This window comes from Calonectris borealis, chromosome 13 (assembly GCF_964195595.1).
Source record: "Calonectris borealis chromosome 13, bCalBor7.hap1.2, whole genome shotgun sequence".
Lineage (NCBI taxonomy): Eukaryota > Metazoa > Chordata > Aves > Procellariiformes > Procellariidae > Calonectris > Calonectris borealis.
This window is the reverse complement of record NC_134324.1, coordinates 23,741,090-23,803,626: the sequence shown is the minus strand read 5'-3', so window position 1 is coordinate 23,803,626 and position 62,537 is coordinate 23,741,090. Positions and strand designations below refer to the sequence as shown.

General features: G+C 56.0%; 3 protein-coding genes across 6 annotated transcripts; 1 reads left to right on the top strand and 2 right to left on the bottom strand.

Annotated features, from left to right (window-relative positions):
• Positions 1-2,446: 2,446 nt before the first annotated feature.
• On the bottom strand, positions 2,447-14,544 carry LOC142087858 (uncharacterized). Of its 3 annotated transcripts, none has more exons than XM_075162572.1 (6): positions 9,806-10,068; positions 7,636-8,043; positions 6,022-6,126; positions 5,252-5,295; positions 3,974-4,195; positions 2,447-3,546 (listed from the first exon to the last, which is right to left on the bottom strand). In XM_075162572.1, exons 1-5 carry the CDS (start codon positions 9,813-9,815, stop codon positions 4,010-4,012), a joined length of 753 nt encoding a protein of 250 aa, XP_075018673.1. In that variant the 5' UTR covers positions 9,816-10,068; the 3' UTR covers positions 2,447-3,546; positions 3,974-4,009. The 3 variants fall into 3 exon arrangements, with proteins under 3 accessions (XP_075018673.1, XP_075018672.1, XP_075018674.1); XM_075162571.1 differs by lacking the exon at positions 2,447-3,546 and adding an exon at positions 13,521-14,544 and having other exon boundaries at positions 3,566-4,195; positions 9,806-10,276; XM_075162573.1 differs by lacking the exon at positions 2,447-3,546 and having other exon boundaries at positions 3,566-4,195; positions 6,022-6,123.
• Positions 14,545-16,422: 1,878 nt separating this feature from the next.
• On the bottom strand, positions 16,423-36,543 carry TMLHE (trimethyllysine hydroxylase, epsilon). 2 transcript variants are annotated; one of them, XM_075162570.1, is made up of 9 exons: positions 36,408-36,543; positions 35,934-36,151; positions 30,808-30,989; positions 29,216-29,392; positions 28,195-28,474; positions 26,945-27,064; positions 23,405-23,641; positions 22,559-22,697; positions 16,423-21,413 (listed from the first exon to the last, which is right to left on the bottom strand). In XM_075162570.1, the coding sequence occupies exons 3-9, from the start codon at positions 30,986-30,988 to the stop codon at positions 21,282-21,284; spliced, it is 1,266 nt and encodes a 421-aa protein (XP_075018671.1). In that variant the 5' UTR covers position 30,989; positions 35,934-36,151; positions 36,408-36,543; the 3' UTR covers positions 16,423-21,281. The 2 variants fall into 2 exon arrangements, with proteins under 2 accessions (XP_075018671.1, XP_075018670.1); XM_075162569.1 differs by having other exon boundaries at positions 30,808-31,132; positions 36,408-36,530.
• Positions 36,544-58,486: 21,943 nt separating this feature from the next.
• On the top strand, positions 58,487-59,407 carry SPRY3 (sprouty RTK signaling antagonist 3). Its single transcript, XM_075161833.1, has one exon. It carries the CDS (start codon positions 58,487-58,489, stop codon positions 59,405-59,407), a length of 921 nt encoding a protein of 306 aa, XP_075017934.1.
• Positions 59,408-62,537: the final 3,130 nt, after the last annotated feature.

The window sequence follows — 62,537 nt, the reverse complement described above, 5'->3', positions numbered from 1 at the left end:
TAAACAAATAGTGTGGGGCCTGCCTGGGACCTGCTCTCCCCTCCCCCGGGCTAAACGTGCCGCCTACCAAAGGAGTGCGGAGTTTAACAGCACGATGCCACAAATGCAGTTATCCCGTTAGGACGTTGGCCGCATGGAGGGCGGGTCTAGGCAAGCCTCATCAGCACAAACTGCGTGTAATTAGTACTAATGCAGCACCTTGCCAGCCAGCAGCAGACACTCGCCTCCCTCCGGAGGCGCAGGGACGCGCCGCCACCCAGCTCAGCCGCCTGACGGGCAGAGCAGCCGCCGGTGGCGGGGATGCATGGGCTAAAGCAACACTCCAAAGCCTGGGAGCTCCAGAGCCGGCACGTAACGGAAGAGCCTGGTTTTCCTGGTTGACGCGTTTGGCAAACGACATGCGCGTTACACAACTGACAAAAAAAATAAAGCGTGCAAGCGGCACCTCACCTCCAGAATCAGGCGCTGAAGTTCCTGTCAAACCCATCACCCCAAATCCTGGGCCTCCCGTCCAGCCAAAAGACAGCCTTCCCCCTACTCATGCCTGAGACGGGCTGGGCATGGCAGAAATTGAATTTTAGCTCAAAGCAAGAGGGGAAAAAAGCAAGTGAGTTTCCAGAAAGAAACTAAGCTCGTTCTTCCTACGGGCATGTTAAAGCAAAAGTGAAAACTGCAGACCTTCTGTGAAATGTGCAGGGCGGCTGCAGTTGCCCTTTGGCTCTAGACGAGCTCGCTGAGACCTCTCCGCTCCCTCGTCCCCGCGCCAGCGCCAGCCCCCCGGCCAGAGGGGGCCAGCCCCCCGGCATGGCTCCTTCCCCAGGGCCGCGCTCCTCGCCCCCGCCCCCGAGAGGTGTCCTGCAAAGGCTGCGGCTCCTTACTGATGGGGACAAACCTAAGGGGGCAGCAGACCTCACCCCTGGGGAAAGGGCCGTTCGCAGGAGCGGCTCTAACGAGGCTGAGGGATGAGAAAGCCGCGAGAAGCACAGTACGCCTTCGTGCCGCGACGCATCGAGCCCCACAGCAGCATCCTGCTCAGAGTTAAGCCCTGTACCACAAGCACTTCATGTACAGCAACGCGCCAGCTCGTCAGGCGAATTTTGCCAGGTAGCTCCATTTTCCCAGTCCAAAATAAAATCCGTCCTAAATTGACCTGCCAATTTGGCGCAGCAGCTCGGCAGCGGGGCCGTCTCCCAGGCCGTGCTCCTTTATCTATCTGGCCCATCACGCGCCTGTACATTTCTGCACAGAGCTGCAGCGGTTGGTCTGTGTCAAACATGCTCGGGTCCTCTTCCTCTCTACCTCCCAGCCTTACCAAAAAGCAGAAAGATAAAGCAAAATTCTGGAAACGCTTGCAAAACTTCACTTTCTGCTCTTTTCAGCCTACCTCAGGCATAACTAGGGAGAGGTCTGCCTTTCCACCGATCGCCAAAGTATAATTTCATTGCAAGAGGGAAGTTGCTCTCACCTAGCTGGTTGCTTAACCCAAATCCCACTTTATACTCCCAGCAGCCTGTCAGCAGCACACGAAGTGTCAAACGTTTCCCTTAGCTGAACTTGCTGTGAGGAAGACCGTCGGCCGAAGCTTACCCCATTTCTGCAGCTCAGGAAAACGTTCAGACGGAGATCAGCCCGCTTCGCAGGGGTGCCACAGCTCCTGGGGCAACGCCAAGGCCCGAGTCCCACGGGGAGGGTTTAACCCCCCCATGGAGCGCAGGTCCGAACTACAGACACCCAAACCAAACCAGCAGCTGGCGGCGCCTGCGGCTTCAGGGCGTGAGTTTTCCTCTCCCGCTGCGGGCGTTCGGCACCACGCAGCAACCGGAGATACCGCCCGGGTACCGCTGTGCGGAGCAGAAGAGGACAACGCAAGGGTAGAGGAGGTACGGGACGGTCTGTGCACGCCCTGCAAGAGCTAAAAAAGCTTTACTGACAGATCTGCAGAGGGCCAGGGCTTGCTCCTGCCTCTTGGTGTTATCTTCTGGGAAGCAGCGGCTCAGCCTGGGGTGTTTCCTTGGCACAGCCCGTGGGCTGGGCTCCCCGGAGGTGTTTTCTCCGGGAGAGGCTGCTCTGGGAGATGCTGGTAATGGGGCAGTGGTGTTTCTGGGTGATTAGGGGATACACGAATTCAGTTCTAGGTCTTCATTTTGCTCCAGGGCTGAGATCATTTTGTGGTTTACCGGGCACAGGGGTGATTAGTTTCCTTTGTGGGGTGAGAGCCCACCCCTCTTTATTATATGACCCTTCTAGATCTGTGATAAGTTTCGGATCTTCTTTTTTATATTCTGGCTAAGCGGCTATTCTGCTGACCCTTTCAATGGGCTCCATGGCTCCTCTCCGCTCCCTTCATCCCCACACCAGCGCCAGCTGAGCCGGCCAGAGAGGGGCCAGCCTGAGCAGCCCCCCCGAGCCCCCCATGCTGCCCAGGGACGGCGTTTCCAGAGGGGCAGAGGCAGACCCCCAGCTCTGCCGCGAGGGCGGTCAGCAAGGCAGTGACCATACGTGCTTCAGCCTGAGGAGTGGAAGCCATCGTTCCTGTGTGCTTATTTGCTGCTTCTTCACTTTTTTTTTTTAGTACTTTCCTTTCTCCTGCTACTTAAGGCCTCACATTAACCACAGGCTTTACCTAATGCAAGTTTTCAGCTTTTGTGGCTTCGTTGAACCACAAAACACTTCTGTTTTCTGGAGCAAAGCTCTGCCATCACGAACGCTGGCAAGGCTTTCCGAGAGCAGAGCAGCCAGGCCACCAGGCAGGTCTTCCACCCGCTGCCGGGAGAGGGGCTGGAGGACCCTCAGCTGGAGGTGCAGGCAAGAAGAAAGCAAAAGCTGCATGTGCCACCGCCTGTTTTTCTCCAGAAAAAGTTGTCTTCCCTTGCTAACAGCAGCCAGAAGCGCGGGGGCAGCCTCCAGTGCTGCTGGAGGTGTCGGGTGCTCTTTACTTCCTGCCTGGAGGGAAGGTGCAGCACCGGCAGGAGCAGATTCCTTGCGCTTGGCGCTTTGAACATCATCTCCAGCATCATCCCTCTTGAACATCATCCCAGCTGACGGAGGAGCACCCAAAAAAGGGAGAGAGGCAGCAGCAGCAGTTTCCATGGGAGTCCTGCCCTGCAGCCTGGCCATCGCTGCATGCGCCGACAGCGGCTGCGGTTGGGAGATGCTAAGGGCTCTCCTCCTTTTGTAGCATCCGTTTATTGCTGATGGGGCCCCATGTTTTGGTACATACTAACTGGCTTTCTGTGAAACCCAGAGGCAAAAAAACCCAATTTATGCCCTCACTGCATTTTTAAGATGCCTGAAAATGCTGGCGCTGCTGGGGGAGACGTGGACTTTTAATTTTAAACTAGAATTACAGAGCTCAGCCTTCTTCCGCCCATGCATGCAGTTTTGAGGAAGTGGCATTACGTGCCAGGAAATCCGTCGTAGAAAGCCCCATCTCCTTGTGCTTCAACGGGACATTCCAAAACAACAGTGGAGGAACCTGTTGGTGGGATCCTGAGGCCAAGCAAATTTCATTGTAGGAAGAGTCTGCTCAACAATTACTTGGCATACCTATAAAAATAGGGACAACTTTTCAGGTCAAAGGATGTTCATATATTCTTTTAATGTGACAAGGCTATTGGTAGTGAACCTGGGACACAAGATTAAAATCCATTTAATGCTCTCCATTACCCCTCAAACTAAGATGAGTCTATGGAAGCTTCCCACGGACGAAATGTTGATTTGCCTTTGCCTTGGGCATCTTTCTCTTACGCCTGGTGTCTTTGAGACTCAGGAATTCTCAAGGAGAAACTACAACTAGCTTCGAGAGAGAGTGCAGTTTGAGGCAAATTAATGCATCTCTGTACTCTGTTGCTCCAAGTCCTTTCCAGCCTAGGCTCAGTGCACGGAGCCGCTGGAGGGGGAGCACCGAGGGCGCAGCATCAGCAGAGACAGCACCAGTGACCAACCCGTCCTCTTTGCTCCGAGGCACGACTACCTTCTGCAAAGCTCCTGCTTGAGGCAGCTCCCACAGTCACGCCAGGAGATGGTAGGGTCCAGTGTCCAGTCCCGGTGGACCAGGAGAAGTTATGGATGTGTACACGACCTCTGGTGTTGGTCTCGGCTGTGGCTGTTCAAAGCTGTCTCCGATTCTGGCATAAATGGTTGCCACGTCCCTCACCACAGTGCTTTCCGTGGGGGACTCCTCCACACTTGAGACCTAGAGAAGTACAAAGAAACCAGCAAAGATGAGAGCCTTCTCCAGAGGCTGTGCTGGGATTGGGAGGGGTCCAGAGCTACTGACTGTCCTCATGCAACGGGGGGTTGGCAGAGGCAGGAGCTACGCAGAGCCCAGATGGCTTTACCCACGGTAGCGGTGGGGGGACATTGGTCCCAGCTCCCCTACCCCAGGGATGCCAAACTGGCTCAGCCCATCAGGTGCAGCGGAGGGTGACATCTGCTTTGCCCAGGGACCTCTCAGAGAGAACAGACACAGCCTGGAGAGCAGATGGGAGAGCTCGATGGATGCTGGAAACAGGGATGAAAACCTTTGCTGGAGTTTTGTCGTGGTTTCCAGAGCAGAGGGCACAGGCTGGGGAACCTACCCTCGACCTTGGCTATTTTCACCGGAAAAAAAATAATCACAAAACCCTCTTTGTGTGGAAGGAGCTGCAGGCTGGTAGGATCGGCAAGCCATGCTCTCTGGAGCACTCTAGTACTTCTGGGACACCCGGGACTCCAGCCCACGGAGTCACCTTCCCCAGCACTACGTGGCGGGCAGGGAAATGCCTTGAGCCATCCCGCTCTCACCTCTCCCTCTTAGGTTTCTTTGCCTCCTTCTCTCTGCTTTGTTTATTTTTCACAGGTAAAACTCTGTGTGAGGCGAGTCCCCAGATCACCCACACCGACCCCTGAAGGAGCGCTTTAAATTCATAAGACCGGGAAGCAGGGAGGGATGATTACCTGCACATTTCTCTGCATTTAACTGTTCTGCATTTTCCTTGCTGCTGCTGGCCAAGGCTGTCCCAGGGCTTCTCAGCCGTGCAGGCAAGGTTCACGTCGGTTTGGGGTCTGACCGGGAGGGAGGTGGAGGGGGCATGCGGCTGCAGAGCAGCTGGGGAAAGGGCACTTTGCAGCTTTCCCTCACAATAATGAATTAACGTCTTAACTTTATATCCAGCACCCGATTCTTGCAGCTCAGTCCCTCTTATTGAAGCCAGCGGTTAGCAGTTACCCAGCTGCCTGTGCCCAAGAGCTTTCAGATTTTCCCCCGTACCTGTTGTTGTTTAATGATTCTCCTCTTCTTCCGCTGAGCTGCACCTAGGAAAAAGAGAGTTTTATTATCTGGCAGACACGCTGATGGTCTGCACCGTCCTCTCTCCCAGCGCTGGAGAACCAGGATTGCTCTACTGGCACTTTCACCAGGGGGTGATGTGCATTTTGCCTTTAAGATGGAGGTTTCTGTAACTACTTTCTCTAAGTGCAAGTGAAATCTCCCCCTTGGAAAGAAATGAATTTGTTTCCTGACAAAGGCGTCCTCAGGGATGAAGGTTTTGAAGGCATCGCTGATGGAAGCTGTGGAGATATGCACCTTGTTGGCTTATTTTAAAGTGGAAACAGCCCAAGGTATTCTCCCCAGCTGGAGTTTTAAAGTGACTACAACAGAATAGTCATGGCCACACTTAGAAGGTGCATCCCAGAGGCCATGAAACTGTACCTCTTTTACAGACTAGATATGTTGGAGTGTCTTGGTTCTGGTCTCAGCACCAAAAGGTATGAGTTCTCCAGAAAACCATTGGAACGGACCCGCACGGTGCTTCTGCTTCGTTAAGCTGCATTAGGAACTTGAAATGTGTTCAGCAACTCTTACGACTGGAAGGAGGTGGCACATTTGAGAGGTGCTCTTACAGAAGGAATAATTTTGGTGTGAAGAGCAGAACCCAGGCAACTCCTGAGCCCTCCACCACCTTTAACACCCACGACTGTGCCTGGGCAAGCTGGAGGATGCAAGCTGGAAGGGTCAAAAGCAGGAGCAGGTCCACTCACCCCGGTGCCGTATGCAGCAGGAGAGCAGGAACAGCAGAAGGAGGGAGACTGAAGAACAAATTCCAATTGCACAGTAGCGGAGGTGGACTTGCTCCGCGGTGTCTGCTGTTTGAAAGAAAACAGGTGGTGTAAGTGTTTCCTAAACGAGTAATTGCAGTGGTTTCACCACATTTTCTAGAGCATTCCTGCTGATTACAGCACTCTCCTTGGGATCAGAGAGCAGCACGAGGAGCTGGAGAGCAGCACTACGGACACGCAGGTCAAAGGAAATATCGCAGTGCAGAAAGCCCACCCGCACCTACAGCTCAAGTGTTAACGAGTTTCCTTTCCTGCGCGGTGTGCGCCCCGCGGGCTGCCCGCCCTGTGCCGTGGGCTTGCCGCGACGCTGACATCGCGGCCCTCGGAGGTGCCGGCGCCGGGAGCTGCGGGTGCTCGGCATGGAGCCAGGCAGGGCTCAGACTCGTAACCGGTCCCTGGGGTTTGTGATGGGCACCTTCCCCAGCCCCCAAAGCCGCGTGGAAGTGCGGAGGCCGTGCAGGAGGGTTCCCTGTCGGCACTGCCAGGAAGGCGGCCGACAGCTTCACCCCGTGCTGGCCGGAGGCTGGAATTTGTATGTCAGCCCAGAAAATATTCCCAGAGCTATTTCTATCCTGGAGAGAGCACGAGCCGCGTGCTTGTCTCTCGGCACTGCCGGAGGGCGTAGGGAAGGGGCTCGCCAGTCCTCGCGCAGGCGGCACAGAGGTTCAGAGGCTACGCACAGCGATTTGCACTCAACCATGCCAGATACCGCCACGAGATTGTTTCGTGTATTTGTACGTAGGCAGCAGAGTTGGGAAGAGTCATCGGTACGAAGGAGGCGTGCTCTGTTGCACGCCGTGAGAGATGGCAGAGATGCAGCAGAGGAGGGGAGGGAACTGGGAATTTACTGAACGCAAAGTCAGGTCTTAAAAAAAACCTCCATGTTTGCTGTGGAGAGGGATAAACCAGGCCAGGGAACAGCAAGAAACAGACACAGAGAGCGCTGGGCGTGAGGCACGTCACCAGGACCGGGCGGCAGCGGGAACGAACGCGCCGGGCTCGGGCAGGTTAAAGGAGCCCGCGCTGCCAAAGGGGCCGAGGCTGCCGGCTTAGCTGACTGCCCCTGCCCCCGATACACGCACCTTGCGCGGGCACAAACACCAGTCACTTGGTGATTTTCCTTAGCCCAGGAAGCCACAGGTTTATCCCGGGGCGCCCTATTCTCCCCAGTGAACACTGGATTTCCTCCAGTACAGGACCCACACGCAGCGCGTAGGTTTTCTCAGCTCACCTCTCCCACCTGCGGCCACTCGGGCTGGGCAAGCGCAAGGCTGGCAAAGAGCATTTCTCGCGTAGAGCCAGCCGGCCGCGCAGGAAGCCCCTACGTGCGATAAAGCTGGCAGCGCGGGACAGGATGGGTTTCCTGCCGTGAAGAGACGAGACCTACAGCACCGTGTAAGACATCCCTGGAAACCCTCTCTTCACCGCAGCAGCTCGTCCCTTCGAGAGGAGGGACGGGTACTCTGCCAGCGCCCGCTCCTTCCCACAGACCGGGGCCGCGCGGGAGGCGTCTGCGCCGAGCACGCTCGCGCTTACCTTCAGCTGCGTGGGCAGGGGTGAAAGGCTGCTCGTGCACGGCCAGGGCGACGTGCCAGGCTTGAGATGACAGTCTGAAGGCGACACTGTAAACCCCGCTGTCGCTGAGCTGCAGGTCCCGCAGCAGCAGGGAGCCGTTCTGGGGGAAGAGCTCAGCGCGGCCACGGTACGTGGAGTGGGAGAAACATTTTGCAGAGCAGCCGCTGGGAGCCCCCCCGGCACCCAGGGAGCAGTTCAGCACCGTGCAGGTGATGAGCGTGTCCGGGCTGTTACTGAACGTCCAGAGAATCGACACTGGGAAGCCAGGAGCACCATCAAATCTGTAGGAGACGGGCAGGAGCACAGACTGACCCACGGTGCCGTTGATCGAATCCTGATGGATTTCGACGAGGACACCCAGGTTTCCCCCTGCAGAGAGGAGGAGGAGGCAGGTCAGCAACACCCTTCGGCACGAGAGTGCGGGCTGGACCCGCTGCCCCTTCCCCCTCCAGGCGCAGCCTCCCGCGGGCACCCGCTGCACGCCTCGCCCACCACCCCGTTTGCTGCAGCTCCACGCGCAGAAGCCGGTTCTCAGCAACGCGCAGCTGCTGCATCCGAATTTTTTTGGGAGGGGGATATTATGTAGGACCCGAGCTCTGGCAGTGAAGGGCTCTGCCTCTCCTGGCTTGCAGGGAGCTGCCTGGGCTGAGCCTGCCCGTGAGCCAGGCAGCAGCCCCGGCAAGGGCTGAGAGGTGGGCTCCAAACACCCAACACCCTCAGCGTTATTTGTCCCTTGGCGCTTCAGCTCACTGCGCCGTTTCACGGCCGGGTTTGCCTCTCTGGCCATCTACACGTGAAGCAGCTCTCGGTACTTGTGCCCCGATAGGAAAGGGGGAGGCAAAGGCACAGCCCCCCGTCCCGCTCTTCATCTACCGGTGGATGGAGCAGCCCCTGCCACCGTAACCCTGCCTGGGACTGACACCAGCGCAGGTCCCCGATGGCACACGGCATGGGGACAACGGTCCTGGGGGCCACCGGCGAGCTGTCACTGCCACCCAGCCAAGGAGCTACACCTGCGTGGCACCCCTCCGTTGGGCTGCTGCTGGCGGAGCACCCCGTCCCCCGGGACCCCCAGCTCAGCCCAGACTCACCGAGGAGCAGCAGGAGGGAGCCGAGGCTCCAGCGGCGCCGGCCGCAGGACATCTCCCCTGGGCGCTGGGTGCCAGCCCCGGCCACAGCAGAGGAACTGAAGCGGGAGCGCTGGCCGGCCAGTCACGCCTCCGGCACCGGGTCGCACCCAGCCGGCTCTGCGCCCAGGCTGCCAGCGAGCATCTCCGCGCTGTCGCCTCGGCAGGGGAGGAAGTCGGTGACTCTTCCTCAGTCCCCTGAGCGCTGCAGGGTTTGTGAGCCCAGGCTTTCTTCCTGTGCTCGGTGTTGACAGCTTGTGGGCTGCTACGAGCCGTGGGACCCGGGGAAGAGGGGGGTCCCGGCTGGAGACCAGCCCAGCTTGGCCCGTGGGGTGCCAGGGAATAGCCGGCTCGGTTCCCTGGCTCTGCTCGCTGCTGGTCCTCACCCAGGCGAAAGGGTTTGCAAAGCTCTGGCAGCAAAGGGCTCTGCCTCCCCAGGGCTTGCGGGGAGCTGCGTGGGCTGAGGAACACCGGTCACTCAGCCCGAGAGAGAAGTTGTCTTCCCTTGCAGGAACGGGCACAGCCAGGGCTTGGGCCAGCTGCTGTGAACGCCCGCTCGGGGTTCAGTTTGTGATTTCCAACCCACATCTAGAACCAGAGAAAGCCTTTTCACGTGTATATTATCATCACATAGATGAAGGCAGAAGAGATCTCCTGAAGTTACAGCCATCCTGCCGTTATGGCCCTTCACGGGCTGTCCAGGGATGACCAGTGGTAAATACTACAGCACTGGTACGGCAGTCGGAGCAGTGAGCAGCACAGAGAGCGGCTGGGCTGGGTCCAGCTGGACGCTGCTCTCGGGGGGTGGCTTTGGCAGATGCTTGGCAGTGAGTATATGAACCACATCATGATGCTTCCTCCCAAATTTCTAGCCTTCTGTGGTTCAGGAGAGCACTCCACGGTCACCATCAGCTCCTTCCCCTTATCGTGTCAGCTCAGCGTTATCCCAGTCCCAGCTTTTACACCCCCCAAGTCGCTTTCTGCCTGCCCCATCCCAGACTTACCGACGAGCATCAGGATGGAGCAGAGGTGCAGCGTCCCCGAAGAGAGATCACGTCTTGCTCGCCTTGGAGGCGCAGCAAAGGCACAATCAGGAGAAGCTGAGCATCTGTGCGGACCTCAAAGTTTGCATGAAGACACATCTTAGTGGCCAGCAGCTCTGGGCCATTGACTTTTAGCCACTTGAGACAGCCCTGGTGAAGTCTGGCTGCATATCAGTGCCTCTGCAATCTCTCTTCAGCTCAAAAGGACGATACCTGCTGTCAGGACACCCAAGGACCGGGGAGGGGGGCAGCCAGCCCAGGGGAGGGCTCGGGGGGCTGGACTGATGAGGGTGCCTCAGAAGTCTCCAGCAGGAAGGCTGGAGCGCTGGTGTCAAAGCAGGCGGGCAGCGACATTTCAGGAGGTGGACGAAGGAGCTGCAGGGGATAGCGATGGTCAGGAAAGGGCAGTGGTTTCTGGAGGGCAGAAGTAGTCTGTGAAGATTTGGGAACAACGGAAGATTTGAGGGGATGGCATTTTACTCGATGTTTTTGCCTCTTTCCCCAAGGCTGCTCGCCTTCCCAAGACACCTCTGGACCCCCAGGACCCCCACCCCAGGCCCCTCCACGTGCGGCTAATCCCCTCCAACCGTGCTCTGTCGCGCTCTCCCCTTCCAGCTCTGCCGCAGCCCAGGGTTAGCAGCGGGCTTGGTGCTGCAGCACCTCCAGCGGTCTTCTCTCCCACCCCCAAAATCTAAACCAGAGCCTGCCCCGTCAAGGCAGAGCCTTCAGATCTCGTTGCTCGTTCTTTTAAAGAGCTTAGAGCTGGGAAACACTGTCTGAATATGTATGTTTGTATAGGGCATTGCTCTTTACGCGATTATAAATCGTATCGGTGCTCAGTAATCAAGCTTTACGTTAAGAGGAGCTGAGCCAGGAGGGTTCCCTGAGCCCAGGAGAGGTCCGGGTCCACCAAAGCCAAGCGGTGCCGTGCCCAAGCGCAGGCAGCAGCGAGGCAGGGCGCGTGTCCCAGCACGCACCGGCACGCTCCGAACAGCCGGTCGGCACGGGCAGCCCCCCCCCCCCCACCCGGGACGTGAAGGATGCGAAGGGCCCGATCCTGCTCTCGCTCTCCAGCTGGTGGGGCTCACGGCCCCCTCGCCCCACTCACCAGCCCGGCTGGCGCGGGTTTGCCGCGGGCTCAGGCACGAGCCCAGACCGAGCGCACTCGGGCAGAGAACGGGGGGAACTGTCCCTTGTACCCCCCTCCTCTTCACTTTGCCCTGCTCGTTCTCCCCCCTTGACCCCTCCCAAATAAACAACCTGCATCGCTTTTCGCTCCGTTCCTCTCTGTTCTGCTCTATCCGCGCCCAAAAGCGGTATTTCCGACACCGTTACCTAGGCAAGCCGGTAAGGGGCAGAGCCCGCAGGACTCCGCTCCCCAGCCCCCCTCTTCCCTTACCTGGGAAGTGTGACCATCCCCACATTACAGTCACAGTACCGCGGGGGCAGACGATTACATGGCCCAGGGCTGTATGCTGTCATGACTTTAAAGAGGATTCGTCCTCTAAGGTCTAGCGAAGCGATTCACCTTCGCGGATTTGCACCCAGCTAGGATCACTGCTAAACAGGGGATTTATTAGCTTGAATGTTCACAGAGGATAAACCCCGGAGAGATGCCGGCACAAAGCACCCAGTGTTTGTATTTCCCTGATTAGGTCAAGGTTCGAGCTAGAACTCCTGCTTTACATGGGAACACTCAAAATGCACTCTCAGCAGCCAACTCAGCCTTATTCAGCAGGGTGTTACACGGCCGTCTGTGTCAGGGGGATTTCTTGTTATTACAGCACATCTTACTCCATGGTCCCGGTCCTCCTTCACAAGCTGTAGCTCTGAAAGTCGTGGGGTTTTATTTTTCTATATTAAAAAAGCCCATTAGTATTTGATGGTCACAGTAAATCATCCACGCAGATACCCCCCCCAGCACCGGAGGAGAGGGGTTGGGCAGCATTTCTGAAGTCTTGAAAACTTCAGAACTTGCCTTTAATTGAGGTGGATTTTGTCTCCAATTTTTCTTGGAGATCTCCTTAGCTGCAGAAGTGTAAATTGTTGTGCCAACAAACCCAGCCCAAGGAGCTTTGAAGCATGAAGGGCAGGTGGAAGCTTCGCAGGGGTCTCTCCCCCCCCGAACTGAAGTGTCCCCTTGCTTTTCAAAGGCCTTCACCCTCATGAGGGGCATCACAGAATGGGGGTTTGCTTTGCAAAAGCCTTGCGACACCCCACTCCTGAGCACAGCACCCAACGGTGCCCATTACCTCTGGCCATTTTGGCCTGATGGACCTAACAGTGGTGGGCAGAAGTCCTCACACAGGACAAAAAGCCTTTCTCTGCTCGAGAGGCTCCACTTTGCCATGGGACGGCGGCTCTGTGGGCCAGCTTTGGGGAGAACAGCCGGGATTTAGGGCAGACCTCAGCCCCCCGCAGCTGCCACAGCCACCGACGTTCATCTGGACAAGTCTTTCAGGAATGGAGCCTGCAGCTGCTGCGGATGAGCTCATCCTCGCCTCCCACGAGGCAGAGGGTCCCTTCCTGGGTGCTTTTCTGGTGTTGACATAGAAACACCCTGCCTACCTTTCACAGCTTTGTAGTTATTTCTAAAAATAAAGTTATAATGGTACAGGTGTTGTCTTTAGAAGCTTCTTTTGCTTCCAGAGCTGTGTGCACGCTCGGGAATTGATGTAGCCCAACACACTAAGCACCCACTGCAGAAATGCCTGAGCCCCCGTCTCCACACGGGCTGCCTGCACGCCCCCCTGCCCCCCTGCCACGAGCACAAAGGCGACTGCAGAGCCGTGAGCGACGCGCGGGCAGGAGGGGAGAGAACCGGGGCTGCGGAGCGGGCTCAGCGCTGCAAAAGCAGCGTTACCCGTCTGAAGCGCGGGAGGCCTCCGCCTCGCACCCAGCTGGGGACCTTGCAGAGCACCGGCAGCAAAGGCAGGACAAGGGCGACCAGCAAGTGAAAAATTAGGAATTTAAGAATTCCGCCATCTACGGCAGAGCTTGAGAAACCACACTACAATAAGGATTTGCAAAGCACCGAGAGTAATAAACAGGGATTAAAAATGCATCAATGTTAAAAATACGAGCATTTACAGCAGCCCCTGTGACATCCCGAACTGCCCGGCTTCACAGCAGAGCCCACCGCCCACGGGTGAGCGAGACACCTCCCGCTCCCACCCCCTCCTTCCTGCCCCGAGTGTGGCCGGGGCCATTGTCACCCCAATCACCGCTGCCTCCGCCTGCGTCGCGGGGGCAAAGACGCCTGCATGTGGCTCGGTGACGTCCCTGGTTTGGGTTTGCCACCCGAAGGTGACACCGTACCCCCCATGCTGTCGGTGAGCGGCAGCAGGGACCCGTTCTCAGGGAAGAGCTCAGCGCAGCCAAACCCAACACATCTTTTCTCCAGCTCAGGGAACCCACCCGTTTCTCTGATATCTAAGACAAATGCCAGCTAGGTCCTTGGTTTCATGGAAGCACAGCAGAAAAGGTCTCTTCCTACCACAGCCCCGCTGGAGATGCCTCCTTTCACACCCCCAGCACTCAGAAATAAACCCCAAACCACGGGTGCTGCAGAGGGTCACCTCCAAACTGAGCCATCCTGGACACCATCCCCTTCTCCCGGCCCAGCTCAGGCACCCTTCGGTCCACAGCCCTGCGGCTCAGACCCTCCCGGACTCACTTGGGAAGAGCAGGATGGGGCGAGCAACCAGCACCACGGGGAAGTGCCTGTGTCTCCTGGCCCTGGGACATGGCCAAGTCATGACCATGAGGATGGAAGCTGCTGGTCACGGACCTCCGCAGGGCATGGGAAGGAGCTGGGAGCCGTCACTGGGTATTTTCCTCTCTCAGGCTGGAGATTCGCAGCTCAGGGGACAGCAGGGCGAGGTGGGCAGAACAACCCCTTGACACCTCCATGGATTGTCCCTGCACAGAGGAAGCTGAAGGTCTCCAAAAGGCAAGCGCAGCCCAGGGATGAGTTACCAGCCTGGTGCCCCGCTCCCTGAGGGTCAGAGAGGTGCAGTCCAAAACCGAGCAGGACTCAGGATCTTTTCCTTTTGCCCCCAAAATCACAATTTGAGCAGATGGGCACCGTTTCTCCATAAAGGAGAACTCCCGTATTACACTGGCTGGGGAAGAACTTCTTCCTTTTTCAGCCTTCTTCCTCTTCTGGCCCTTTTACAGCTACGAATATGAAATACATACGGTTTGTCTCCACCAGCAGGTAACAGGTAAAGCGCATGGAAGTTGTTTTCTCCTGAAATTGCCCTCAGGATATTTTTTTGATGGTGGTGGGGAAGCAAGGACCCACGGAAAGGACTTTACAGACCACAGATGTCATCACCAGCCCATTGCCATGGGGAATGGCACATCCATCAGTCAAGCGGCACCAGGAAAACAATAACAGCATTTCGGTCCAAACAGCCCGTTTTCACAGCAGAAGCCCCGTGCGTTTGGCATGACGTGGTCTCAGGTGATGCCTCTCGTTAAGAGATCCCAGGTTATTTTGGGGATTGCGATAAGCCTCCCTCCTCCTCCGGCCGGGAGGAGCCTCCAGCCCTGCGCAGGCACCAGCCAGCGCCTCCAGACACATCACCCCAGGCCACAGCGCGTTCTCACCTCTTACTATACATCTTCTGAAAAGTTACACCCACAAAGAATTTATTTCTACTCATTAACATCTGACAGCCACATTAGTCTGCGTGACAAACTAATGCGTGTCACTAATGCGTGACAAACGCATCCCCCTTTCTGATCAGCAACGCTTAGGTGATTTCTTTACCACCGAACCCCTGAGTACGTGCCAGGGCACCTCCAACTCAAGCAAGCGTCTCTGCCAGACAACACGCTGTGCAACGTGTTTGAACGTCACCAAAAACACCCAGTTTTTCCAGTATTTGGGGAGGACAAGCTGGGAAGAGTAAAGTCCCTTCCCTTCACTTTTAGCCTGGCAACAGCCAGCGTATTTAAGATATAAAGGCACATTTTCCTAGTGAGGATCACCTAATTTTGGGACACAGCAGTCTCCTGGCTTCCTCCTCAAAAATGCTCTGGGAATAGTGGAAGATCCCCCACCCTACTACATATCAGAGAGCCCAGCTAGTTATTGCTACTCCCAAAAAGACACACCTTCCCCCTCCTGCGGTACTTACTTTCCATTCATTTTGTGCACAGAAAAACACCACAAGCCCCTTCCCGTCTCTTCCCTAGGGAAAGCTTTGAGGCTGATGTTACGGACCACAATTCATCAACAGGCTCGTGGGGAAAGACTGCCCCTTTATTACCCAATTGCCTTCAAATCCTCTTCACCTGGAGCCACGTTAGAGGAAAAGCATTTGTTTACAATATCCAGAAAGATACACGCAATGGCTGCAAATATGTGGAAAGGACATAGAAATAAAATTAAAATCTCGTGAAAATCAAGATTAAACCTGAAAACTGGAGGAAAAAGCTTGTGTGCGTCCTTTATCTGGGTGATTCGCTGCAAACTTGCTGATGCAAAGCTTTGTCAGGGGCTGTCCCTATGCCCGGAGTGGCTTCAGGCTGTGTTTAGGGAGCTCATCCTGGTGGAGCTTTTCCAGATGAGCTAAATTACAAGTCCTCAAGGGCTTGGATATATGTAATCATGTCATTCAAAACATACTCATTTCTTCCTTCCCTAAACTTATGCAGGGAATAGTTTTGCCCCTTCTTGCATGTCGCTGAGCATGAAGCGTCACCATCTGTGACTCCGTATTTTACATTAATATGCACATCAGCAAAATACAAACCTCCAAATGGAACAAAAGCTTGCCGATGGAGAGCAGGCCGTGGTCAGCGTGTGTGGCACCCCCCTCTACCTGCTTTCTGCAGGTACCACAACAAATGTGCTGCTTGACCGATGCTGTCCCCTGGAAAATCAGTTTTCTGCGTAACCAATGTTTTAACAGAAGGATTTTGATGCAGGAGAAGGGGCTAATGCTCTTTTTCCTGTGTTCAGCCGGATTACTTGTGCTCTGTGTCTTTCCCAAGAGTCTTTTTTTTTCTTTTTTTTAACACTGAAGTCTGACTCAGCAAATGTTGCTAAGTGAAACTTCTCCTTACCTTTCACCAGGGCTTATGTATGCGCATTTAAAAGTGTCCTTAAATGGTGCTGATGGGGATTGTTTCTTTAAACATGCAATATTTTCTCAGAATGTAACTCTGACTTCTGGGAATCTTTATTCTCTCTTTATTTTACATCTTCTCTTCTGCTTAGTAGCAGCCTTTCACCTCTTGCTGCCTCTTACAGCTTCTGCTTTCCTCCTTTCCAGTGTTTTCAAGCCCAAATTCTTAATTGAAATCTTCTTAGTTAGAATTCCCTGCTGGTATTTCCCTGGGGCGCGATGCTGTGAGCTCTGCAGAGACGGGATTGATCTGCCCCAGGGGGGTCCAAACAGGAGTTTCTGAACCACAAAGCTGCTTTTGCCTTCAGTTTTTTTTCAGTAAAATAATAAAATTCCCTGCCTGTAAAACATTTTGAGGTTTGGCTGTTCTGAGAAATCAAACTGCTTTTGAGCAACAGGTTTTATGGTGAGCCCTAGTGGCTATTTTTACATAAAACCCCCTTTTTTGCCTCTTTGGGCTGGAGGGCAGAGGAGCTGGAGCCGTGGGCTGTGCGGAGCAGAGGGTGCTCTGCCAGCCCTGGCCCCCCAGCCCCGCTGCTGCTATGCCCAGCCCTAAACCTTTAGAGATGCTGTAAGGGATTAATTAACCACAAGTCAATTGTACGCATCTGGTAGATGGGCTGGTGTAACAGCAGAATAATTAATCACTTGGAAAATCTCCATCTGGTGCTATAATCACCAGACTCCTAACCAGAGTTTGTTAAGGTTTTCCCTTTATTTCATTAAATCTATTGAAGTTATTAAAGGGGGACTAGGTGATAATTTGCTTCCCTCCCTCATCTAATGTATTTATCCCCATTACATTCCTGCGGCTCGAAGTGCTGCGACAATACAGTTAACGAACAGTAATGAACTGGGAAATGGGTACTTCCCATTAGCAGTGTAGCACCATGGGTCAATGAATACGTAATTTCTCTGGCTAATGGCTAAGGAGGTCTTTGGAGTTCAAACAGAAAAAGGTGAGGATAAAAGAGACACTGGGCAAAATTAGCAGATAGCAATTGTTTGGCGCCTGGGAGAGAGAGTACTCGCACGTCCCTGCTCAGAACTGCCAACTCAAACAGAGACGGCTGTGTTGCTGCGGATTATTTAAGAAGAGCAGGAGGTGCAAGGAGGAGTTTCCAGGAAAGCGTGCTACTGTGAGGTTTGCTGTGTGGTCTGCACATTACCTGTAAAGTTTCACATACCACCAACAGCAGTCCACCCTTCCTGCGCGTCTCTGAGGTCAATCACAGGGAAATTCGCTTGCACTGTCTGTCTTTCCTCGAAATTGTGATGCTTGCCACATATTGAATTGCTTCCTCCTTGTTTTTCTGTAAATTCATATTGCCCCATTTCCATAGCAAAACTGTTTGTGTCTCTCTGATCCTGCAGTTCAGGTTTGAAGTAAGGTTTTTAATTAAGTTAATAATTAACTTTAGGTAATACACTTTTAGTTAACTTAGCTGAAGGATCCTATTAAAATAGCTTCTATATTTTCAGTAGCCAAAAATGAAAGAAATGAGGAGTAAAGCTAAAAATGTAAATACTTTTCAGCTTAGCTAAGCATAATTTCAGTACAGCAAGCGCAGAATTAAAACATTTTTTTTAATATAAGAAAATGCTTTTAATCACTACACATAGATTATAATTGAGGGAAGCATGGATCAAATGGTTGCAAGGACGATACATACATTCTTTTTCCTGTTTTGGTAGCCTCTCTTTCTATGAAACTATTCTTTGCTGGGTTGAAAGCAGCTTTTTTTTTTTTTTGCAGTCCTGTGAGGAGTGAAAGGCTCCTGGCTGCACCGGAGGGGATGCACCAAAAGATGAAACAGAGCAATCCCGAGACCTGTGGGTGAGCAGGGGGCTCTGGAGCACACTGGGAGGAAAACAGAAAGCTCTGGGGCATACCGGAGGAAAAACAGGGCTCCCTGAAGCGACTCTGGTTTCACTGAAGGACTGAGGACTCTGGGGAGCACCAAAAGCTGAATGATGGGCTGTACTGCACACCCAAGGGGAAGGGGAGTGGTCCCAAGGGGACGAAAGGGGATCCTGGGGAGACAAGACACCAAATAGAGGGATGTGGGGGGGACTGGAGGGCAAATGGGGCAGTGTGGAGCAGACCAGAGGGCAAGTGGAGGCAACCAAAGGTGCGTAGGGGGTGGGGGAATTTGTTCAGGGTGCAGGCTAGCTGCATCTCCATTCCCCTTTCCACCCTTCTTTGGCACAAGGGACATCGCAGCCTGCAGCTCTTTAAAAACGTTCACAGTCACGAAGGCTTTTGAACAGCAATTCCTGGGGTTCTCAAAAGAAAGGGATACAGCACAGCACAAGAGACAGGGCCAGCATGACTGCTAGCCCTAAAGCCACCTAGGGATGGGCCTTGTCACTGACTTTTTAATGCTCATTTCTTGCCTCTTCTGCCATCGTGTGGCCAGTGAAAGAACGAACGATGAGAAGTCAACGCAGATGCATTGTTTTACTGCTCCTCATGTTTATTCCACCTTTGATGGGTAATACAGACTTATTTTCAAGTTTGTCATTCCTTGAAATATATATTTTGTTAAGCTGACCACTTTATAAATCATTTATTTGAAGACTTGATTTCTTAGTTTTGGAAAAAGTCTTAAACACTCACATTGGATCAACAGTTTAGTGGGAAGAAGAAAGCAGTTCATCATTTATTGGCCGAAAGAATGGAAAAAGCTTGATTACAAAAACTGATCCAGTATCATTACAGCAAACAGAACCTGTTCTACATGCTGCTTAGGAAGAATTTAGCCCTCTTGGGAAGTGGGGAGAGTGAAACACAAGATTTAAGCAAAGCTCTCTCCACTCCACATTTTATTGTTGGAGTGGCTAAATTACTTTGAATAATACCTACGAGGAAGTGCGTTTCTTCTACGTTCTCCGTAACAATTTTCCCCAAAACAGATTACACGATCACCTCGAGGAGTGTGTTGGCTTGGAGGTGGCTCCAAGAGGAGGTTAATGTCTGAAGACCACAGCCCTTGGTGGCAGCAGCCGCAGCAGGAGGCAGAGCTACTGTCACCACGTTCCTTGTCAGAAAGGCACCTATGTCACGACAATCGGTCATCAGTACACTTCGGTCGGTTCTCCCTTGCGCTAGCCATAGTCCTGCGCGCTCCAGCTCAGGGCAGCGGCAGATTTTCAGCTTGCAGCTGATAAAGATGGAGGTCTCCTAAGCAGGGGAAGGTAAAGCTGATCTCATTGACTAAGGGAAGGTTTCCACATTACCCAAGCGCTTTCCCTCAAATCCTGGGGGCATAGGGAGGCAAAAAGAGCTCAGGAACCTTTGATACCCCCACATAATTTGAAAGAGGGCTCCGCTACTCAAGGGTTTCAAATACTGATCGGGGCCCTTTGTCCCCTCCTTTGTCAACTAGCACAGAGATTGTTTTTTGTCACCACCTCTGCCCCCACGCTCCAGGCCACGGCTTCACCCAGAAGCACAGGGTGAAACCAGCCCCGGAGCACGAGAGCTGGGCTGCGTGAGGGGCAGCGTACGCAACCGCTGTGGTTTGCTACTTCAAATGATTAACGAAGATTTGTAAAACTTCGCATCTAAGTTGTGCTGGCCTAACTGGCACCTAAGGACAACCTACAAACAAAATGCCTGATAAAGAAAGAAACAGAATATATGCTGCAGGTTGCTCAAGGAATTCACTGGCTCAGCCTAGAGGAAAATTCAGGTTCCTGCATGTCTGAGGCTGCTGTTCACAGGCCCTGGGAGACGTACCTGACAGAAGCCAGCTCACTGCGAGCTTGTATTACCTGCCACCATTGCTCATGTTTCACTGCCTCACATATCCTCTGATCAACAGCTTCCCGGCAAGCCTTCCCTCAGAGACCCCTTTCAACTCCTGGTGACTGCAGCAGTGGCTCACCACAGACGGGAAATACTGCGAAAGACAGCATCAGGTAGCTTAGTCCACATGAAGAGCAGCTTTCAAGACTGCCTCTTAACACTAGGATCTATATATTCAGTATTTAGATTAAACGAGGGCAGCAAGTTTAGCACACGTGCATCTGCGCTGCACTTGTACCTTGGACACAAGAGCATCTTGCTTGCGCAGGAAAGCCAGGAGTGAAAGGGACCAGCCCTGTTTTAAGGTCTAGTCAGAGCAGAGTGAACACCTCCAAAGATATGGAAGAATGAAAAATAAACGAATCTTAAAATCCCCTCTTGATTCTAAAATTCCAATGTTTCTAATAATGATAGGATTTGCTTTTGTTCCTTACACTGTGGCCCTTCAATGTGCCAGTGTCCAATTTACCCTCCCAGCTCTCAGGAGCTGAAAGGCACCTCTGGGTTCACTACCTTCATATGCAGGAGAATCTGGTGAAAAAAACAGTCACCTCATCCAGCAGCCAGTGTAATGATGACCTAACACAAATTCCTTCTTCAGAAAAGATGAAAAAGCAGGCACAGTGGGAAATTTGTCAGCAAATACTGTAGCTGCTGAGCCTTCACCCTTGATACAGCGCAGTGCAAGGGGCAGAAAGAACACAAGCATTACATTACTGGAAGTCAAGGAAACGTGAGGAATACATCCCTCGTCTAACACAGTCATCTCTCCTTCCCAACATGCAGATCTTGCTACTTCCCCCTTTCCTTCTAGCCTAAACCTTTTCAGAAATACCCCAACTATACCAGGTTCTCTTCCCAGGCCACCTCTCAAGCAGCATGGCTTGTATCAGTGACTGTCATAGCGGTACGTAGTATGTTTAAGAATAAAGAAGTCAGTGAAATATGCTAACAGCCTTCGGTTTGAGCAGTGGCATTTCATCAAATAGGGACCATAGATTTTCATTTTCTCTAGAAGGGGTAAAGTCCAGCCTGGGGTGAGACCAGATCCCAGAGATTTCCATTCTGTTCTGCTAAAAAAACCCTAGAACTGCCAGCTGACAAAAAGGCTGAACAACAGGGAAAAACGCAAAGATCTCAAATCCTGAAGGCACTTGACTGGAGGAGCACTTCACACCAATAGGTGCTGGGAGCACTTCCCGTGCTGTGACTAACCCTCACCCAGCAGAGCTGAGACAGACTGACTGGCTGGAAAGACCAGGCTGGGGGCACAGACAGCAAGAGCTGACCATGCTCAAAGGCAGAATATGGTCCCATAAAGCTCCCATAACCTTTGGCTTCCACCTACTCCCTCTCCGGAGCCGGCACCGAGAACTGCTTGGAGAGGGTGGAGGTGACTGAGGTATGTGCAACATCTTCGTCGTGGTGACGCACCAGTGTGGTGGTGCTGGAGGTCCGACTGCCTCTCCGCGGAGGGTGGTCTGGGCTAAGCCTGGAGCCCCAGTAAGCGCGCGGTGTTCAGCACATCATCTCTCGTCAGGTAGCAGCCACAGAGCTGGCGGTACCCTGTGAACGCTTCCCGTCCGTGCAGGACGCGCCAGTTATCTATGAACAGTGCCTGAGGGCGAAGAGAAAAGGCCGTCAGAAGAAGCACAACCACCGCAGCCAGGGCCAGGACCCTCTCACAGGACAGGTCCTGGAGCTGGAGATCCCTAGAGACTGGAAGAGCAAGTAAGGGTAAGCCACGGTGGGCATGACCCTTCCTGTTCAACACTGTCAGACAGCACATGAGACTATAACCAGATGTTTCATGTGATCTAGCACAGCTGTTTTACCTGAAGCCAGCAGTTTTGCTCTGCTGCTAACCACAAGTTAAAACACAACAGCTAGCAAAGCGCAGAAATACATTCTGGGCTGTTTCTTTGCTTTTCTATTGGAGAGGTTGCACAATAGTTCACCAGCAAGAGAAACTAGCTATCTTCAGCCTCCACGGTGTCAGTTCCCCCCCAGGCGTCCTTGGGAACAGAGAGGTGTAGGGGCTCTGATATGATCATCTTCCCTGCTGGATTGTTTAATTTTTGGGGCCCTGGGCTCAGGCTGAATCTAGACCCCTTCAAGCAGGCACAGCTGAAGGAAGAAGCCATGCACCGTAACACCTTCAAGTCTACCACTGTGGCTCTAGCTCTTCAAGCTCCTCCAAGGCTGCACCCAGCATCAGCCTTCAAACACAGGGCAGAGCTTTTTCCGTTCAGTACCAAGGTGTGTTAAGGCACCTTAGCCACTTCTGGGACAGTGAAGATAACCTAGGTCTCCTGTGATTTGCTGGCAATGTAAGGGTTCAAATATTACCTCAGAACAGAATTAAATTCAGCTTCCCACACCTTTATATTTCCATCAAAATAAAATCTTCTGGAAGAAATCAGAGGCTGAACATTAAGTGTTTCCAGCCTCTCTGCTTCTCAGGGTCCTCATTTCAGTGACTGGGAAGATCTTCCTCCTCTCCCCCAGCTGGGACTAACTTTCCTCCGAGGCAGAGTTTGAATTAAACATTTCTGCCTTATCTGGAAGCTCGTGTTCTTTTAGGACAGTAGGAACACACACACAACAGATGCCAGTACTGTAATACGCGGCACCTTAAAACAGCTGTAAAGAGGAAAACTGCAGCATACGGAGCTTAGTCGCAACGAGCCTACACACCCAAAGGAGCACCCTGCCACCCTCCCTGTACCAAACACACACGAGCCTCCCAACTCCAAGTCCTACCTTGCCCGGCTTCAGTTTGACCCACAGTTCATTTTCTGGTCTCCTGAGCTCGGTGGTGAGTGTGCGGTGAGCAGCGTACCAGCGATGCACAACATCGTAAGGCACGGTGTTGATGACAGCGCGATCATAGTTATTGTATCTAAAAGTGAAGAAGAGGTAAGAGACTGCCCACACGGCTCCCCGAGCACAGCCAGGTATTTCCAAAGGAAACCTCGGGAGCCTGTAGGATTAGTCAGTATTTGAGGAGGCTACAGGGATGCCTAGGGAGGTTATGCTGCAAGTGCCGGACTTTCAGGAGAATACACAACACTGGGAGCAAGGAGGAGTTCACTGTCAGGTATAAAACTGTCCTTGCTGGTTTTCCATGGAAGGATGTGCCGCAACAACGGGCAAGACCGAGGGCTGTTCAGAATAAAAGTGCGAAGCAGTGCTGGACAGCCTGCTGCGCTAAGCCACGCCGGAGCTTCAGAAAGCAGCCCAAATCTCCTTTGGAAGGGGACCAGTCTGCACTCTCCCTGTATGCCAGACTAGTTTCTAGAGGCTCTTTCAGAGAAGGGCTGAATTCTGCCTCTCAAACGAAGTGAGAAGAGGGCATGGAGCTGAAGGAAGGATGACAGGAGCGAAAAGTCAAAGCTCAGCACTGACACTCATCTTTGTATCGGTGGTTCTGACGCTTCCTCTAAAGCAACGCACAGCCCAGGAGGAAAGGCAGGGTGTTTCTGCGGTTTCATCCCTGCCCCTCAAACATACGTTGTTCTTCAGTTTACAGCATCTTCTGGAAAACCACTACTGTCTGCCACAATCCCCTCTCCTCCCCATAAGCAAGAGGCCTCACGTTGATGTTACCTGATCAGATAGAGCTCGTTGTTCCAGGGATAGACATTGAGGACCGGCCCAACTCCGATCATGTGGTTGTGGCAGTCTCCCACGTTCTCAACATACTCGTGTTTCAACGGCACCTTGCTGAGCAGCTCGAACTGTTCGGGGGCTTGCCGGAGAACCTGCTCTGCCGCGTAGAAACCATCCACCAGCAGCGTCCGCCCGCCCGTGCCCTCGTGCTTCAGGCAGTGAAACACTTGGATGCTGCATGGGTGAGAGAATCCAGAGCACGAGAGAAAAGACCTTGGCTGCCTGTCCTGTGGAGAGAAGGTGCTCCCCGCGGACCCAGACAGATGTAGATGGATGCACCACCCTTCTCTGATAGTTGCAACATACTTATTTGTAATACAATTCATTTCGCTAGGACCTGCCAGGGAATGGGGACAGACCAGCAAGAAATGGCTGTACCTGCCATTTCTTCAGGCCCAATCTCACACATTTCGCTTTCCAAGAAGAGGGCTACTGCCTACGCTGCCTCCCAAATCAAGTGACATGAGCCTGGGAGACTTCAAGTGGTGTAGGACCAGGGTGGGTCACTCCTGGCAGTAGGATGCAGAGGTTCAAAAGCATGGAACTAACTTCCCTAGAACATCTCGGAACAAGAGGACAGTTAAAGAAATGTATTGCTGAATTCTCCAGGAACTACAAGGGGGGTCCAGGGTGACTCTCACTCAAAGGCATGTACATCGCCGTCTCCCACAGGCAGTCAGGAGAAACCCTTCGCGGCCACACATTAAAGACCCTTTGGAAAGCCTGGAGCAGAGGAGTCCCCAGTGAGAAGTCTACCTACAGGGACACCTCCTCCCTAGTGGGAAGCCATCCAACTCAGCTTTTGTCCTTCTCTTACTCCTCTGAAGCTTCTCCTTCCCTTCATCCAAGCAAGGTAGGCGTTGTACTGTTAGGAACAAATACCCAGGAGCTGCCTCGAGCCACCTACTCCCAATTCTCACAGTGTACCAACTTCACTTGTCAGAAAATTAACAGTGACCTTCTGGGAAAGCCTTTATCTTCGGATCTGGCTTCGGGGCCTCTTAACCCAGTCCCACAGCAAGTGACGTGCCAGGACCTCCCAGCACCTTTTCACCTGGGCACTCTAACCACCCTTATACCCACAACAGTTTGGGATACTTTTACAAAGTCAGTCCACAAGCACTGGAGCAAAGGACACTCTGTGCCTCAAAGGCAACAACCTCCTTCTGCAGCTCAGGGCGCTGAGAAAGTCTCTTCTGAGGGCCGGCTCTTTGGTACCTGACGTGTGAGACAAGGTTGCAGTCTTTCCCATACCTGGGGAGTTTCTACCCTCTACCCTTTGCAATAATTTAACTTGAGACTTGTCAGATTTGGCTGATTTCAGCCAAAGCAGCAAGAGAAAGCAGACATTCAAATGAACACATCTTTCTTGAAAAACACCTCATTTCTTTTAGAATGTTTCAAGTGTTTCGGAAGCAAGTCTGAAACAGTCTGGGAAGAAGGGATTTCTGGCAGAGATGGGGGCTCAGGAAAGCCAGAAATTCATGTTCTTCCTGCACAACTATGGCTTTGCAGAATTGCAAGCATTAATGGTTAGCCCGACTAAGTTAGCCCATGCTGTTGTTGCTTGATGTACTTCAGATGGCTGCAGATGAGAACACACCTATCTGAAGGGAACCCTTCCAAGTGGAAAAGAAAGGTATAATAGCAGCTAATGAGCGCTATACTTCTGGCATTGAGCAGTTTAATCAAAGCTCTTTTGTAGGCTGAAGTTCTGATTACTAATTACTTTATTTTGCGGAAGAATTTGTGAGCTCCTAAAACAAGTCAGCCAAGCAGGTAACGCTGTCAGGTCACAAAAGCAGATGGGTTCTGCAGTCAGCTGTTCACCGAGAACAGGGAAGCCAACTAGATCTGGCTTGAAGTGTGTGGCAGGACCTACACTTTACGCATATACTTCTAGCTCCACAGAGCACACAAAAATCCACTTACTTTGCTCCTGACACTGAGCTGCTTTAGAACAAACGCTACCACCCAAAAGCTTCTGGTTGGGCACAGACAACAGTGCTCAGGGTGCTGGGTAGCGCTACCCTTCCTGGTCTGAAGGGCTGCTCTGAAACCCACATGCAGCCAACAGATCTCACCCCTTCGTCCTCCTCTGCTTTTACAGCTCTGCACCACAGACCTTTCCCATTAAGATGTCCAGCAAGTCAACAGCCTCACTTGGGAAGAGCTAATCCTGCCCTAGGGCAGGAGGCATGGACTGGATGACTTCTCTTTGTAGCCCTAGTTCCATAGGAGATCACAGCAGAATCATAGAATCATTCAGGTTGGAAAAGACCTCTAAGATCATCGAGTCCAACCGTCAACCCAACACCACCATGCCCACTAAACCATGTCCCTAAGCACCACATCCACACGCCTTTTAAATACTTCCAGGGAGGGTGACTCAACTTCCAGGGACGGCGACTCAGTACTTCCATCGGTTCTCCCCCAGGCCATTTCCTGATGATTCCCCTCTTGATTGAGATGAAAGCAAACAAAAAAAAAATTAAGCTAGAAACTAAGTCTCCTGCACTTCATTGCAAACCACGATCAGGGCTGCTGCCTTTCTTTCTCCAGCTGTGTATAAAACTCACAGCCCAGAGGCTATATCAGAAAAGCAGTCTGCAAACTAGCATTTGGGAAACAATGCTGTAGCTACAAACTGCTTTTAAAAGCACAGACAGGAGTGGACTTCAAAGGGCTGGGCAAGCCTGGTTTCTGACTACCTACGGGGCTGCACCACTGCCAAAATGCAAACCCCAACCTGCTTGAACTGAAGCAGAGCGACTGTGCAGAGCATACGTGAGCACAGCACGTACGTCAGCTACCACTCACAGCTTGGGAGGGCAGGGACAGTTGCTGCAGGCTGTGCCAGGGCGAGCTGTTCTCCCTCCTTCCCTGCAGGCTACCGCTAATCGAGCTCAGCCAGCAAAACAAAGGGTGCTGATGTGGGTGAGGAGGGCTTGCCCCAGGTCAGCAGGATCAAGTCAAACTTTTGCAGCAAATTGTACAACAGCTGATAAGGAGCACTTGCTGCAGGAGGAGCTGAGCCTTGCCAGATGTGCCCAAAAGACAAATCGAATCAACTGCTCATTTCTGTGAGGTTGACTGCTGTGTGTCACTTTGGAGACTGAGGAGGGCCATTTCAGAAGAGACTGTCAGTTAAGCTTCAGGGTAGCACAGAAACTTCTTCGTGGCTACGAAGACTACTCGAACCACAGCAATACCAAGCAGCAGCCAGCTATCTAACAGCCAAGTCCTTCATTGCCTGCATTCTGGAAGACTTAGAAATTTCAAGCATAGGAAAAATTGATCTATAGACCACCCCACTCCACAGGGATCAGGCAGGACCCAGAACTGCTGTGTGACTAGTAGAAGTACATCCCATCCGCAGCACTGGAGACAATGAAGCCCGTGTCGCTAGAAACGGCATCGCTGTGAATCGCTCCTGCCTTCTGCGCTGTGTGTCTGTGAACCAGCAAAAGCACCTACCCGCAGGGCTCCTGGAAGTAGGTTGTGTCGGTGTGACGATCCAGAGCCAGCTTGGTGTAGGCCGTGTCTCCCCGAGAGAAGTCGGAGGTGAAGTACCACATTCTACCGTAAATGGTCTCCCTGCAAAAGAGGCGGGCAGTTATCACAAAGCGCTGTGGCAATCAGTGTGGTGGTAAAGCAGATCCTCTCTTCCATTTGAGATTACTCCCCTCCATCCTGTGGACAGAGTAAATTAAAGCAGAACAACTTAAAATTCACATCGTCAAGAGATGGTGCTTCTAACGCCTCCTCTAGTATTCAATTTCTCTCTTTCCTCCCAAAAAGACTGATGGCAACAAGTCTTGCTTCCCCTCCACAAATACAGATCTTCTTTCCACACCAAACATCAGCCCCAGTCAAATAAAGGAAGCCACTGAGCGACATGAGGAGTTGCCAGAGTGCAGCTAGCCCTTGCTTGTACCCACCGCAGGGTTACCTAATCCCATTTCTTGTCCTTAGGATCCTGCGTTTTCACCCAGCTCCCCCCTACATGCACGGAAGGGAACAGAGAGAAGGCAAGGACAAACAGGACTCAGGGGCTACAGGGTGAGAGTATCTGGAGAAAAAAGTTGGCTGATATTCCTTGGAGCCCCTCATTTCTATTTGGAGTGACTATTCATTAAAAGAAATCCCTCCTCTTCCAATGGCCCAAGGCAAGTTAAACTGTTTCTGCAGCTTGGATAAAACTTGAAACTCAAACCCCGGCATGCCATCCTGGTGGCGTGTTTTAAACAAACACAGAAGAAACATTTCTCAATATTTTTCTTTAGCAAGAGCTACAAATTGTTTTTGATCTCGCTGGCTCCCAGGGCCAGGGCTGCCCTCCTAACCTTTCAAGTCACAACAGGAAATGTCTCTCCTTGCAAAGCTCTGGTCTTCCCAGGCAGGCTACTTCCTTCAGTCACTCCGCTCTGTGCGCAGCCCCTCTATCACAAACGTCACCATATGCTCCCGAGGCAGCTCCACAACCTAGTGACTCCAGGCTCTCCCCTCAAACGAGGTCAGATCCCGCACTGCAATACTCCACCTCAGTCCAAGCGAGCGGCCAGAGGCTGTAGAAGACCCAGACCCTTTGTGGGCAAACCAGGCCACACTGCACAATATATAGAATAAGAAGGCAGCACCTTTCCAAACAAGAAGAAAACAACAGTCTAACCTTCACGGCTCCTCTACAAAGCTGTCAGTGGCCTTCCCAGGGCAGCCCCCATTACCTGATTAAGCTGATCCTTTCTGCTAAGATTTCTGTGTCCTCTTTGGTGGGAGTGACATTCTCTACAAAAGCAATCCCATATAACAAGAAGTTTTGCAGGAATTCCTTCAGCCCCTCATCTGTCTCCAGGAAACTCCGGCAGTCGACGGATGGGACCTGGGCTTGGCGGTAGATTTCTGCATTCCAGAGAATCCGCGGGTGCATGACCTGCTGCTTCTGCCCCTCGTAGCTGTTCTTCACCAGCCACTCCAGCCCGTACCGCGTCACGTGCCCGTCCGGCCCTTTGGCAAGGGAGAAGAGTCACAGTCACTGCAATCGCACTGAACAGCCCAAGATCGTGGTCAGTGCAACCATCAGTCTAGGACAGTCCTCACCCTTTTAATTTTGCCTGGTGACAGACTCTTGATGCCATCCAAAATATTATCTGGTTAAGGCCACAAGTCCTAAAACCATTGTCGTTGCTGCAACAACTCCAAATTCAGAACTAAGTGTTTCAACTTCAGTGGTTTTCTTTTCTAGTGACAGGACTCCAAGGAGAAGTAAAGCACTGAAGACAAGCGCATAAATAAAGGTAAGCTACAACAAAAGGAAGAAAGCAGCTGGGAAGCTAAGAAGAAAGGACAGAAAACGTGAATTCTGATCAGGGATATCAGCTCAAATAGGACAGGGTAAGGAAAAGAAAACCAACCATTTCTTGACCAGTCTGTTCACTACCTGCGTTGCTGCTGTGTTCAAACAATCCAATAAAATACCCAGACACTGAAGATACACATGTCTCTACCCAAAAAGGGCTGAGGGGGAGGGGGAGGAAAAACAGACACAAATTTAAGACTGAGATGTGTTTACAGTAACAGCACTGCTCAGACGTATTGTTTAAAATCTGCTTACAGCTAAATCTCTTCCCAAAACAGCTACTGATTTAGAGGTAAGGCTGCCCAGCAAGGATGGGATCCATCAACAAGGCTCCCTCCAAGCAGGGCTGGTGGTCCGTAAAAACAGGGTACAGTCACTTTGCTACTTACACGTGAGGAAGAGCGTGGTCTCATCCACTCGGACAGCCTTGGGTTTGATCCCCAGGTCCACGCTAGCTGTGTCCAAGCTGCGTTGGTTTGTCTTGGCGTTGTAGCAGGAAGCTGAGCGGCAGTGGTCCCGCAGCCAGACAAAATCGAAGCGCATCAGCGTGTTCGCATACCTGAGCTCTGCAAAGAAGGACAGGCTCAAAAGATGCATTGGTGCCGAGAGCCCACAAGTTATGACCCACTTATAGGGGACGCAGAGGCCGTTAGACTTAGCACCTCTTTACATAAATTAAGCTAGCTTGTCACATGATGAAGACAGAGTATCTTCATAGAAGGCCTGGCTGTCAGTGATCTCGCCATGGTCTCCCTTCTCACCAAGTCTACAGGCAACCTCATCCTGCAACGGGAAGGAGGAGCACGGCGAACAAACACGCTGGTCACATACTTACATCTGTCATCTCTCTTCAACAAGAAGTAAACTCAGAGCTGTACAGCAGCTGCTCTACATAACGTAGTTGTAGACCCCGGCACAGGAATACAGGTAAGAGTCAACCAAATAATCACATCACCATCCAAACTACACAAACATTACAGACAACATCAAGACCTTGATGCAAAGCTTTAATATCCATTTAGCGTTACAATAAAGCCTCTCCTCCTTGTTCCATCCTGGGACAGCTTAGGAATACTCAAAGCCCTTCAGAGCCAGTGGAGGCAACAGGCGAGCCCTTCCTGCTCTAGCCCTACTCAGCTTTGAAATCCAAGCATCCGAGGTCACTCCGCACTGGGAAGACAACAACATCCTTTGTTGGGGCCACTGTATTGGATAAAGTACCGAGCAATTCCCTTTGCTTACAAGTGACTAACGGGCCTCATTAGACATCACCCAGGCAGACAGACACCGGATCAAACCGAACAGGCCATGGGGAAACACGTGCCTCAGTTACCAAGTCACCTCCAAAACCAAAAGGACAAAAATCAGCATTAGACAGCATTTGTAACTGGCTTGCCGCGTTACGTTGCATTAAGACACACTCTCTTTGCTCTTTCTTCAAGCAGTCTCACAGTGAAGTACGATTTGCATCAAAAAGGCTTTTACGCCCCCCCCCGCCTCCTGCTGCTCATGCCATCCAGCCACAGACAGGCTGCTTGCAAACCTGCTCCAACAACGGCGCTTCACACATCCGTGTTTTAAGGAAAAACTGCGCAAGACAGGGCGAGAGAGCAGGGCACACACCAAACCAGCCACCCCACCGGCCAGTCAGAGCCCCGAGCATCACACAGAAAATAAGTGACTGACAGGGCAAGGCTCAGATGCAGTTACCGTTCAGGAATCCCTTGATCTGACTTCTGATTTAGCATTGCCTCGTTTATCATGAAAGTCTTGCCACCAGCAGACAAACCTGCTCCAGCCTGCCTTTGGGAATTCCCAAAGGGAACACAAAACACAGACTCCAGCGTGCACCCCTCTAACGCAGGCCATTTCAGAAGAAAAAAAATCAAAAAAATCACTCCCGGGGAACAAGGTCAGGAAAATCTCACTCCTCTCCCCAAACAGACTCAAAAGCAGGTACACATGCACCCAACACACCTACCTAGGTGGTCACCGTGTAACTGCCAGGCACACTTGAGGGACTCCGGGGCCGTGTGATGCCAGCGAGGCGCAGCAGCGAGGACGGTCCCTCCGTCACGGGGCAGCCACGGCGAGCGATGTCTAGTGCGTCCACTCAGCCGGCACGGCACCCTGCGCAGACACGCCAGCCTCCTGCACCACATCCTGAGCAGCCAGGAGAGAGGGGGAAGAACGAGGTGACTTGGCTGCGCTACTGCACCGCATCCCGGTCTCGATCTCTGCGCTCTCATCCCAGGCACCGTAAGCACTTTTGGGAAAGCTGGCATCATCCTCCACATGGTAATTTACTGAAAAAAGAGGCACGTGAGAACTAGTCCATGGAGGAGAAAGAAAAGAAGTGGGCATAATGACTGGCAGCCTGGCCAGAGGAGAGTCACCTACCCCCCAGGCACCATTTGGACATGAAAAATAACTAAACGCAGAGTTTGGAGAGTCTCGTATTAAACGCCTTCGCTGCCAAGTCCGAGTACCAGCGTCACTTTCGCATTCTCCCAGTGACAACGCAATCAGGCACGCTGCCAAGCTTTTTTCAGTGCCTACAATCCATGCTTATTGTTAACAACACACAGACTACGCAGCAATCTCCACGAAATTGGGTGCTTTACCCTTGTTTAGACCAGCTGCAGTAGATACTTTTGCAGACACCACCAACACCCCAGAGGAAGACCATGAAGTTGCATGTGAAAACTGGCTGCCCTCAAAAACTGCATGTAATGGAAGCAACAGGGAATTAACCGTTAGGGGGGTCAATTAATTTTTTAAACAAACAAGCTAATCCAAACCACGCATATCAGCTGGAAACAGAAGGAGGAGAGACAGGGGTGTCTTGCTTATTTTGTGACCACCATAAACCACAGCAGAAAACAGTCCTGAGAAGAAACAAATGAGATCCTAGGATTTATCAGGCAAAGCAATTCCAGAAGGGACAGCTGTGTGTTCAATGCTCTTGTGCAAAATACTGGCAAAACCTCATCTGCTGTAGGTCTTGTCCCCTCTCTGGCCTTCCCAGTTTGAATTCACCATTCCCGGACAGAACTACAGGGATCAGGGAAATAGAGAAAAGTGACCTTGGTTAGAGAAGCAAGAACTAGAGGAATCCAGTAGTTAGATCAGTTCTAGAAAAAGTATGCAAAACAATGAGGACGAAGAAAATCTCTACTTCCTCTGAAGGACACAGCTGGCATGAAGAGAAACCAAGCATGGTTAACCTTGGGCTAAAGACTAGAAGGTGATTTCTCAGAGGGAGATTTGTAACAACTCTTCAATACGAAGAGCAAGGGCAAAAACCTCACTTGTTTTAAGATATGAAGCCACAGTCTAAACGCCCTGTCACGTTTATTAAGCTCTGGAGGTCAGCTCTAAACCCAGCAGGATTTTAACAGCGCTTTGGTCTGAAGCGCATAGAAACGCGGTATCACTGGATAAGACACAGACTTGGAAACCATTTTTTAGCCTAGACTTCTGATTTTCCTTCATTTTCTTATCTGAAAAGTACAGGCACTGGTGCTTTGGCTGTCCAACCTGCTTCTCCACTTCATAGTTGACTCGGTGCAGAGATCTCAAAAGTTGGTAATTACAATAAAATCAACAGAGGTGCCATATTCCAGACAACAACTTGCTAAGTAGAAAAAAAATAAAATACAGACAGCCAGCTCTAGGGGAAGAAAAAAAAAGTGGAAACATTTTCATAAAGAGAACGTGGTTTGAGATGAAGATGCACACTTTTCAGCCATCGAGTTTTGCAAGTTTTCAGCCACAGTCTGCATAGAAGCCACTGACAGCTTTAGCGCTGCGGAAGGATTTCAACTCAGAAGTTTCCGATTTCTGCGGCTGCTAAAATGCAATGCTCACTCCTCAGCAGGCTGCAGGGAATCAGGTTGTCCTGCAAAGCAGCTGGTTTCAGATCAGAAGCTGATGTTTTGCTCCACATAGCAGGACTGGAAGCACTGGGAGCTCCCTGCTTGCTGCCCGACACCTGCAGTAACCAAGATCTCTGCTAACACAACTGACCTTGCACTTCAAACACTGCTGCGAAGCCCGTGAAACTCTTTATAGATGCTGACTGAGCTGCAACATCCTGAAAGACTCCAGCATTCTCACTACAGACAGAGAAACTGGGGCACCGGAGAACTTACATAGCCTGAGCCAGTTACCGGGCCCTGAAGACACAGAAGAATACTTACCTTTCCCTTTGGCCGTCTCCAGCCAGCCAGAATAGCAGTTTTTGTAGAAATGCCAACGCTAAGTTCTGGGAGAATGCTTTCCAATCCAGCTTTGAAAATTTAGTATAGGAAAAAGAATTAGCCAAACTTGATATGCAAACTTAATAACTAAGCGAAGAAAATCTGCAGCTATAGAAAACAGGGAGTTGACTATGATGTTTATTGGCTTTACAAAGCTTAAAGAAATGATTGACTTCCTGAACCAAGCATTACAACTCACAAAGCTTAAGACTATTCTTTGAGAAACACACACAGGAGGGAAGACTCTGTCCAGTTTGGCTTTTGGATATCAAGGATATCCACTAACCCAACAGAGGGGGGAAAAAAAAAGCAAGCTTGTTTGCGCACGCTTGATATCTCCTCACACAGGACCCAAAACTGATAGGAAAAGCTCATCTACAAATCCATTTAGAAAGTGGCCTCTGCCTGGGGCAGCTCCAGCCGTAGTTATCTCTTTCTGCACACGTTCCTTTTATCTCGTCCTCTTCCAATATCAAAACTTACCAGAGAATAAACACAGGTAATGGTAAGTGACCCAGATATTTAATCTAATCAGTGAGACCTCTTGCTTCTCTGCTGTTCTTGCTGGAAGCAGACACCACAAACAGCTCACAGGAAGCTTTAAATTAAATCTTTCCAAGAGATACTAAATCTAAGAGGAGTTCAAAACAAAAAAATCTAGATGATTAGAGAGGATTTACATTTTGCCTTTGTGTTTGTTTAATCAGAGCTAACAGCTCTCTCCTGGCTGGAATTAGTTATGTGAACAGCTAACTCTTTCCTCCAGTCCTCCTGTTTACCTCACCTTCATGCCTCTCATCTTTACGTTGTCCAGACCACACGCAGCTCACCTGGGCAGCAGTGAAATGCAGCAGCTGAGAGATTTCAAGAGAAGATTTTCCTTGAAATTCAAGAAGAAAGGGCAGGAGGAAGAAGACATTAAACCATGCTGCGCATAAACGCGAGTGGACTTTGAGAAGGGAGAGATATTCAATTACCACGTCTGCCCCTCCACTCAAGCAAGACAAAGTCCCGTGCAGACATTATATGTGAGTATCTTCTGTGTGGCTCATCCTACCCGAGAGTCCACCGTGTGGTGGATGAAAAATAGGAGATGCACAGAACCTGCGCGAGAAGTGACAGGGTGAACAGGAGGAACAGAGCTGCGGGTGCTGGGGGAAAGGCAGAAAACTCCAACATATTGCGATTTGAGGAACTACCACAAGTCTCTTGAGAGAAGAGACAAGAGACACGCTGTGAAAGGAGGAGGAAGGAAGAGTGGGCCTCACGAGGGGCTGGTCTGTCCAGGAGACTTCCCGCCTGGCCCTTCAGCAGTTTGTCTCACTGCTGACACAAGACACATTTGAAGTAGCCAATACTGTTTTTTAAGCTCTTTGACAGAAAGCCACAATTCCCATTTTGAGCAAAGCAAAACACTGAGCTGGAAAAATTAGTAACCAAATAGTTTCAGCAATGAAAATATATATGGAACAAGAAACCACGCAAATCCGTGGTCTTTAGCCAGCTTTTAGCCAAAACCTTCCAGGAACACGGTGACACCGGCCTGCTGGCATTAGGGGAGCTGCTCTGATGCCCTAACTGCTGGTGCTGTGAACAGACCTGTTCCATCCCTCTGCGACACCACGTCCAGCCTGTTTCTCAAGCTTATTTGGCATCTGAAAAAAATGATCTGTTTTTCATTGAGCATTTCCAAACAATCAGTTGCTTACACTTACACGCATCCTTTTTCATTGCTGGAAGCATCTGGCTAAAGCAAAGGTTTCTGATCCGTAAGAAACAGGAAAATTTCAGTAGCACAACAGGCCTTACACTTCAAAAAGAGAGAGAAAGAGAAAATAAATCGTTTTTTGAGGCAGCCTGAGAAATACTCCGTTTGCAGATCTCAGACAGGGCTCACATCCTGCTGGCCTCTTGGTTACATCTGACATTTCTATCAGCTTTGGAAGACGTACCCAAACACCACACAGTGCCACTGCTTGAGCGAAGGTAACCTTTATGATGGGAGGACGGATAAAAAGAGGAGTGCTGCAAAGGCTGAGACAGAGCTGCTGCCTTGAGAGGGCTGTGCCAGAACCAGATGAGCCAAGTACACTAGCCCAGGTGACAGACCCCCGTGGCAGGCAGCTCAGACAGAGTTAAAGGTTTAACAGCCCGAGCTGACCTCGCTTACCTATTAATTACAAAAGAAACAAAAGGCAGATTGACTGTCCCCTGCTGAGAAAGGCTCCTGCCCCCCCCCGCAGACTGCTCCGCTGCAGCAGACAACTCTATTAGATCTCAGCTGTCAGGAATCAGATTCCCCTTCCAGCCCTTCCCAGCAAGGGATTTCAATTAAATTAAGGAGCTAATAAAGACATCCCAGACACTGCCAGCTTCACAGCTACTTCATTTTACTAGAAGTAAAGGTAATTATCTGTTCACCCCACATTTAACACCAAAAACCCGACTCCAGACCCCCTTCCCATAACCTCATTGCAGTCTCCTCTTTGCAGTTCCTTCATCTATCTCAAGCAAAGCCTTTTCAGGCTGCACAGCTTAACAGAAACGAGCTCTAATTCTTCTTCTTTCCAAGCAAAGCAGCCAGCCCTTATGGTATATCCCCCGCGGGGATATTTACTGCAGTAAGCTCCTGTTATTAAATCACTTCATTCACCCGCTCTGGGCCCTGCCCTGGCAGCGAGGGGCCAGGCAGCTCCCCTAGACAGAGAGGGGTTGCCTTTTACCAGAGAAGGAGAGAAAACAGCTCTGCCCACGAGCTGCCCTTGGCTGCAAGCTTTCTAAGCTTGGGATCTAATGGGATCCGACGTCTTAATCCCCGTCTGCACTCCAGGTCAGGTAACGTTACCTGGGACCGTGCGAGCACGGGGCTGAGGTGGGGGAAAAGGCGGAGCGAGGCTTCAGGCGGGCTGGGGACGCTGAAGGAGTCACAGAGGGCCGCGGCTCTCCCCTTCCTTCTCCCGCTCCCTGCGCCTCCCAAAAACGCTGGTCGAAAGCTTTCACACGTACGCCAGGAAGCCGACGCTGCCCGAGGAACGCAGGCTCTTAAACCAGGGTCTCGCTGGCCTTGTAAGACAAAAAATTAAGGAAAAAGCCACGTTACAAACCGCATTTTGAGCTCCCGGGTCCCTCAGCGGAGGCGGCCCAAGAGCAGCCCCCGCGCCGCCAGCGCCCTCCCTGGCAGGAGCACGGCGGGCTCCGGGCGGGGAGGACGAGACCCGGGCAGTGCCAGGCCCGGCCGCTGCAGCCCGCCCCGGGACGAGAGCCGGGCGCTCCAACCGCCCCGGGGAGCCGGGACCCCCCGCCTCAGGCCCCGACCCACCTCGGCAGCTCCCCCGGAGCTCGGACCCGCCCCGGCTTCTCCGGAGCGGCCTTACCGGGCCCCCCAAGCCCGCGGGGCCGGGCCGGGCAGGGGCGGCGGGGCCGGGGCCGCCTCAGGCGGCGTCAAGCGGCGCCGCGGGCCGCCCCGGGGCGGGGCCGCACCACCGAGCGCGGGCGGGCTCGGCTAGAGCGCCGCCGGCCATAGAGAGCGACCCGCGGGGTAGAGCGCCCGCACCCATAGAGCCGGTACGGGATGAAGCGCGCCCGGGGGCGGCGCGGGCCGGTCCAGCACCGCGCTCTGCGGGAGAGGGGCAAGGCACGGCCTGCACCGGGCGGCGGCGGAAGACACTACCAAGCGCGGCCCCGGCGGCTATAAGGAGCTGGGAGGCCGTCGTATAGAGCGCCGCACACACCATAGAGACCTGGGCGGGCGGGTAGAGCGCCGCGCACACCATAGAGACGTGGGTGTCCTGAGAGCGTAGAGAAGGCGGGAGCGGCGAAAAGTCTCCGCGCACAGAGGCTGTCTCTGGAGAGCCTCCCGCCGCGGGCGGGCGCGGCGGGCGGTGAGCGCCGCTGCCGGGAGCGCGAGCAGGCGCTTTACTTCCTTAACCGTAGAGCGCCCCGGCGGGAGACCATAGAGAGGCACGCTGCGGCGTAGAACGTCGCGGGGGGGGATACGCATGCGCACTGCGCTGGGGCACGGGGGCCGCCATGTTGCCGATGGCCGCAGGGTCGGGACCGGCGCTAGGGCTGGGCCGGGCCCAGCTCGGGGGCAGCGGCCCTGTCCCCGGGCCCGGTCCTGCGCCGCCGCTTCCCTCGGCCTGGCGGCGGCCTGCGCCCCGGAAGGCTCGAGGCGTGCCGGGGAGCGAGCCTTCGGGAGTTGCCGGCACCGGCCGGGGGTGGGGAGGGGGGGCAGACGCCACCTTTTGGGGTATAAAATGCTGATTTTCATCTAAAGGCACCGGGACACCAGCTTGTGGGGGGGGGGGGAGGCTGAGGGGAGGCGCGGACCCGGGCGGCGGAGCCAGGCAGGCCGCGGGCCCGCCCGCTGGAGGGCCGCCTTGTCCCGGCGGTGGCGGCTGCCGCCTCCCCCCGGCCGCTTCACCCTCCCGGGGGCGGGTTCCCAGCCCTGAAGGTGCCCGGGGGCTTGTAGCCAGACCAGCGGGTCACCCTGCCCTGAGCAGGGGGGACAGCGCGGGGTTCCTCGGGGTGGCAGCTCTGGTCCCAGGTGCTTCAGGTTTTTTTCTATCACGAAGCATCTTCAGGGCAGGATCGTGGTGCTGGGTTGGGGCACAGACCCGGGGGTGGGAGCACGCAGGTGGCACTGGGGACACGGGGCTGGCGCGGCGTGGGGTGAGAATATGTGACACATGGTGGCACTGGAGCTCTGAGGTGTGGTTGCGTGTGGATAGCTTTAACCCGTCACTCATATGCTTAATTGTGATGTTTCTGTAGAGTGGATACCCCCCCCACTCGTCCCATCAGCGGTTGTCCATGCCCCGTCTGCGGTGCTGAGGAGAAGCCCCCCCAGACCCCGTTCCTCCCTGCAGGTGGTCTGAGGCGGCTGTAGGGCCTGGAGGGTGTCCCAGGACGTCCCTGTCAGCTGGGGACAAGCTGTGCCGGCAGGCAGAGCCTCCCAAAGCGGGCCAGCCCTGCCACAGCACGTGGGGCACATCCTGAGCGGTGCTGAGCCCCGGCGTCCTCGGAGGTGCTGCATGTCTGGGTCACTGGGAGGGAGGCCACATCCCTGGCAGGCAGCTCCCCTGTCCCACGTGCTGGAGATGGGGCAGGATGAGGTCTCGGTTGTGCCTCCCCTGCGTAGACAAACCGCCCCCGCGAAGCACCGGGTGCTTTTCCCCACTGGTGTCTGTGCTGTGCCGAAATTTCCACGCCCCGGTTTTCCAAAATTCAGGTCTTTTGAGTCCTTCCAGTGTCCCTGCCGTCACATTCCCAGGTGTGCTGGTCTGGCAAGAGGCAGAACAGCTGCTTGCCATGATGGCCTTCGCAGCGAGGGGACGTGGTGGTGTGTCACCCCAGCTTTCTCTGCCGAGAGTGTTTTTCAGGAAAGGGGTGGGGGCGGCGCCTGGAACAGGCAGAGGAGCTGGCGGGGATCTGCTGCTTCCCAAAAACTCGGTGCAGCTCCCAGGGGAGATAAACAAGTTAGTCACTCGGTGAGCTCACGGCAGAGGCATCTCGGCCTCCATGAGAATTTGTCGCGGGCCCTTCCCGGGCTGCCAGGGTGCGAGCGTGCCCCGGGGCCAGCTCCCCGCGGGAGGCAGTGGCCACGGGCGGTGCCTGGCCCCGTGCTCCTCGTCCTCGGGCGGTGCCCGTCGCTTGTCCCTCGGTCCTTCTCCTGTGCACCGTGGTCCTGGCAGGAAGCCCCGGCCCCTCTCCCACCGTGCCCTGGCGCTCGCAGCAGGGACTCGCCCGGGTGTCTGCGGGACCCAGGCGCGTTCCTGACGTGAGCGACGGACGCGAGCAAATACCAATAAATAGTGAATCAGCTGAAGGGCTGCTGTCAGGGGTCTGGGGGAGGCTGGGGGGCTCTGGGGAGGGATGATCCCCCTCCCGTGGTGTCTCCGCTGGCTGCGTTTGGGACGGGCATCAGGACGTCCCGTGGTTCGTGGCTCGGGGGGTCGTTTCTTAGACGAGCCGCCCTTCGGGGTGTGGAGCGTGGTCTCTGGAGCTCAGCGGGGTTGGCGGTCCCCCCTGTGCCCCGCAGAGCTGAGCCCGTGCCCGCTGGGTCTCGTGGGGCCGGGGCCGGCAGTGCCGCAGCCCCGGCCCCCCTCGGAGGTGCGCTGGCCGGTGCCATCTCCCCCGGGTGCCCAGCGCTTGGGACGTGCACCTGCTGCGCGGCCCCGGCACGTGGGGTCTCGTCCGCTGGGAAAGAAAGCGCCTGGGAGCTTTCTGGGGATTTCCCAGGGAGAGTTGGGATCTGGGAATTTTGTGCCTCCCCTCTTCTTCCCTCCTTCCTCTCACTCGCATGCTAGTCCCGGGGTCACAAACGGTTTTAAAAAAAGCAACAGCCCACACAATGCTCTTCCCTTCTCTAACGGGTGCTGGTGACGAGATACCGCATCCGGCCCGGCGGATACAGAATTAGCCCTCTGCCTGGGAAAGGCCCTGCCGGTCCTGCCGCAGCTCCAGCGCCGCGGGGCTCCGAGGTCAGCGGCGCATCGCCACGCGCGGAGGAAAGTGACTCCGCATCCTACAGATGCATCCTCCGCTGGGCTCGCTCGTTCCCCTCCGACGGGTCGTGCAAGAAATCGGGCTCTTCCCTGCTCGCGGGATTTCTTGGAGGTCGCGTTGCCGGTGCTGATGTCAAGCGGTGCTTTCTCTGACGTGCAGGGCACGCACAGGTTTCTCTCCACACGTGGCTTGTGCGCTGGCAAAAATTGGGGGATATTTTGGCAGGTCAGGACAGGGAATTCACATTTTACAGGAAACGTGGCAATTTCCACAAGAGCAGCAAGAACAGCGGGCGGCCGAGCAGACAGGGATATTCCTGGAAATGGTCTGTAGGACGTAGGAACTGTTTCATTTTGGTGCACATCCAGCCCAGCCCGAGTGTCACTGCCCAGCCCGACTCAACCCAATACAACCCAAACAGCACAACTCGGTACAACCCAACCTGAATGACCTAACCCAACCCAACAGCCTGGCACACCTCAACCCAACCCAACACGAATGACCCAACACAACCCAACCCTACACGAATGACCCAACACAACCCAACCCAACATGAATGACCCAACACAACACAACTCAATGAGAATGACACAACCCAACCCAACAAAACCCACCGTGGATGACGCAGTGCAGCAAGGTCAGAGGAAAATGCAGAGGACCTTTTAGAAAGGTCAGGGAGAGGAGGGTCCAGGACTGCTGGCTGGTCCTAACCTACCCCTGCTGCAAGGCTGTTGCAGTGAAATAGAAAGAGCAAAACGACCTCTACCCACCAGGACTTCCCTCCGAACAGGCTATGAACTGGTGAAACGTGGCTGTGTGTTAGGGACCTGAGTGTCCAGGGGATTTTCTGGTGTGTAATAAGGGGTTGAGCTTCTCCGCTCATGACATTCATTAGGACTAAAGTCACCTCTAAACATCTGTCTCTTACGGTGATACTGGTCAGCGATTTCAAGAGGATTGAGGGAACAGAGCCCAGCAGGAAAACCTGGAGCACCCAATCATGTAAAGAAAGCGAGCTAAAACCTGAAGCAAAGCCCCTGATGCGTCTGAGATCCTGACTGTGGTCTGCAGCCACCTGCCCAGCGCTTGGTCCAAGGGCTATCGGAGCCAAGGGGCATACGCCGGGTCTCTCTGGGCACAGTGGTGGACTGCCCATGGGGTCACTTGTGGTATCACTGGCTTCGCTTCTCCAGCATTACTTCTCCCTGAGGCCAAGCTCCCACTCCCAAGAATGCATCACGTCCCCATGGAAACACAAATGCTTATTTATTTGACTTGTTTCAGTATTTTTTTTTTTAATTTGATTTAATTCCCCCTCTCTCTCTTTTTTTTTTTTTTTTGGTTATTCGAAGGAAGGAAGGAAGCCCAAACTCGGATGTTTGTTTGTTCTGTCCTGGCCGATGTTCCCTTGGTCACGCTCCAGTGGCCAATAAACTGGCAGGGAACCGGAGCGTGGAGCACGGCAGAGCCTGGGAAAGGCCGGGACCCCGCTTCCCCCGGCCTTACGTCACGGTTTCTCTCCGATTAGCTTGGCCTGGGGGCTGCGTGCTGCCAGCTGCCTTCGCTCCCTCCGCTCCCCCTCGGGCAGGCAGCGCCTTTGTCACCAGCGCCCGGGACCGTTCTTGGTGGGACGTCTGCAAGGAGAGCATCTCCCTCCACCCTGCCCTGGTGTCATCTCCTGAGCCCCTGACCCACGGTGCGGCTGGGACCCACGGTTCACCCCTGGCTGTGGGACCATGGAGGGGGAGAACCCGCAAGGGACCTGGGCTGGGGTGCGAGCTGTGCTCTTCTCACAGACCTTCACCCTCTTCATCCAGGCAGGTCCCACTCAACCGCAGGCATCCAGTCTGAGGCCAGTACAGACCCCAGACAGAGGAGGAGGGGGTGCTCGCAGGTCTGAGCAATCAGTCAGGAGCTCATCCCGCGCCTGCTGACGCGAGCCATTGGGTTGGAAAGTCTCTCCTTCCTCCAAGCTGGAATGTGTGCTCAACGTGGCCTGTAAGAGGCAAATACTTACGGGGTATTGAATATGTGCCATGGGTGAGTGATGGGGTGGGGGAGCTGGAGGCTTTGTGGTCCTCTCGCTCCCTGCTCCCTGTCGAGGGCAGGGATGCAGTTCAAAGGAAAGGGGAACGTGCAACGGGGGCTTGGTCCGCTCAGGAAACTTCTGAAGCTCTCCTGGGAGGAGCGTCTGCCCAGGGACGTTGGGGTGGCTCTGGGGGAGGTGTGACCCTGCCTCGTCCCCCGGGATCCCTGGGGTCGGAGATGGGCTCAGGAGATGGGTCCCTGGGACCCTTGCAGGGTAAACGAAGATGCTGGAGGTACTGGAGGGAGAGGCATGGTGGAGCAAGAAGGCAACAGGGGGTTGTCTCTCTGTTAGAAATGGAGCGTTTGCTCTCAGTGGTCTTTTCTTTGCAGCAGTGGAGGGGTCCTGAAGACATCCTTTGGGTGCTTTGGGTGTCCCCTCCTTAGGGGAGGACAGTAGGAAATATGGGTGTCCCCCCCCACCACCCAGCTCCTGCTGATGTCCTCATGCAGGAGACTTGAACTGCTCCCAGCCAAGGCAAGGCAGGCGGCTCCCAAACCTCCTGCCTCGGGCCCCACATCCCAGCAGCTCTTCTACCTCTTGCTCGTCTGCCAGTGTTTCCCAGGGCTCCCAGCAAATTTCCTCATCTGTTCCAGCATCTCAGTGTCTTGGGAAAGCGAAGGGGAATTGCTCAAATGATCCAGAGCACCACCGTGGGCGTCCAGGTCCAGTGAGGAGCGCGAGGGGCTGAGGAGGAAGGTCTCTCTCTGCCCATCCGTCGGCACAATGTCCCCTGCCCCTTCCACGGTCCCAGCAGGCGCTTGGCGTGTTCCCCGGCTCTGCCTCCCGTCTGACCCCCTGCGTTCGGCAAAGCCTCCCCCCCGCGCCATGCAGCCTCTCGCTGGGGCGGAGGGCGTTGGGCATGGGGGTCTCTCCTGCGGAGCGAGTGGGGGTGCTCTGGGGGGTCCCCGGGCTCTGCGCGAGGCCAGGTCACCCCCAGCACCATGCGGCACAGCAGCCACCGCGCTGGCTTGCAGCCTGCTGGCCCGGGCGCTCGTTCCAGAGGATAATATATAGCTTTGATGCTGCTAATTGGAGCTTTTTCCCTACACTTCCTCCTTTCAATCTTCCTCCGCCCGCGGCTCTGCAGGGTCAATAAGTGATTCGCATTAAAGCGGAGTCTGTCGGTTCCCCTGTGTCTACGGCAGCCGGGTCTCTGCCAGGGGAGGAGGGGGCTGCATCAGCAGGGTGAATCCTCCAGACCCTCCGGGGAATGGGAGACAAACCCTTGCACGTCTCCTCTGTTCAAACCTTCTCCTGCCACGCGGCTCTGCTGCCTTTCCCCGAGCCCCCGGGGCCCCCTGCTCCTTCTCTGTCTCCCCGCCTTGCCTCAGCCCCTGCCGCTCCTCCGCCGGATCCCCCCGCCCCGGTCTGGCCATCAGCAGACAGCCGCTATCGATTTTCCTGGTTCAGCAAAAGCCAGCCGTGAGGGGAGCGCGAGCGGGGCAGCGGTGACACGTGCGATGGCAGTGCTGTCGCGTCCGCAAGCCGGGCGTGAGGGTGATGGGGGAGCTGGCGGGGGAGAGCCGTCACGCTCCCCCAAGTTCCCCCCGAAAAGGCTGTGTCCGGTTTTCTGGGTGGCTCTTCCTCCCCTGCAGCCCTGGTTCACGAGATCCAGTGGCGGGGAAACGCAGCTCCTCCACGGGACCCTTCTGGAAACCCGTCAGTGGGGAAGCAGGGAACCCTCAGCCCTCCCTGCCTGGGCGACAAACAGTCCTTTGCTCTCTCCAAACAGACGCAGGTGGATCTGGACGCGCTTTCCCCAGGGAGCCCATGATTTTCTCAAGCCCATTCCCAGCTGAAATCCTACACGTCCCTCTGACCTGCCCGGGGACGCTGGCGGTGGGGGAGAAGCTACGTCCAACACTGAGGCTGGATCATCGCCCTCTTCCAACCTGCTCTGTGATGACGCCCGGCGAAGATGCTTTGGATCGTGGCGTCTTGGAGAGCAGCGGCCAACCGTCTCCTCTGGCCATGTCCTGGGGGTTTTCCACATCTCCCATAGCATGGGAGCAGGAAGGATCCTTCCCAAATTACTGCATTTGCCATTGTACCTATCAGAAGTGGTAAACTGAGTCAGAACGGTGAACCGACTTAATTTCGTGATTTCCACGAATGTGTGCTTGGTGATGTCCTCCAGAAAGGGAGGAGTCGACCAGTGTGGGCAAAGACAAGTCCTTCCCTTGAACTTAGTGCCTGTGTATTTGTTGTGGAGCAGCAGGTCCTCTCCCAGGCTGCTCTCGCACCCTCCGCTCGCGGGAAATAATAAACCCTTCAGCCTCACATTGCCCCCCCTGGGAAAATGGGGTGTCCCTGGAGGGACAGTCACCCAGGGTGCTGGTGCAGGGCTGGGGCAGCGTCTGCACCTTCCCGTGCCTCCCCATGGCGAGAGGGGAACGGTGAGCCTTTATACAGCCAAAATTTCCCCTCCTGTGCTGGGGGTGGATGCTCCTGCTGCCCCAGAGCAGATATTTGGGGAGGGAGGGGATCAGCCTCCCCTGGGGGTGAGCAGGAGAAGGTGGGGTGAGTCAGGTGGAAGCCACGCGGAGACCGAGCCCGTTAAATCCAGGACGTCAGTGGCTCTGTGTGTCCGAGCTGAGGGTCGGAGCCCCACTAGGACCCACGTCCCACGTCCCCGGGTCTGCCCCACGGCTCCTGCATGGGCTGCCCAGCATCGTCCCTGTGCCCGATCCCTCGTGCCGGGGGCTCGGGCCGTGGCTCCTCTCCCACCCCCTGGGACCCAGGCGCAGCAAGGCCATCGGGAGGGGACGCAGCCCTGGCAGGTGGGCACCGCGGTGGGAGACCGCTCCCCAGCTCAAAACCGCCCAACAAAACGCCGTGGTCTCTCCTTGCAAGGTGGCCAGCTCTGCTGGATGTGGTCCCTGAGCAAGGGACGTCCCGATGCCACCCACCTCCCAGGCAGGGCTCAAGAGGGGTGGTGCATGCGGGTCCCCCTTTTTGCCAGTCGCCGTATTTTGGAGCGAGGGCTGCTCTGCCTGCATTGAAGGCAGCATGAGGGCTGCCTGCGAACTCCCCCTGCTCCGCTCCGTCCCCCTCGGGGCATCCCTGGGCTCACCCCCGCTGCATCCCCCCACCCCAGGGATACCCTTCACCCCGGGGCCACCGCTTTGGCTGCTGCACAGCCCCCTCCCCATCCATCCCAACTTTCCCACTCCCTGCAGCCGAGCCTGGCCCTGCCCCAGCCCTTCCACGGCCCCTCGGGTCCAGCTGGGAGTGCAGGAATGCGGCTCTCCAGCCTGGGGTCTCTTTGTCCTAATAAGTGGCCCTGGGGGGGTCTTGGTGTCAGGGGCGCTTGGCACGAAGGCAGACAGCATGGTCATCCCCATCCAGGAGAGCCCCTGGGCTCAGCCCCCCTGGTAGGGCAGCGTGGACCAGCAGCATCCCTGGGGAGCATCCCTGGACTGCCAGGACCCGCCCGGCCGCTCTGGGAAGCCCTGGGAATAGCCAGAGGAGAGCCCAGCCCCATACAGGAGCATCAACCTCCTCCTCACCTTTCCAAGCCCATTAAGGGGCTTTAAGCATCTCTGCTGCTCTCCATCACCGGCTCTGCGGGGCAGAGCTGGGGCGTGGTGTTGGGGTTCACCCCGTGTTGGTGCCGGTGTGGGAGAAGACCCCTCCTTGTTGCGTGCTCAGCCCCCCGTTCCTCCTGGTTGTGGGTCCCACCACACCAAGTGCCAGTGGCTGGGATCTGCAGCCGGACAAGCTCCAGCCGCTGCTGAAAGGTGGTTTTTTGGGGGGTGCGGGCAGCTGGGGCACAGTGGCGTCACCCCCCTCTTGCCGATGGGGCCCTGAAGCCTGTCTTGGAAGATGCTTTTCCTGGGAACCACAGCGAGGGACGGATGAGCTGGGGTTGCGAGACCCTGGAGCAGAGCATCAGCTCACCACGGGGCTGCCCACCACCCTCCCTGCTTCGCTGGCTCCAGCTGGGCTCGGTCTGGGGGCGGGAGGGGAAATCCTCCGGCCCTGCCGTGGAGGTGGGAGCAGACCACCCTTCTGGCTGACCGGGAGACCTTCAACCTCCGAGGCATTGCCTGCACCTCGGGGGCTTGCTTACGGGCTTTGGGCATCTTCTGCTCTGCCATGTGCCATGGGTGGACGTGCCCAGGGGATTTTTGGGGCGCACTCCAGAGCAGGCGCCCGCGGGGAGGCGGGAGATGGGCTGTGTTGGGGGGCAGCGAGGAATGGGGTGTCGGGGGGCACAGCCGTGGGGCAGAGCCCCTCTGTCAGCAGAGGAAGGCAAGGAAGTGAGAGAAGGTCAGCAAAGTTTTTGCCTGGTCCAAAAGCGCTTAGGCAGGAGGGTCCAAGCCTCCAGATAACCACTGTTATTTAATTTATTTTTTCTAAATAAAAAAAAGGAAGGAAGTTAATAAATAATGTAAAGTGGAGAATGCATTAATGAACGAGAGAGTGAGGGAGAGAGAGGAAAAGAGAGGAAGGGACAGGGCAGAGTGAGAGCGCGGGGGGGGAGAGAGATATTCCTGCCTGTATCGATTGGATATGATTACATTAGACCTATCAAATATTCATACTACATTCCACAAGAGGTCATTGTGTGTGTTTTTCCAATTTAGCTCTGCCTTGGCGCAAGGAGCAGGCTCCGAGAGGGAAAAAGGCTGCACAAACGGCTCCAGCTCCGGGGCCCCGGGGCTGCCGGCTCCCCCTCGCCGCAGCGGTGTCACCCGCCGGGTGCCCTGGGTGCGGTGACATGGTCCGGGGGGATGTTGGGGCTGGGGGTCAGCGGGGAGAGGGATGCCGAGCTGGCTGCTGGTCCTCTGCAAAGCCCCTGAGGGCTGTGGGTCGTATGTGGGCACAGTGACCACTGCTGAAATAGAGACATGAGGACACGCGTGTCCCAGCTCCGGCACCTTGCTCCTCCCCAGCAAGCATTTCTGCTCCCTCCCCAGGCAAACTCGGCAGCTGGTGTGACTATTTACTGGTCGCTATAGGCTGTTCCTTACCCAAGAGCGCCTTAATGGGGGATTTTAACTGGGACGTCCCTCCGCCAGCCGGGAAGGGGTCAGCCCGGGCCGCGAAGGGAGGCAGGAGGTGGATGAGGGCAGGCAGGAACGCGTGGCAGGTCTCCCACCGCGGTGCCCATCTGCCAGGGCACGCCGGCTCCTCTCACCCTGCCTCCATCCCCTCCCTGCTGCCTTTGCTGGCCGGGATCCTCGCGGAGGCGGGTGCCCCTGGGAGAGGACCACGAGGGAGAAGGACCGCGGCATCAGCGGTCCTGTCTCAGGTGGCTTTCAGGGGCACAGCAGCCCAGTTTCTGGAGAAAGCAGTCGGGGTGGGCTGAGCCCACCTTGCAAAACCCACCCACGGCGGTCCTTTGCCCTGGGGAGGCAGCTGGGGGACTGCTGCCCAATTTTACTTCCATGCGAGGCACTTCCCTTGCCCGTGCCTCAGTTTCCCCGTACTGCGATGCTGCCGGCGGCAGCCCTGTACCTCCACCTTCCCGCAGCATCACCGGGGCACCGCTGCCGTCCCTGCGGCCCCCCGCCCTGGCGGCTCTGCCGAGGCCCCCCTGCCCTCCGCCCCGCTGCGGCCCGGCCGGCGCGAGCCAGCGCTGCGTTCTCTCCTTACATTAATAAAAATTTTACAGCACGGTGGCAGGAAATGCATTTTCAGTTCATCTGCTGCAGCTATTAGATTACCAGGAAATGGCTGGCTGGCCGGCGGCCAGGGCCTCCGAAGGGCCGGCGCACACCCGGCGCGGAGCGGAGGAGAAGGCAAGCGGAGCCCATCGCGCTGGCGGGCACCAGGCTGAGCCGATCAGGCTGGTCCTGATCATCCTGGATGTCCCCTCGGTGTGCCAGGTGTCCCCCACCCCCTTGGGTGCCGGGCGGGAGGCTGCCTGGAGGTGCAGAGCAAGGGATGCTGCGAGGTGGCCGGGATGGATCCATTCCCTGCTGTTTTGGGCAGCTGGGGTGAGGCGGGAAGGCATCTACTGATGGACCTCTGCTCCATCCCAAGAGCAGCAGAGCCCAGACTGGCTGCAGCCTCCGCTGAGGCTCGGCCATGCTGGGACCAGAGAGAGGTGGCAGATTTGGGGCTGCGACAGGGAAGGTGCATGCACCGAGCGGGAAAGGTCTCTGCGGAGGTTGGCCATTCCAAGCCATGGGATTTTGGGCTGCCAGGCTGGGCTGGAGTCAGGAGGAGCATGGGAAGGAGTTAAATTTGTGTTGTCTTTAAAAAAGCCGGGAGGAGGGGGTAGGTGCTGGCTATAAATACCTCCGAGGTGGCAGTGCTAATGAAGGGAGGGAATTGTGAGCAGCCCCTCGGAGAGGAGGGCCAGCAGCAGCGGTGGCTGCGGGGGCCCGGGGGAGGGACGCGGTTTTTAGGCTAGGCGGTGTTTTTAGGAGAGCCCTCTTAGAGGTGACTGCGGCCGAGTGCTGGGGCCACTACAGGTGGGACAGCTTCGTGCTGTGACCCCGCTCAGCCCCGCCGCGTGCCCTGGGCCCCCCGCGCGCGTCAGCATCGGGCACCGAAGCAAAGCATCTTCCTCTGGTGGAGATGATGCCCTGGGGCTGCAGGGACTTTCCTGGGGTGCAGCGGGTGGTCCCTCCTTTCGGGGCGCTCCGACAAGCACCGGGAGTGGGGCTGGGCTCCGGAGGGATGCTTGAGGCTCCCTGCCTGTGCCTGGCAGCAGCTCGGGGGTCTTAAGCCCTCACTGCTTGCTTGGCCCCCCAGAGCCCCCGCCTGGTGTGCAGGGTGCTGCTTTTGGGCAGGAGGTGACCCCAGCCCTCTGCTCCCCCAGCCCCGCCGCGGTGACGTCTCCACACTGGTCCCCGCAAGCCGGGACCAGGTGGGAGAGGAGACCTGGGCAGCGGGAAATGAGGGATGGCGAAGGGGGAAAGCAAGGGATGATGGAAGGGAGCGGGAGCGGAGCAAGCAAGGGAGCAAAGTGTGGGGAGAAAGCAAGGTCTGAGCCTTGCTGAGGTTTATTAAAGTTTAACAGAAAAGAAACCCTGGTTTGCGTGGAGGGGACCAGCTATTTTTAGCCGTGGGTAGGATGTCAGCTCTGAAAATAGCCTGCTACCAGATCCTAATGAAATCCTCTCTCTTTGGCTCTCACCCGGAGCGAGTTTGGAGGGGGAGGATCGCTGTCACACCCGCAGCCGAGGAGCTCCTGACATTCACAATGACTCGCCTGATTTTTTTTTTTTTCCCTTCCCTTCCCGCTCCGGTTTCTCCTATTCTTCGCCGGCTCTGCCTTACGCCGAGCAGAGGAGTCACCAGCCAAAAAAGTGAATGCGGGGGTGGTGCTGCTTAGCTACGGCCAAATCCCAGGCAACATGTGACCAGATTGGCAATTTAATACCAAGCCTTTCTCCCCTGCACAGCGCGCGCTCAAGTTAAAGTGACATTGAAACGGGAGCTCAAAGTGCTGAAGGCAAAGAAACTGGGGGGAGCTGAGCCGCCCCCATCCCTGGGGAAGGAGTTTTGCTCAGCGGGGCACGGGAGGGCTTGGTCTGGAGTGGGAAGGTGGTGCCCAGGCGGGGGGAGGATGCTCGGGTCAGGCACCTGGGAACAAGAGGTGGAAGATGTGCCGCTGGGTGCACGGAGCGGCTGGTCTGCGGAGAGCTGAGCACCGCGGGCATCTGCAGGGGGGATGCCTGATACACGTGGGGGAGCTCAGCCTGGACCTCTGGAAAGCCTGAAGAAGACCTGAAACAGTGGGTGGTGACTGCTCCTAGGAAAGATCTGGGTGGTGGAGAAGCAGAACAGGGAGCGTGGGGCGTAGAAGCCAAGGAGAGAGGTGGCCCTGAGGGCTTGGGGACAGAAGAGACGGTCCTGGGAGCCTCAGGTCCCCATCAAGCCAGGGGTTGAAGGTGCCGTACAGACACGGGTTGGATGAAGAGCCTGTGTCCTGAGGGGCAGGGTCAGGCCTGGCAAGAGGGACCGGTGCTCCACGGGCTTTCTGGGGACATTCAGGGTCCGGAGGGTGCAAACCCTCTGGTACTTGATTCCCCGGTGGGTGTAGCAATGGGTTTTGGGTGGGGAAATACACATCTCCCACCCACGGCACCCCACACAGACCTCAAGCTTTGGCTCACCAAAGGCAGCCTCTTCCTAATGGGAAGGAGAAGCCTTCAGCTCCGCGCTCTTCCTCTGCCGAAGGAAGGGCCCTAGGCCGGCTGATTGGGTGCGAGGGATCCGGCTCCAGAGCTGCTGCCTGTACCGCAGGCAGAACGCGTGCCCAGGCATCTGCCAGTCCCTCCAGCGAGCTGGAAGACGGAGTTGACAATTTCCCGGCTTGTATTGACAGGCCCCCAATATCTCCGTGACCAGCGCACCCTCCGGCTTCACCCACCCCGCTCAGGTCCCCGAGGAGCCCAGGGCTGGGGTCTCTGTGCCGCGCGTTGGGAGCCGCGCTTGCTGCTTGAGTCACGTCTTTGCTCTGCTTTCTCTGCTGGGAGGGGGATGTGGATTTGGGTAGGGGACCTCGCGGGGACAAACGTGTTTTCTGTAGAAGAGCTGCCGTGGAAGCACAGGGAGCCCGTCGATGCACCGGGGTGCCCTGCGCTTTGCCCAACGCTTGGCGCTCGCTATTCGCAATGGGACACGGGGGAAAAAAAAACCCTCTGCTTTCCTGTTCACCCTCGGCTGGCTTCGCGTGCCAGGTTACCAGCTCAGCCCGGGGCTGCCTGGCTCAGCCCCTGCGCTGGATGCTCTCCCCCGAGACGGCACCTCCTGCCTGGCCGCCGTGGCGTGGGGACAGAGCCATCTGCACCAGTGAGTCAGCAGGACCCACTTAACACTTCTCCAGCAGGATCTACTCCTCCTGACAGAATGGGCAGCTTCTGGCAAGCTCCGTCAGCGTGTTACAATCTCAGCTCATTAAAGGGACGCATCCTGAGCTCTTTATTGATGTTTTATGCTGCCTGGCTCCATCTTCAGAGAAAAACTCACATTGCAGTCAATGACTACACCTCCGAGTGCTGCAGGCTGCGTAAGGAGCTCAGGATCTGGCTCGCGTGGCTGGTCGGGCTCAGCTCAGCTTGCTATGGAGCTGCACCGCTGCAGACGGGGGGGTTTTACACCAAAGTGGCCGAGAGACGTCTCGGGGCCAGGATCCCTGGAGGGCTTTCTCTTTCCAGGCACTAGGGAAGGTTCAAAACGAAAACGCCAGGAAGGGAGTGCTTGCTTATCCCTCTCTGCTGGGCAGAGGAACTGCGTGACATGGAAGGGAAATGATGTTTTCTGTCCCCCAGCGCTGCCGCCTGTTCAGCTGGAGCCCGGTGGGGTGGGTGTAGCTGGCCTCCTCCTTACCAAAGCGTGTGTTGGGAGCCACACGTCCTCCACCTTAGGAGAATCGCAGCCTTTCAGTAAGTTCCCCAGCGCTTGCTGTTGCTTCTAGAAAGCTGGTGGCACTGTCTGGCTTCAAGTGGCTTTTACATAATACAGACTGTCAGGCTGGATGAACACCACGGTCCCTTCTGGCCCTAAAATCTGTGAATCTAAAAATTAGAGGGCACCAGCACCTCATTGTTTCTGCTGATTTAATCAGGGGAATCGCATGCTCTCTTTATCCTCTCCTTTTTTTTCTCTCCTCCCCCCCCCCCCCCGCATCATCTTTAACTGAAGATGAATTTGCCCTCCCCCTGCGCCCAAGCTTGGCTAATAGCATCAGGAGAGATCAGACATCTTCAGCCTTGCTCTGGGATGTTCTCCCCTCCGCTGCCGGCTGCCGGACTGATCCACAGCGGTTAATTGTTTGGCCGTCTGCACAGGCAGGGCAGAGGTGGTCAGGCTCGGAGGCGGCTGGACAACGTGCCTAGAAAACAGTGCCGGGCTCTCCCGGTTGTTTTAAAACTGCAACCAGGCACTTCAGGCTCCAGATTCAGCTCTTTTGGTTTTGCCAACCTGTGTCTGTATCTAGAGAAACACTTCTTGAGGAGGGGAAGGCAGGCGAGTACCTCCCCACCTTTTTTGCGGTGTTGGGGATGTGCAGGGGGAGTGAAAGAGCGAAGCAGGGGGGAATTGCTGGCCACTGCGGGGGTTGTCGGGGACGAGGGTTCCCCCAAGGCAGAGATCCGCAACAGGCGCTGAGGACTTGCCGAGCGGACTCGGCTGGAGTTGGGAACACGGGGATGCGCTGCTGCCATCTCAGTGCCCGTCCCTCGGTGCTGCCAACTGTCCCGGGCAGGAGACACGCTGACAGCCTCCAAAATAAGGGCAGAGGATGGGACTCCTGGCAGCTGCTTCTGTCCCCTTCCCTTTGGACAGGACCCCGGGGGTGTTCGAGGGGTTAAAAGGTGGCGGGTTCAAACTGGGAGGAGGCATGAAACCAATTCAAAAGACCAGTTAAGAGGAGCTGGGAGCAGTTGCAGGTAGTGGCTGAGAAGGGGCAGAGGCAGCGGGAGCGGTCACAGCGCTGCGGGAGGGATGTTAAATCCTCCGTTCGGGGGCAGCCCCTCGCTCCCACAGACGCGGGGAGAGATTATCAGAACTCTAAGGGAGTCTCACACCTTCCTCTGACACGGCTCACATCATGGCTGTCACCATCAGGGGACCACATCCCTCTTCCAACAGCCAAACCCCTCCGACAGCCTGCCGGAGGCTCTGTCCCGGAGCCTTCCTTTGGGAGCGGCTCCAAACTTTTCTACTTTGCAAATGCATTCGGGTTCCCAGCCCTCCTCTTCAGAGGTGCTGCGGTCAATAACTCACCAGGAGGCTGCTATTCTCCCTCCACTTCCCACCCTCCCACTTGTCTCGGTATCTCTGCATTCATGCCTTTCTGGCCCTCCCTCGGCAGCGGGTGAGGAATAAAGCAGCGCTGGCTGAGCACGACGCAGGCTGCGCTAGGGATGCTGTGAGCCAGCGGAGGGAAGCCTGAATCACCGGCACCTCAAGGTGGGAGTGATAGATTCGGGCTGGGAGAAAGGGAGGACATCACACGTGCTTTTCGGAGTCAGGTGCTCACAGCCGGCTGGCAGTCGCTGGGAATTGGGTAACGCAGATCCTTTCTGCACCTTTAAAGACGGAGCTGAGAGCGATGTGGAGAGGAGGAGGGGCTCGTGGGAGCGCAGAGAGATGCAGCGTTAAGGCTCCGAGCCATAGCCGAGGCTGAGGGATGCTGTCAGGGACTCGTTCCTCTTGGAGAAACTCCTCCTGGAGGAGCATCTCTGGTGGGATCCTATGGAGATGGAGAAACGCTTAGCCCAGAAATGCCTAAAAATGAGCCTGGAAAGGCTCAGCTGGGTACCGTGCAGGGAGACTAGAGACACTGGCCCCTGCTGGGGAGGACTCCAGTGCTTCTGCTGGCATCAGCTGGGAGGGAGCCACCAAGGTCAGTGGGATCATCCCAGTTTATGCCCATCTGCTAGGGCAACAAGCGGCAGAGCTGGTTTTGTCACCCTTATTCAGGCTCCTTCTCTTCCCTTTCCCCCCCAGCCTGCTCCCACGCAGCCAGACCCTGCGCTGCCCATCGGCAGCCAAGACCGGCAGCACACGGCCGAGCCTCGGGCAGCTACCCGCCCCGGGGCAGCGGGTGCCCGTGCTGCTAGGGACTTGGCTGGGGTGGTTGAGGGCTTGATGGCTTCAGCTTCACTTCTTGGAGACAGGTTCTCAGCCCTTCCTGAGCTGGTAGTGTTGCTTTGCTCATCCGGGGAAGGCTATCAGAAAGGATGGGTGACCAACCTGGAAGCGTTGAGAGGAATAAAGTGAGGGTGGGAGCTCTGGTGGGGTCCATAGCCAATGTCCAGTGTCATCAAGGAGAGGCCATGTGTCTTTGGGACTGTCAAAGACAGTCCCAAATGGGCCCGAGGGGTATCACAGGGCTCCTTGGTGCTCCTGAGCAGCGGTTGTTGCCTCAGAGAAAGCAGCACAGGGAGGGAGCACACCGACTCAGGGAAATGTCTGGGACAGAAGGTCCAGGTCCTGTTTGGACCCTGAGTCTGAGGTTCTTGTTTCTGGGAGAATGGGATGTGTGTGACTGGTTCTGTGGATCTTGGTACAGAAAAGCCCCTTTCCAGCCTCCCTGCCCTGAGCTTCTATTAGAGGAGCTAATTCAGGTATGAGTTTAGACTTTTTGGTGGTGTTGGCGCTGGACGGCACCTGGGCTCCCATTGATGCCTCCTGAGGTGCGCAGGAAGAGGCGAGCGGCCGGGCGCGTGAGAGGGGAGAAGGTGACTGCGCCCATTTCACAGCGCTTTGCAGACCAAGCGATTCGCCCAAGGTGACAGAGCCCGATAGTCCATACCGGCCCTTTGCAGCCGAACCCCCTGCGCTCCCGACACAACCTGCCCGCCGTGTCAGACCAAACCGAGCCCACCCTGCGCCGCCGGCATCGCGTGACCCCCGCGACGCCGAGGCAGCGCGGACCCCGCGGCCGGGGCCAGCAGCCTGGCCACCGCGGACGTCCCCGGGGGGGACGATGGGCTGGGGGGCGGCGGGGCCCCGGGGCGGGCTGTCCCGGTGGGCGCAGGGGGGGAAGCGCAGCCCGAGGCAGACGGAAATGTTTAAATAGTGCCTGCTGCATCCCGCAGCCTCGGCGCTGCCCCCGGCTCCGTTGCAGTCATTATCTGGGGAGCGGATGCCCAGCGCTCTATGGGGACCGCTAATGGGCCGATTCAATTTCAGCTGGATGACGCCACTTAGGTAAGCATTAAGAGCTCCAGCTCCGGGAAGGCGAGCGGCAGAGAGAGGGAGAGAGAGATGCTAACGGGCAGCAATAAATCCCTCCCTCCCTCCCATCCTCCACGCTGCCCCCATTCACAAGGAGCGCCGGGGACGAGCCTGCATTCACAAGCCGGAGCCGGGCAGCCCTCCCGGGCTCTCCCCCGCTGCCCCCGCGGGCGGCCCGGCCCGGCCCCGCTCCCGCTCCCCGGGGCGCGGAGCACGGCCCGGTTGCGGGGCCGGGCGGGCGGGCGCTGCCCCGCGTCCATGCCCTAGGCAGCCCCGCTGCGGGCCGGCCGGTGCCCCGGGGCTGGCCCCGGCCGGGCTGGGCGCCGGGCGGGCGGATGGACCGGAGGAGGCGGCGGCGGCGGGGTGAGTCCGCCCGGCGCGGCTGCGGGACGGGGAAGGGGCGCGCGTGGGGTGTGCGCGGCGGGGCTGGGCACGGGGGGGCTGGGGGACGCCGCGGCGTGCGCGGACACGCGTGGGCTGTTTGCCGAGGGGACGGGGGTCCCTGGACGTGCACGGGCTGTGAGCGTGCAATGAAGCTGGGGTTCCTGGGCAGGCGCGTGCAGTGGCGATGGGGGTCCTGGGCACGCGTGGGGTGTACGCGGTGGGGCTGGGGGCGAGGTGTGGGACTGAGTCACGCGTGGGTTGTGTGCACAGCGGGGCTGGGGCGTCCTGAACACGAACGGGCTGCATGCAGGGCGGTGCTCGGAGGTCCTGGAGACGCGTGGGCTGTGCGCACGGTGGGGCTGGGGGCTGCGGGCCGGATCCGAGCCACGCGTGGGCTGTGTTGCACGGAGGGCTGGGGGAACCAGCACACGGCGGGGCTGTGCACGGGGGCTGCAGCCCGGATCCGGGCCACGCGTGGGCTGCGTGGAGAGCGGGGCTGGGGGATCAGCCTCCCGCCACCGCCCCGCTCCACCCCGCAGCACCCGGGGCAGGGTGAGGGGGTCCCTCCGGAGGGAAAAAGCCCTTTTCTCCCACCTGGGCACCCTGTGCAGCTCGTCCCCGGCTTGCAGCCACCTCCAGCCTGTAAATCATTTGCTTTTACGATCCCTCCTCTGGCCCATTATCACACGAACTTTATATGTTTGGGGCTGCTGGCGGCCATAAAGCTCGCCCGGTTTCCGGGGCTGGCATGCCTGCCCCGCAGGCAGGGTGTGAGGAGGAGGAGGAGGCTGGGGACACGCTACCCCGGTCCCCCCCAGACGGGCAGGTAGGCAGGGAGGGGTGCAGCAGTGCCTCGGGGATGGCGGGACCAGTGGGGCCGGGGTATGGACTGGTTGCAGCGCCGGGATCGGGCTGGAGCAGGGAGGGCTGGGAGCAAGTGGGGGGCACTGGGCTCCCCGGGGGGGGGCAGGCAGGAGTGGGGTCCCAGCTCCAGTCATTCAGTCCCTCTTCCCCCCATCCCGCTGGACTGGAGGACCCACAGATCCTCTGGCTCACATCCCCTGGGGTCCCAGAGGGACCTTTGCCTCCCTCCGGCAGCAAGTCTGGGTCCATGCCTAACCCCTATGCCTGGGGATCATAGGTCAGGAGTGTTCAGGCCCCGATTTAGTGCTGGGGGTCCTCCCAGGACCTGTCTTGCCCGGGATGCTGTGTCCAAGCCCTGGACCCAGATCCGAAGTGTCCGGGTTGCAACGCACTGCATGGCCCGATCGCCGGCTCCTCTCTCTGCCTGCTGTCCCCGGGGCTCTGTTCCTCCTCGCAGTGTCCCTGTGCAGCTCCTCCTGCCTAAGCATGGCTCACGGGTCTCCTCGTGTCTCCTGAGCTCCGGGTCTTGCACAGAGGATTGGGTGTAGCTGTACTGGCTCTGCCCTTCGGCTGCTCTTTATCTGCCAGTTCCACTGCCTCCATCGCAGTGGCACCCTCCGCTGCCTCGGTCTCTCCCTTTGGGTCACACCTCGGTTCAAGCCCCACACGGGAACCTCACGGTTCTCGCTGGCTGAGTCCTAATGCCCGAGTACTGCCAAATCCCAGCGCACAGATTAGAGGGGATGGACACCCCATGTGAGCAGCTCCTCCCCGGGTGTAAATCAGCATCGTCCCCTGAGCGATCCCACCCCAAGATGGGATCTGGGTCACGAGGGACGCGGGAACCCACTGAGGCTGCTTTCTGCTCCCCTCTGCATGGTCCTAGCTACAGGCTGAGGTGTGTCATATCTCTTCAGGGGTCCAGGGGGCTTCAGGTCACCAGCCTGTGCTTTAGCAAGACCTTCCCAGGTGAGGAGCTCAGTGGCAGCAGGTAACACCTCACAAGAGGGTGTTTTGCCTGTGTGGCCCATTCTCATCCTGGCAGCGTGCTCACAAAACCTTCCCTGGGTCAGCCGTGCCCTCCTAATTCACCTTGATATTTCTGTTAAACAAATCGGCGTCCAAATCAATTGTGGGTGTCCTGGGAGAGGGACTCATTCGCTGTCCACATCTCCCTGGACGGGGTGAGCATCTCGCTTGAGATCGCATGGCGGGGGCGGCAGGTGGGCTCCACGCGCCGGAAAAACCCAAATCTAAGCAGATCAGTTGCCTTTTCTTTCCGGGGAGGGGGATGGGAGAGACCAGATCTTGCTTGAACAGTCAAAGTAAGTTGCCTTTGCTTTTCCCTGCTCTTCAAGGTCAGCCTAGCTAATGAAAATCAATCTTCCCTCTGCCTCTCTCTGCTGCATGAGCAGATTCTACCTGTGGCCCCTCACCTACTTGAAAGCCTCCACCGGCGGCGGCCGCCTGGCCTGCTGACCATGTGCAACGCCGGTGGGGAGCTTCCTATTGAAACAGAGTCTTCCTGCGGGCCCGGGCACCGTGACAATATCTGTGTCACTGAGGGATCACTCATTTGATCTGCCAGAGGAGAATGGCTTTGTCCCGGGGAAGTTGGCTGTGCACGGAAAGCACGTATTCGATATTGAAATCTGGGCTGGAAGTGCTGGGGGACAGCTCTTCGCTGGGCTCTGGCGTGCAACGAATGGCTTCCGTCCTCTCCGCGCTCCTGGGCAGCTCTGCTTTACAGGCAGCAGAAGTGGGAAGATTCTTTCTCCCTCCCTCCTAAGGGCCAAGACCTGGCTCCGTGGCAGACCCCCCCCTGCTGCCCCCTCTCCTCACCCAGCCCCAGCCCCGCGGAGGTCTTGCCCAGACACCAGTGGCGAGGTCTGGCAGCCCGAGGTTTTGGCGATGGTGCTGATGCCATGAGGTCAAACGCCATGGGGGGGGAGTTGTGGGAGCCGGGGGTCCTCCCCGCCCCAGCCCGCAGCCCTGGGATGGTGCTGACCTTCCCTCTGGATACAGCAGGCGCCTGCCAGCGGGAAGTGCCATTTCCTGAACGCAGCAGCAAACAGCGCGGCAGCCTCGGTGCGAGGAGCAAGACGGGGCTTGCCTGCTGCGCAGTCTGCTTTCCCTGCTTCACCCTGCGTTTGGGCCGGGGTTAAAGAGAAACCTGCCCTTCTCGGTGCTGGGGACGGGGGGAAATTGGTTCCTGGGCTGTCGCTGGGTTGCACGTGGGAAAACAGGACGCTGCAGTGGGAACCGCCAGGACTCGGGGAGTCTGTGGGCTTGGCCTGTCCCTGGCCAAGCGTGTGTCTCATTTTGTTGCTGATGCGGCCTGAAATTAGATGTGTTCGGATCCCCTCCATCCCCCTGCCCCTGGTGTGTACAGGGTACGGCACTGGGAGGCTGCTCGGGGCGTGCTGGGAAGCCCCAAACCGGAGTCTCCTGCTGCGGAGGAGATGCCATTCCCAGTTCTGTCACTGGCTCTGGATAAGTCACAGCTTCAAGTTTCCCCTCCTCTGGAGAGGGCCGGCACTTTCCCCCGGGGAAGGAGAGGGACGACAGACGGGGTCCATCAGTGCCGGCAAGGGGTGGGAAATCCTCTGGAAGAACACGAAAAGCTCAAAAGCACGGGGAGATGCTGCGCTCACCTGTTTCAAGGGACAGATCTTACGGCCCTTGCCTTTTGGGCATGTCCAGCCCAAGTCTCCCCAGGCACAGAAGTACTTTGAGTCTGGTTGTTGGAAATAACTTCATTAGGAGTTCCCCAGCCAGTCTTTGCCTCCTGGTTTGCATGGTGCATGCACATAAAATGTAACACAAAGGTTTTCTCTGTCTTCCTGCCCCATCCTTTAGGATTTTTAGATGTGCCCTGATGCCGCAGGGTCTCCTCGCTCCTGGAAATGCAGCTCTCTTCCAGTGTGGCTGAACTCAGTTGTGACGAGACGATGGACCCATCCGCTGAGGACTTCCAGCAGGTCCTGTCCATTGACCAAATCCGCTCCATCCGTGCCAGCAACAACTACGTGGAGAGACCGGCTGTCTGCTTCCAGCAAGCCCGCTCCAACCCATCCCTGTCCCAGCCGCCACACAAGCAAGAGTGGTCCCAGGACCGCCTGGTGTCTTCCACCTTCCAGGACCTGCACCGCAGCCACAGCCAACAGCACCAGATGCCACCTTTGCAGCAACACATGAGCCATTCCAGCACGGCCAGCTCCGTCTCCCAAAGCACCACCGCCTCCGACCAGCGCCTCCTGAGCAGCCTCACGCCATCCCACTCCGGGCACTCCCTCATCCGGACGCAGCCCCGGGCCGGCGAGCTGAAACCGGAGGAATCGCCGCTGAAGGGGGTGACGGAGAAGCCCACCCTCCACACCGGCCACCTTTTCATCTGCGAGGAGTGCGGGCGATGCAAGTGCGCCCGCTGCACGGCCGCCCGCAGCCTGCCCTCCTGCTGGCTCTGCAACCAGCGCTGCCTCTGCTCCCCCGAGAGCCTCCTCGACTACGGGACTTGCCTCTGCTGCGTCAAGGGTCTCTTCTACCACTGCTCCACCGACGACGAGGACACCTGCGCCGACGACCCCTGCTCCTGCGGGCCGGGGTCCTGCTGTGCCCGCTGGGCTGCCATGAGCTTCCTCTCTCTCCTCATGCCCTGCCTCTGCTGCTACTTTCCTACCCTGGGGTGCCTCAAACTTTGCCAGCGGGGTTACGACGGCCTGAAACGACCCGGCTGCCGCTGCCAGAGCCACACCAATACGGTCTGCAGAAAGATCTCCTCCTCCAGCGGCACGCCTTTCCCCAAGACACTGGATAAGCCGGTATGACCCTCCCGGGGAGGAGAAGCAGGCTTTACTCCTCTTCCTCCTCCTCCTCCTCCTCCTCCTCCTCTCCCCTCCATCCCCCTCCTCCTTCGGCTCCCTCCGCTCTGCAGCGCTCCCCCCTACCCACCATCACCTCCCGGGAATGAGAAGGGTGAACTGGGGGTCCCCCAACCGCTGGGAGCATGACGGCGGCTGGGGAGCTGGCACCAAGCTGGTGGGAAACGGTGGTTTTGTACACGCGGGTGAGGGACCAGGAGAGGCAGAGAGAGCTGCGGGTGCCCTCCCCCAGGGAAGGGCGACCCAGGGGGTCCTCGGGACTCTGGTCACAGAGGGTTTGGTCCATGGTGCCCCATGGTGTGGTCCTTCCCAATGGGGGGAAGAGGCAGGTTGATGCATTCCCTGTGCAAGAGTCCTCCAGCAGCCAGACCTCCTTCTCTCTCTCTTTATCTCTCTCCAGCACTTTTCGTGGGTGGCCTCTCTCCTCTCACGCGGCCGTAGGTCTGCTTCCCCCAAGGGGCTGGGGTGCCGCGGGGTCCCACCGGTGGCAGTGGCTTCCCTCCGGGCTTGGAAGCCGCTGGGAGAAGCAAGCGAGCTTCAAAATGAGGTGGCATCGTATTTTTCTGTCTCAAAGAGGAAGGGAAGGTGTGGGAAGCTTTAGAAACCTTCTGGCAGGGGAAGGATCTATCGGAGGCAGCCCAGCCCACTCGCTTCTGCCCGACTGCAGAGAGGGAAAGGTCCCCTCTGGGATTTGGCTGAGAACAAGAAGCTGGTTTGAAATTGCCATTCATTTCTCAATGCCTGAGGGGCTGCCTCCAGAGCACAAACCCTGGCGGGATGGGAGCTGCCGCCCAGCTCCATCCCACCACCGAGCAGATGCCACAGGCACCAGCTCCGTGCTCGAGCCCCGAGAGCCCCGATCTGGTACCTTCCACCAGCACTGAATTCACTTTAAAACATATACCAAAACCCAACTGTCAACAGCTGCTGCTCGCACTGCCCCCACTGAGAATTAGCACCAGTCCTGGGGGACTCCCAGCGGGGACCTCTGCAGCTCCTGCTTTGGGCTGGAGGGAAAGAGAGAGCAGAAGGGGGTGTCGAAAGACAGAAGCCCAACCTTCCCTCCCTGCAGAAGTTGCCTTTGAGTCCTCACCTCACTTTCCTTGGCCCACCGGCGTGTCACACCAACACCAGCCTCATGCCGGCAGGCAAACCCTGCCGGCGCTGCTGAGGGTATTCTGCAACGGCGGCTGCCTGCGGCAAACTGGAGGTGGGTCTGAACCAAGCCCTGGGGCTGGGCTGTCTGCAGACCAGAAGGAAACCTGAATCGGGGTCAGTGGTTCATGGTTTACTCGCTGTGATGATAATAAGCCCAAGCCGTCGCTGCATTTGGGGGGAGCTCCTCCTGGTCCTGGGCTCAGCCCCATCTCCGCTTGCAAACGCGTGGTGCCAGCTCTCAGTTGTGACCCCGCTGACATCGGCCGATCGGTCGGGGGAGTTTGGAGCCGGGATGATGTCCCAGTGCTCGGCTCTGCCTGCCTGTCCCTCCTCCGAGGTGTGTGAGCGCAGAAGGAAGCGAATGGTTCCCCTGGAGAAATATATGCAACATGTCCCTTGGCTTCCTCCAAGACCCTGCCATCCAGGGCTCATCCGACGCCTTCCCTCAGCCACCTCTTTACGTAGAGTTCTGTGGATCTATTTTTGTATATATAAATATAACGTTAGGATGGCTAGGTCTATTACTAATAATATCCATGATACTGCTGTGAATGGTGCCAGATGCAAGGTTTGGCTTCCTGGTACACTTGCACATGCTGGAAGATGATTTCCCCGTCTGTTTATTGCTAATCCTAGATCTTTAGTTCCCAGGTAGTCGGGAGAGGGGGAAAGGGAGGTTTACAGATTGTCCTGGGGGGGATCTGCTTTGCAGAGAGAGGGTGGGTGAGGCAGGAGGTAGACTCTCACGATGGGATTCCTCTTTCCATACATTTGCTATCTAAAAATCACGGCAGATCCAAGCTCCCTCTGTTGCAGAGAAAAGCGGTTCCAGAGAGTGACTCATCCCACTTGAAAACATTATTCATTAAATTGTGCTCTGGCGGTGCCTGTCTTCCTTGACCCAAGTGGGACCCAAACACTGAACTCGCGGTTCCCTGCGGAAGGGGAGATGAATCCCGTCCCTGGTGTGAAGTTTGTGCCTGGGGCATGTTACGGACATGACCGAAATCCTCACCCTGACTTCACCTGGAGCCTGAGGGGGGGTGTTGAAAGATGCTTCCTCTGGCCAAAGATTCCCATAAGCTGTGGGGAATTCAGGACGATGCGCTGGGTTACGGCGAGGAGCTCCTGGCATTAAGAAGGGAGAGGGCCACGTCTGTGCAGTTTGCACATCCTCTGAGGCCAGCCCTGGACTCCGAAATCATTTGGGTTTTCAGGCAATGACCTTCTCAGAGGATGCCCTGTAGGTGTACCCCCATAAGATCAGTCCCTGTCTCTGTGGCAGCAGTTATAAAATATATCGCAAACATATTTATCCACCTGCCAGTAATTGCTTGGCTCCCTCCTTCCAAGTGGTGTTTGGGGGAGAGACTTCCACCAAAAGGCATCCTTCCTTTTGAACGCTCGGTTCACTTCTCTATTGGTGCTGATTAAACTCCTTCTTCCTAAAAAATGTAAAACTTTTTTTAGGGAAAAAAGGTCCCTTTTTCACTGAGGATTTGAGGAACTGTCTCACTTGAATGAGAATGTGAAAGAGTTCATTGAAACTTTTTAAAGAAAACTAATGAACAGAATTTTCCAACTTGCTCTACTTTGATTTTTTTTTCTCCTCCTTTTTAAATGGATCCTACTTGTAAATTTAGTTACCACCTCTGTATCTTTGCAATTCATTGCTTCCTCTCCTGATGGTGGAATGACTCAACATGTGAAGCTTCATCATTTTCACGGCCTCCGAAGTCATGCAAGCAGGGGGTGACCTCCCCCAGGTGCCGGAGCTGTAGGACGAGAAGATGGCTGTCCACATATCAGCTCCCCAGAGCCAGTTTTGCTTGGCACCAGCACTGCGAGGTGGAGCCCTGCACTACTATTGCAGCATATTTACCTTCAGCAGTTGGGAGGAGGCCAGGACGCCTGCCAG

Excerpts from the sequence above, each read along its gene's own strand:
- LOC142087858 (XM_075162571.1), bottom strand. Across the intron at positions 5,296-6,021 it reads CTGCTGCATACGGCACCGGG|GTGCAGCTCAGCGGAAGAAG; the intron begins GTGAGTGGACCT and ends TCTTTTTCCTAG. Across the intron at positions 4,196-5,251 it reads GAATCATTAAACAACAACAG|GTCTCAAGTGTGGAGGAGTC; the intron begins GTACGGGGGAAA and ends GTACTTCTCTAG.
- TMLHE (XM_075162569.1), bottom strand. The coding sequence starts at position 31,123 with ATGTGGAGGATGATGCCAGCTTTCCCAAAAGTGCTTACGGTGCCTGGG. Across the intron at positions 28,475-29,215 it reads GACCACGCTCTTCCTCACGT|GGCCGGACGGGCACGTGACG; the intron begins GTAAGTAGCAAA and ends CCCTTGCCAAAG. Across the intron at positions 21,414-22,558 it reads TCAAACTGAAGCCGGGCAAG|GCACTGTTCATAGATAACTG; the intron begins GTAGGACTTGGA and ends CTTCGCCCTCAG.
- SPRY3 (XM_075161833.1), top strand. The coding sequence starts at position 58,487 with ATGCAGCTCTCTTCCAGTGTGGCTGAACTCAGTTGTGACGAGACGATG.